Below are 72,089 nucleotides of genomic sequence, written 5' to 3'. Positions count from 1 at the left end.
CCCACAGTTACAGTAATATTAACCCACTGTCCCCCTCCCCACAGTTACAGTAATATTAACCCACTGTCCCCCTCCCCACAGTTACAGTAATATTACCCACTGTCCCTCCCCACAGTTACAGTAATATTAACCCACTGTCCCTCCCCACAGTTACAGTAATATTAACCCACTGTCCCCCCTCCCCACAGTTTACAGTAATATTAAACCCACTGTGCCCCCCCCCAAGTTACAGTACATATTAACCCACTGTCCCCCTCCCCACAGTTACAGTAATATTAACCCACTGTCCCCTCCCCACAGTTACAGTAATATTAACCCACTGTCCCCTCCCCACAGTTACAGTAATATTAACCCACTGTCCCCTCCCCCACAGTTACAGTAATATTAACCCACTGTCCCCTCCCCACAGTTACAGTAATATTAACCCACTGTCCCCATCCCCCACAGTTACAGTAATATAACCCACTGTCCCCTCCCACCACAGTTACAGTAATATTAACCCACTGTCCCCTCCCCACAGTTACAGTAATATTAACCCACTGTCCCCTCCCCACAGTTACAGTAATATTAACCCACTGTCCCCTCCCCACAGTTACAGTAATATTAACCCACTGTCCCCCCTCCCCACAGTTACAGTAATATTAACCCACTGTCCCCCTCCCCACAGTTACAGTAATATTAACCCACTGTCCCTCCCCACAGTTACAGTAATATTAACCCACTGTCCCCCCCCCCCACAGTTACAGTAATATTAACCCACTGTCCCCTCCCCACAGTTACAGTAATATTAACCCACTGTCCCCTCCCCACAGTTACAGTAATATTAACCCACTGTCCCCCTCCCCACAGTTACAGTAATATTAACCCACTGTCCCCCTCCCCACAGTTACAGTAATATTAACCCACTGTCCCCCCCCCCACAGTTACAGTAATATTAACCCACTGTCCCCCCTCCCCACAGTTACAGTAATATTAACCCACTGTCCCCCCCCCCACAGTTACAGTAATATTAACCCACTGTCCCCCCCCCCACAGTTACAGTAATATTAACCCACTGTCCCCCCCTCCCCACAGTTACAGTAATATTAACCCACTGTCCCCCCCCCCACAGTTACAGTAATATTAACTCACCCTCCCCTCGCCACAGTTTCTGGCTGAAAAAGAGGAATGTGTTTGATTACAGGGAGAAGTAGAGAAATCATACTACGTACGTGGCTCATTCGGAGAGGTAGCACAGACACTATGGGCCGAACGGTCTCCTTGACTAGGGGCTTTTCACATTAACTTCATTGAAGCCTGCTCGTGACAATAAGAGATTTTCATTTCATTTCATTTCAGCCCTGTAAATAGCCTGTGATCCTGTGGTCTGGTCATAAAGCCATTTGTTCGCAACTCCCGCCTTGGCTTCAGACAGGAATGCTGTGTACAATACTTCTGCAATGCTTTTTTAATTTTATTAATCTTTGGGAGCGGAACGTGGCACAGTGGTTAGCATTGCTGCCTCCGGCGCTGTGGACCTGGTTTGAATCCAGGCCCTGGGTCACTGTCGGTGTGGAGTTTGCACATTCTCCCAGTGTCTGATTAGGTTTGACCCCCACAACCCAAATATGTGCAGGTTAGGTGGATTGGCCACACTAAATTGCCCCTTAATGGAAAAAAAGAGAAATAATTGGGTGCTCCAAATTTATTTTTAAAAAAGTAAAAAAAACTTTTTTAATAATCTTTATTGTCACAAGTAGGTTTACTTTAACACGGCAATGAAATTACTGTGAAAAGCCCCTAGTTGCCACATTCCGGCGCCTGTTCGGATATACTGAGGGAGAATTCAGAATGTCCAATTCACCTAACAAGCACGTCTTTCAGGACTTGTGGGAGGAAACCGGAGCACCCGGAAGAATCCCGCACAGACACGGGGAGAACGTGCAGACTCCACACAGACTGTGACCCAAGCCGGGAATCGAACCTGGGGCCCTGGAGCTGTGAAGCAACAGTGCTAACCACTGTGCTACCGTGCCACCAAGCAATAAACCAACCTGTTAAAATACCAGGGTGTGAATTTTCAGGATGGCGAGTCCTCGGCACCAATTGACCCCACTCCGACAAGCCCACTGCCGTTTCCCGCTCGACTTCCCGCTGCACACTCACAGCTGTCAGCCAATCAGATTGACAAACAACACACCAGCCCATCCAGGGACAGTGCTGCCGTGGTCAGAGGTGGTATTGCAGCACCATCGCCGAGACAATGGGCAGAATTCTCCGACCCCACGCCGGGTGGGAGAATCGCGGGAGGGCCAGGCGATTTCCGCCACGCCACCCTGCACCCGGCCACGATTCTCCCACACCCCCCAAAACGCCGTGCCGAGTTTTACGACAGGCCGCTCGGGGAATCACCGCTCGCCATTTCTAACGGTCAAGCGGCGATTCTCCGGCCTGGATGGGCCGAGCGGCCTGCCCAATACGACCGGTTCACGCCGGCACCAACCACAACTGGTCACGAATTTGCGTGTGCGGTCTGTGTGGTGGTTGGGGGGGGGGAGGGAGGATCGGATCGAGCACCAGGGGGGTGCTCAGTAGGTGTCTGGCCCGCAATCGTGCCCTCCGATCGGCAGGTCGGCGTCTCTAAAGGGCGCACTATTTTTCCTCCGCCGCCCCGCCATGTCTTGCGGGGCACCCGCGGGGAGGACGGCAACCGCACTTCTGCCGGTGACGTCATTTAAGCGCCGCCGTCCGTGTCATTTATGTGGCGCCGCTTTGACGCAGGCGCCAAGGCCCGGCGCGCGAAATTGACATGGCGCAACTCCTAGCCCCCTGGGGATGGGAGAATAGGGGGCGAGGAACGGCCTCCGACGCCGGAGTGAAACACTCCGGTTTTTACTGCGGCGTCGGCACTTAGTCTCCCGTTGGGAGAATCGCGCCCAATGTGCGTGATCTTCCCAAAATGGAACGACCCCTAGCGAGCGCATGTAGCCGGATGTTTACGTCGCCTAATGAGCGTGTTTAGTCGCGTGTTTACGTCGTCTAGCGAGCGCATGTAGCCGCGTGTTTACGTCGTCTAACGAGCGCATTTAGCTGTGTGTTTAAGTCGCCTAGCGAGTGCATTTAGCCGCGTGTTTACATCCCCTAGCGAGGGCACTCAGTTGCGTGTTTACGTGCCCTAGCGAGCACATTTAGCCGCGTGTCTACATCCCCTAGAAAGAGCATTTAGGCACGTGTTTACGTTGCCTCCACGTGTTTATATCACTTAGCGAGTGCATTTAGCCGCGTCTTACGTCCCCAGCAGGCACATTTAGCCGCGTGTTTACGTCCCTTAGCGAGCATATTTAATCGCTTGTTTACATCCCCTAGCGACCGCATTTAGCCACGTGTTTACGTCGCCTAGCAGCGCACTTAGCCACGTGTTCATGTCCCCTAGCGAGCACATTTAGCCGTGTGCTTACGTCCCTCAGCGAGCATATTTAGCTGCTGTTTACGTCCTCTAGCGAGAGCACTTTGCCGCATGTTTCCCGGCACTCGCAGTGATTCGCTTTGAATAAGGGGCCGAAATGGGGAACGCGCGGAACGGGGAGCTCCGCTCACCGGAACACCCACTGCAGTGAGAGATCGGGACTCCATTTAAAGTGAATGGTGCCTGAAAGCAACATGTGATAATGAGCACAAAATAGACATCACGAGAGTGCTGAAGGAGGCCATTCGACCCATCGAGTCCAAAGGTTGTTTATTCCTATTTGACGCAAGAGTAGAAAGGGAACTGCGGCCAAACCATGGCTTACAAGGGAAGTTAGAGATAGTATTAGATTCAAAGAAGAGGCAAAGATTCAAAAAAGAAATTAGCAAGAAAAAGCAACAGACCTGAGGAACGGGGAGAGTTTAAAATTCAGCAAAGGGCAGACCAAGGGATTGATTAAGAAGGGGAAAATACAATATGAAAGTAAGCTAGCGGGGAACATAAAAACTGACTGTAAAAGTTTGTATAGGTATGTAAAGAGAAACAGATGTATAAAAACTAACGTAGAACCCTTACAGTCAGAAACAGGGAAATTCATAACAGGGAACAAAGAAATGGCTGAGGAACTAAATTCATATTTTGCTTCGGTCTTCCCAAAGGAAGACATGGATAATGTACCAGAAATTCTGAAAAACACAAGTTTTAGTGAGGGGCTGAAGGAAATCAGCATTCGTAAAGAAAAGGTTTTGGGGAAATTAATGGGATTGAAGGCGGATAAATATCCAGGGCCGGATGATCTTCATCCCAGAGGATTTAAGGAAGTGGCCCGAGAAATAGTAGATCCATTGCTGGTAATTTTCCAAAATTCTTTGGACTCTGAAATGGTTCCTACAGATTGGAGGGTAGCGAATGTAACCCCACGATTCAAAAAGGAAGGTAGAGAGAAAACAGGGAGCAATAAACCAGTGAGCCGAACATTGGAAGTAGGGACGTTGCTGGAGTCCATTATCAAGGATTGCATAGCACAGCATTTGGAAAGCAGTGATGTAATCAGACAAAGTCAGCATGGATTTACGAAAGGAAAATCATGCTTGATAAATCTAATAGAATTATTTTGGGCTTCCGGTGGCGGCTATGAAGGAGTAGGTCGCACATTTGGTGGCTCCCGCTCGGGTTGGACCTTTGGACCTTTTCCCTCGATTTTTTGTCGGACTTGATTTGGTAAATTGATGGCGGAGGCAATTGTGGAGTGGATTCCTACATCAGTGCATGGATAGGCGACCGGGAGTGCTCGCAAAAGGAAGAAATAGGCGTACGGAGAAGGCTTGGGCTAAGGCTGCAGCGGGAGAAAGCATGGGTGGATGACCTAGGTTTTGGCTCGACGACCAAGCAGTCGACGGAACAGTTGATGCCGTTTATTCAGGAGGGCTGCACCAAGCAGAAACAGGAATGCTTGGACCCCATTAAGGAATCGATTGCGCAGCCGGAACTCAGACTGGATGCTCAAGACCGGGCGATCCAGAAAGTAGAGAAGGTGCTGGCTGAGCAGGAGGAACATCAAACTGCGGTGGAGTTGGAGGTGGGGATGCGGAGAGAGCAGCAGAAGAAGCTCCTGGAGAAGGTGGAGGACCTAGAGAATGAGTTACGCCTGCAGAACTTGAGAATCGTTGGGCTCCCGGAGGGGTCCGTAGGAACGGACGCTGGAGCATACATAGCGGGCATGTTCGAGAAGATAATGGGGGATGGGGCATTCTCCCGACCTTTGGAGGTGGCCAGGGCTCACAGAGCGCTAGCGAGGAAGCCGCGAATGAGAGACCACCACCGAGGGCAATGGTGGTGAGATTCCACAGGTACGTGGATAAGGCGCGTATTTTACAGTGGGCCAGGTAGGCATGGAGTTGTAAATGGGACAACAGTATCCTGCAGTTCTATCAGGATCTGAGTGCGGATGTGGCCAGGAGAAGAGCGGGGTTCAATCAGATAAAGGCGACCCTTTTTAAGAAAAAGGTGAAGTTTGAACTGCTGTATCCGGCCTGTCTTTGGGTCACGTATCAGGAGCAACATTTTTATTTTGAGTTGCCACCGAGGAAGCGATGGTCTTCGCTAGAAGGCAAGGGCTGGTGGCGGACTGAGGTCTTTGAACTTTCCTGTAGCGCTTATGTTAAAAAAGTTTCGTGTTTTTTGGACGTTATCTGTAATGCTTTCTGTATTGATTTGGGGCCTGTTGCAGAGCTGAGTGAGTTAAAGTTTACATTTGCACTGTTGAGGGATGGAGGTGTGTTTGTTAGATGTTGGATCGTCCGTTTAATCTTTTCTTTGTTTTTCGTGGTTTTTTTCGGGCAATTGTATTGGGATTGTTTTTCTTTTGAATGTGTGTGTATCAGTGGGTGGGGGGGTGTGGGGAGGGAACAATAGGTGGGAAAATGTCTGGCACCATGGGTGGGGGTCACCAAGCTAGCTGGGTGGGCTGGCTCACAGAAACCAGCGCGGGGGTCAGCAGTGGTTATGTTTATTGAAGGGGTTGGTTTACATTGTGCTGTTAATGGGGGGGGGGGGGAAGAATGTTCGGTTGATGGAGGAGGGATGTTTGCTGTGGGACAGAAAGGAGGTCGGGGGCGGAGCTGCCTGGGGGCGGGCCGGTGGATGCGTGGGGCACAGGCTGGAGACTGGCCCAAGAAAGGCGATGGTTGATCGGTGAAGGGGGGGCGGGGGGGGGCGATGAACCCCCCCCCCCCCCCCCCCCCCAACTAGGCTGTTCACAATGAATGCGAGAGGGCTAAATGGGCCGGTTAAGAAGGCACGCGTGTTTGCGCATTTGAGGGGACTGAAGGCGGACGTGGTAATGTTACAGGAGACACACCTTAGAGTAACTGATCAGATTAGATTAAGGAAGGGATGGGTCGGACAGGTTTTTCACTCGGGGCTGGACTCTAAGACCAGAGGGGTCACGATCCTGATTAATAAGCGAGTGGTGTTTGAGGTGGGAAGAATAGTTGCGGATGTAGAAGGCCAGTACATTATGGTTAGTGGGAAGCTGGAGGGGCTGCCGGTGGTACTAGTAAATGTGTACGTGCCAAATTGGGATGATGTGCGATCATAAAGAGGATGCTGGGGAAGATCCCAGACCTAGATTCACATACATTGGTCATTGTGGGGGAAGGGGGGGGGTGGGGGGGTGGGAAGACTTTAACACAGTTAGACCGGTCGAGCTCAAGGATGGGCAGGGTGCCAGCAATGGCGAAGAAGCTAAAGGGGTTCATGGAGCAGATTGGGGGGGGGGGGGGGGGGGGGGGGGGGGGGGTGGCTAAAGGGGTTCATGGAGCAGTTGGGGGGGGGGGGTGGATCCATGGAGATTTGGGCAGCTGAGGGTGAAGGCGTTCTCCTTCTACTCACACGTGCATAAAGTGTACTCCCGGATTGATTTTTTTATTTTGAACAGGGTTCTGCTGACGGGGGTAGTGGACACAGGGTACTCGGCGATCACAATCTCTCATCATGCCCCACACTGGGTTGACCTACAGGTCAGCAAGGAGAGTAGCCAGCGCCCGCACTGGAGGCTGGACAGGGACCTTTAGCTGACGATGAGGTGTGTGGGCAGCTGAGGAAATGTATTCAGAACTATCTGGAAGTTAACGACACGGGTGACGTTTCAGCGGCGGTGGTCTGGAGGCATTGAAGGCGGTGGTTAGAGGGGAGCTGATCTCGATACGGGCCCACAGGGAGAAGGCAGACAGAGCAGAGACGGACCGACTGACAAAGGAAATATTGCAGGTCGACAGGAAGTATGCGGGGACACCAGAGGCAGGGCTTCTAAGGGAGCGACGGAGGCTACAGGCGGAGTTCGGCTTGTTAACCACAGGGAGGGCGGTGGAGCAGCTGAGAAAGGTGAGGGGGGCGATCTATGAACATGGAGAGAAGGCCAGCAGAATGCTTGCACAGCAGCTTAGAAAGAAGGAGGCAGCCCGGGAGATAGGGAAAGTAAAGGATGGGGACGGGAACCTGGTCGGAGATTCAGCAGGAGTTTTACAGCAGGCTGTATGAGTCGGAGCCCACAGCTGGGACGGAGAGTACGAGGCACTTTTTAGGGGGGCTGAATTTCCCAAAGGTGGACGGCAGGGTTGGTAGAAGGGCTGAGGGCCCCGATTGGGTTGGGCGAAAGAGCAGAGGGACTGAAGGCCATGCAGTTGGAGTAAAGCCCCGAGGCCGGACGGGTACCCAGTGGAGTTCTATCAAAAGTTCTCTGGGATATTGGGGCCGGTGTTGATGAGGATGTTCAATGGGAGGGTATGGAGGCGGCTTCATGCAAGGGCACTAGTTTGGGGTTATGGTGCCTCTGCCGTTCCCGCCAGCACGGTACTCCATTAGCCCCGAGGTGGTGGCGGCCCTGAGAGTCAGGGGGCAATGGAGGAGACATGTGGGAGCAGAGGGAGCATCGGTCTGGTCCCCAATCTGTAATAATCATCGGTTTGCCCCGGGAAGGATGGACGGGGGGGGGGGGGGGGGGGGGGGGGGGGGGGTTTCAGAGATGGCAGAGAGCAGGGTTTGAGAGGATGAGGGATATGTTTATAGAGGGGAGCTTTCCTAGCCTAAGGGTGCTGGAGGAGAAATTTAGATTGATGAGGGGAAATGAGTTTAGTTACCAGCAGGTGCGGGACTTCCTACGCAGGCAGGTTTCAACCTTCCCGCTCCTACCACCAAGGGGGATACAGGACAGGGTAGTTTCCAGCGGGTGGGTGGGAGAAGAGAGGGTTTCTGACATTTACAAGGAACTCATGGGGTCAGAGGAAACGCAGAGCGAGGAGTTGAAACGCGAGTGGGAAGAGGAGCTAGGAGGAGAGATAGGGAATGGTCTCCGATGGACGTGTTGAGTAGAGTCAACGCGTCCACAACACGTGCTGGGCTCAGCCTGATACAATTTAAGGTTGTTCACCGGGCTGACATGACAGTGGCCTGGATGAGCAGGTTCTTTGGGGTAAAAGATAGGAGCGCAAGATATGCGGGAGGACCAGCGAACCATGTCCACATGTTCTGGACATGCCCGAAGCTTAGGGGATTCTGACAGCGGTTTGCGGAACTCATGTCCACGGTGTTAAAAACAAGGGTGGCACCGAGTCCAGAGGGAGGGATTTTCGGAATGTCGGAAGACCCAGGAATCCAGGAGGAGAAAGAGGCAGATGTTCTGGCCTTTGCTTCCCTTGTAGCCCAGCGAAGGATACTATTAGCTTGGAGGGACTCAAAGCCCCCGAAGTCGGAGACCTGGCTATCGGACATGGCTCGCTTTCTCTGTTTGGAGAAAATCAAGTTCGCCATGAGAGGGTCAGTGTTAGGGTTCGCCCGGAGGTGGCAACCGTTCGTCAACTTCTTTGTGGGAAATTAACCATCAGCAGAGGTGGGGGTGGGGGGGGGGGGGGGGGGGGGGGGGGTTAGCTTAGTTTAGAGTAGGGGGTTATAAAGGTGGGACCGGTGAGGGAGGAAGACGGCTTTTGCACAATGTTTATATTTTCATGTACATTGTTTATTTTCTTGTTGTTGTAAAACCATAAATACCTCAATAAAATGTTTGAAGAGAAAAAGAATTTCTTGAAGCTGTAACGAGTAGAGTTGACCAGGGAGAACCGATGGATGTGGTTTATGTAGACTTTCAGAAGTCTTTTCTATAAGGTCTCTCATATCAGATTAATATGTAAAGGTGGAGATGATTGACAGCCTCAAATTCCTAGGGGTGCACATTATCAAAAATCTGTCCTGGTCCACTCACGTCGACACCACCACCAAGAAAGCACAACAGCGCCTATACTTCCTCAAGAAATTCGCCATGTCCACACTGACTCTTACCAACTTTTACAGTTGCACCTTAGAAAGCATCCTATCTGGCTGCATCACAGCCTGGTATGGCAACTGCTCAGCCCAGGACCGCAAGAAACTTCAGAGAACACAGCCCAGTCCATCACACAAACCCACCTCCCATCCATGGACTCCATCTACACCTCCCGCTGTCTGGGGAAAGCGGGCAGCATAATCAAAGATCCCTCCCACCCGGCTTACTCACTCTTCCAACTTCTTCCATCGGGCAGGAGATACAGAAGTCTGAGAACACGCACGAACAGACTCAAACACAGCTTCTTCCCCACTGTCCCCAGACTCCTAAATGACCCTCTTACTGGACTGACCTGATTAATACCACACTCCTGTATGCTCCACCCGATGTCTGTGTCTATATATTTACATTGTGTACCTTGTGTTGCCTTATTATGTATTTTCTTTTCATGTACTAAATGATCTGTTTGAGCAGCTCGCAGAAAAATACTTTTCACTGTACCTCGGTACACGTGACGATAAACAAATCCAAATCTAAAACACAGGGGATTATGGGTAGTGTCTTGAGATGGATAGGAAACTGGTTAGCAGACAGGCAGCAAAACATAGGAATAAATGGGTCTTTTTCTGATTGGCAGACAGTGACCAGTGGGGTACCGCAGGGATCTGTGCTAGGGACCCAACTGTTCACAGTATATATTAATGATTTGGACGAGGGAACTAAATGTAGTATCTCCAAATTTGCAGATGATACAAAGTTGGGTGGGAGGGTGAGCTGTGAGGAGGATGCAGAGATGCTTCAGCAGGATTTGGACAGGCTGAGTGAGTGGGTACATGCACAGGAGATATAGTATAATGCGGATAAATGTGAGATTAACCACTTCGGTAGCAAAAATAGGTAGTGTTATGGGCCCGGGTTTAGAGAACCCCAAAGTGTATCATGGAGTTCACTTGACCCACAACTTTTAATAGATTGTGGTTTGGGGAGCACACGGCCCACTCTACAGGTGTGGTACAGCAGAAACGGAAAAGTATTTTTTAAAGCAATACAATGTCAATTCTATGAACTCAAGTTCACCTTTTTAAACATACAGGGAACATCTTAGCAACCATTAATTCAAATACAACCCCCAAAGAATACAACACTAAGTAATACTTAACTTCCCTAACAACATCCAGAAGACAAAAGAAACGCCTTTTAACAGAAGCACATTAGGTTTACATTCACGGGCAGCACGGTGGCCTAGTGGTTAGCACAACCGCCTCACGGCGCTGAGGTCCCAGGTTCGATCCCGGCTCTGGGTCACTGTCCGTGTGGAGTTTGCACATTCTCCCCGTGTCTGCGTGGGTTTCACCCCACAACCCAAAAATGTGCAGAGTAGGTGGATTGACCACGCTACATTGCCCCTTAATTGGAAAAAATAATTGGGTAATCTAAATTTAAAAAAAAAAAGGTTTACATTCACTACTGAGAACATTTATAATTCTGTATTCACCAAATGATTAAGAGATGGTCTTTTGATGGCAGAGAGATCAACAGTGCACCTGCTCTGTCTGGCTTCAGCTCCAACACTGAAAACAAAACTAAAACACACCCTGCAGCAAACAGCCTAAAGCAAAGTAAAAAGCTGACAGACAGCCCAGCTCCACCCACTCTCTGACATCACTGCAGTAGTAAACACCCATTTCTTAAAGGTACTCTCACATGACACCTCCCCCCAAGATGGTTTCATTTCTCACCTTTTCAGTATCCTTTAACAAAAGCACAAAGTAAATATACTTTTAGTTTCAACAAACAACACAAGCAAACAGGTATAATAATATAGTCCATTTGTTTTTTTGTTCTTCTTCCACCAACTGAACCTGCTTCCGTTCATCACATTTGTGACAAAGAATCAGCTATCACGTTTTCCCGTCCTGCCACATGTACTATTTTTAAATGAAATGGTTGCAACAATAAACACCAGCGAAACAGCCTTGCATTGTTATTCCGGAATCGCTCCAAAAAACGTCAACGGATTATGATCGGTATATATAACGGTGGCAGACAGATTGCTCGGTCACATAAATGTGAAAATGTTGCACAGCCAGCACCAAGCTCTCCTTCTCAATCGTTGAATACTTATTCTGGTGAGAATTCAATTTCTTTGAAAAATAACCAGCAGGCCGCTCGAGCCCTTCGTCGTCGTCTTGTAGAAGCACCGCACCTACGCCCACATCACGCGCACAACCGCCACTTTGAATGGTTTGGTATAATTTGGGATGGCTAACACAGGAGTAGTGGTTAACACAGCCTTCAGGCCGTCAAATGCCTGTTAACACTCTGCTGTCCACTGGAATTTGTTACGCTTCTTGAGCAAGTCCGTCAGTGGAGCGACCACGCTGCTCAAATTCCGTACAAATTTCCGGTAAAATCCACTCATACCAAGAAATCACATTATTTACCGTCGAGTCGAGAGTATCGGAAACACCCCCAATAACTTTTGTTTCACATCCTGAATGACCATTCGACCCTGTCCGATTGTATGGCCAAGGAAAGTGACTTGGGCTTTTCCAAATTCACTTTTGGCCAGGTTTACCACCAAACCCGCCTCCTGAAATCGATCGAATAACTCCATCAGATGTTTTAAATGCTCTTTCCATGTCTGGCTGAAAATTACCAGATCATCGATGTATACCGCACAATTGGGTAATCCTGAAACAACTTTGTTAGTTAACCATTGAAATGTGGCTGGGGCGTTTTTCATGCCAAATGGCATAACTTTGAATTGGTATATACCACCTGGAGTCACAAAAGCCAAAATTTCCTTCGCCCTTTCGGATAAAAGGTACCTGCCAGCAACCTTTAAGTAAATCCAATTTAGAAATAAAAGCTGATTGTCCCATTTTCTCAATGCAGTCCTTCAAACGTGGAATAGGATAAGAGTCCGTTCTTGTAACTGCATTAACCTTTCTTTACTCCACACACAACCGTTGGGTACCGTCTGGTTTAGGTACCATCACTATGGGTGAGCTCCATTGGCTGCAACCCACTTCAATTAAGCCATTTTTAAGCATGCTCTCAATCTCTTTGTTAACCTGTGCCAATTTTAAAGGGTTAAGTCAATATGGATGTTGTTTGATTGGAACAGCATTTCCCACATCTACATCATGTATAGCCCTTTTAGTACTTCCCAATTTATCTCCACAAACTTGCCCATGTGATATCAATAACTCTTTCAGGTCAGTTCATTTTTCCTCTAAAAGGTAACTCAACAATACATTCCAATTTTTAAGAACATCCTCATTTTCCAATTTAATTTGAGGTATGTCAAATTCACAGTCATCTGGATTTGGTTTGTCTCTTTGAGTTAGAATCATAAAAACCTCCTTTTTCCCTCCTTCCCTTTCAAAGTACCTTTTAAGCATATTCACATGACACTCCTTCTATCTGGTGTTTTTACCACATAATTCACCTCACTTAATTTCCTTACAATCTTATAAGGTCCACAAAACCTTGCTTTTAAAGGTTCACCTACCACTGGTGACAATACTAAAACTTTATCTCCACTGACAAAACTACAAACTTTGGATTTCTTGTCCGCTACCCGTTTCATCACATTTTGTGCAACCTTTAAATGTTGTCTAGCCAATTCACCTGTTCTATTTAATTGTTCCCTAAAATTTGACACGTAATCCAATAATGTAATTTCTGATTTCTCACTCACCAATTTTTCCTTAAATCAATTTAAGTGGTCCTCTTACCTCATGACCAAAAATTAGTTCAAAAGGACTAAATTTGATTGACTCATTTGGTGCATTCCGAATTGCAAACAGTACGAATGGAATTCCTTTATCCCAATTCTCTGGAGAATCTTGACAATAAGCCCTCAACATTGTCTTTAATGTCTGATGCCACCTTTCTTTTGCGATTCTGGATGGTACGCAGTTGATTTAAATTGTTTTATTCCGAAGCTATCCATAACTTCTTTGAATAACCAGGAAGTAAAATTTGATCCTTGATCCGATTGTATTTCTGTGGGTAGTCCATATCTAGTAAAGAATTTAAGTAACTCCTCCACAATCATTTTAGCTGTAATATTACGTACTGGAATGGCCTCTGGAAAGCTAGGAGACACATCCATTAACGTCAAAAGATATTGATTCCACTTTTCATTTTAGGAAGCGGTCCTACGCAATCAATTAGGACCCTTGTAAAAGGTTCCTCAAATGCTGGAATGGGTATTAAGGTTTTATCACTGCTTGAGGTTTAAAAGTGAAACAAACAGCCTAAAACAAAAGTTAAAAGCTAAAACAGCCCAGCTCCACCCACTCTCTGACATCACTGCAGTAGTAAACACCCATTTCTTAAAGGTACATTTCTTAAACACACATTTCTTGAAAGTCCAAAGATGTGCGGGTTAGGTGGATTGTCCATGCTAAATTGCCCGTAGTGTAAGGTTAATGGGGGGATTGTTGGGTTACGGGTATACGGGTTACATGGGTTTAAGTGGGGTGATCATTGTTCGGCACAACATCGAGGGCCGAAGGGCCTGTTCTGTGCTGTACTGTTCTATGTTCTATGTTCTAGGTACTCTCACATCACAGAAGGCAGATTATTATTGGAATGGGTGTAAATTGAGACGGATGGATAGTCAGCAAGACCTTGGTGTCCTCATGCATCAGTTGCTAAAAGTAAGCCACAGGTACATCAGGCAGCAAAGAAGGTAAATGGTATGTTAGCCTTCATAGCGAGAGGATTTGAGTATAGGAATAGAGATATTTTACTGCAATTGTACAGGGCATTGGTGAAGCCACACCTGGAGTATTGTGTGCAGTTTTGGTGTCCTTCTCTGAGGAAGGATGTTCTTGCTATGGAGGGAGGGCAGCGAAGGTTTACCAGACTGATTCCTGGGATGGCGGGACTGTCATATGAGGAGAGACTAAGTCATTTAGGATTATATTCATTGGAGTTTAGAAGAGCGAGAGTGGACCTCATAGAAACTTATAAAATTCCAACAGGATTAGACAGGGTAGATTCAGAAAGAATGTTCCCGATGGTGGGGGAGTCCAGAACTAGGGGTCAAAGTTTGAGGATAAGGATAACCTTTTAGGACTGAGGTGAGGAGACATTTCTTCACCCAGGGAGTGGTGGTTGAGGCCAAAACGTTGTGTAATTTCAAGAAGGAATTAGATATAGCTCTTGGGGCTAATGGGATCGAGGGGTATGGGAGGGGGGGGGGGGCATGGTGGGATCAGGGTATTGAACTTGATGATCAGCTGTGATCATAATGAATAGTGGAGCAGGCTCGAAGGGCCGAATGGCCTTCTATGTTTCTCGGAGTCTGCACCGACCCTCAGAATGAGCACACCACCCATGCCCAGTCCCCCAATCCTGTTACCCAACCTGTACATCCCCAGACACTGAGGGGCAATTTACCATGGCCAATCCACCTAAACCTGCACATCTTTGGACTGTGAGAGGAAGCCGGAGCACCCGGAGGAAACCCACGCAGAGACGGGGAGAACGTGTAGACTCCGCACAGGCAGTGACTCAAGCCGGGAATCGAACCCGGGCCCTGGAGCAGTGAGGCAGCAGTGCTAACCACTGTACCACCCCTACTCTTTTCAACGTAACACTAAGGGATAATTTATATCCACCCATGAAGGCACAGGGACCACCTGTTCAATGCCTCAATCGAAGATGGCGGCTGTGACAGCCCTCCCTCAATCTCGTTCCTCTGGCAGTTCCCAGCTCCCTCAATACTGGGACTGTCGGCTCGGCTTTGTGCTGAAGCATCTGGAGAGTGGGATGCAAAGCCATGACCTCCGAACTCTGAACCAGGTGCGTTACCTTTTGAGCCATGGCTGACACGGGCTTTGAACTTGGAACCTGGGTGAGTGATAGCTGGCAAAGTTCCCAATCCATTGCTCAAGGCAAGTAAACTGGCTTATGTATTCAAATTGGAGCAGATCAACCTCAGCTGGAACTTGTTAAACTGGAACAACAACACCTGGAATTGCAGGTCAACCACCTGATCGACACAGTTCTCCACCTCCAATCCCCATCAAACAGCTCACAGGAGGCGGAATCAGAGCGACGTCCTCAGGCCGAAAGCTCTCTCAGCATTTTCCAGAGCATGAACGAGTTTGTAATAGAGGCTAAATCCCACCAAATAAAACTTCCTTCGGGCAATGAGTGCAAAGCCCAACAAACACACACACATATATATAATATATATATAAATAAAAGTAGATGGCCAACAGAGGGGTTTGGGGATTAACCAGTGATGTCCCGGCGTCACCGGCATCCCGGGCTGGCCTGTTGTTTGCTTGAATAATTTACCTTCGCTGCTCAGGTGAGGAGCTCTCTTGCTCCGGAGTCAGAGGTCATGAGTCGCACTTCAGACAACAGAGCAGAAAGATCGAGGCTGAGACGCTGCAGTGGAGCTCAGAGTCAGTACTGAGGGAGCGCTGCACTGTCAGAGGGTCAGTACTGAGGGAGTGCCGCACTGTCAGAGGGTCAGTACTGAGGGAGTGCCGCACTGTCAGAGGGTCAGTACTGAGGGAGCGCCGCACTGTCAGAGGGTCAGTACTGAGGGAGTGCCGCACTGTCAGAGGGTCAGTACTGAGGGAGTGCTGCACTGTCAGAGGGGCAGTACTGAGGGAGTGCTGCACTGTCAGAGGGTCAGTACTGAGGGAGTGCCGCACTGTCAGAGGGTCAGTACTGAGGGAGTGCCGCACTGTCAGAGGGTCAGTACTGAGGGAGCGCCGCAATGTCAGAGGGTCAGTACTGAGGGAGCGCCGCACTGTCAGAGGGTCAGTACTGAGGGAGTGCTGCACTGTCAGAGGGTCAGTACTGAGGGAGTGCCGCACTGTCAGAGGGTCAGTACTGAGGGGAGTGCTGCACTGTCAGAGGGTCAGTACTGAGGGAGTGCCGCACTGTCAGAGGGTCAGTACTGAGGGAGTGCTGCACTGTCAGAGGGTCAGTACTGAGGGGGTGCCGCACTGTCAGAGGGTCAGTACTGAGGGAGTGCTGCACTGTCAGAGGGTCAGTACTGAGGGAGCGCCGCACTGTCAGAGGGTCAGTACAGAGGGAGTGCTGCCCTGTCAGAGGGTCAGTACTGAGGGAGTGCCGCACTGTCAGAGGGTCAGTACTGAGGGAGTGCCGCACTGTCAGAGGGTCAGTACTGAGGGAGCGCCGCACTGTCAGAGGGTCAGTACTGAGGGAGTGCCGCACTGTCAGAGGGTCAGTACTGAGGGAGTGCTGCACTGTCAGAGGGGCAGTACTGAGGGAGTGCTGCCCTGTCAGAGGGTCAGTACTGAGGGAGTGCCGCACTGTCAGAGGGTCAGTACTGAGGGAGCGCCGCAATGTCAGAGGGTCAGTACTGAGGGAGCGCCGCACTGTCAGAGGGTCAGTACTGAGGGAGTGCAGCACTGTCAGAGGGTCAGTACTGAGGGAGTGCCGCACTGTCAGAGGGTCAGTACTGAGGGAGTGCTGCACTGTCAGAGGGTCAGTACTGAGGGAGTGCCGCACTGTCAGAGGGTCAGTACTGAGGGAGTGCTGCACTGTCAGAGGGTCAGTACTGAGGGAGTGCCGCACTGTCAGAGGGTCAGTACTGAGGGAGTGCCGCACTGTCAGAGGGTCAGTACTGAGGAAGCGCTGCACTGTCAGAGGGTCAGTACTGAGGGAGTGCCGCACTGTCAGAGGGTCAGTACCGAGGGAGTGCTGCACTGGCAGAGGGTCAGTACTGAGGGAGTGCCGCACTGGCAGAGGGTCAGTACTGAGGGAGTGCCGCACTGGCAGAGGGTCAGTACTGAGAGAGTGCTGCACTGTCAGAGGGTCAGTACTGAGGGAGCGCTGCACTGTCAGAGGGTCAGTACTGAGGGAGCGCCGCACTGTCAGAGGGTCAGTACTGAGGGAGTGCCGCACTGTCACAGGGTCAGTACTGAGGGAGTGCTGCACTGTCACAGTGTCAGTACTGAGGGAGTGCCGCACTGTCAGAGGGTCAGTACTGAGGGAGCGCTGCACTGTCACAGGGTCAGTACTGAGGGAGTGCTGCACTGTCACAGTGTCAGTACTGAGGGAGTGCCGCACTGTCAGAGGGTCAGTACTGAGGGAGCGCTGCACTGTCAGAGGGTCAGTACTGAGCGAGTGCTGCACTGTCAGAGGGTCAGTCCTGAGGGAGTGCCGCACTGTCAGAGAGTCAGTACTGAGGGAGTGCTGCACTGTCAGAGGGTCAGTACTGAGGGGTTTGTGGGGTGTTGCTGTGCTGAATTCTCTGCTGCATTTCCCACAATAAGGTGGTATAAAATGCAAGTTTCTGCTGCCTGTTTGACTCTCGGAGGTGCAGTCAGACAGACATTCTCTGGCACTGTTAGTTACAATCTATAAACTCAACAATGAGCAGTGTCCAACATAAAGTTCCTCATCATCCGCAGCACAGGGTAAATATTGACTGTGTAGCCGAAGGTATTTCGCCCTGATTAGAAAACAATGTTGGTAACAATCAGAGATAGTTAACAATGAAGGTCTTCAGTCACCAGTCACAAGGTCAATATTTTCCCTCCTTCGATCACGGTGGCAGTGGAAATACTCTGGCTGGGAATGACCCCCCCAGCAGCTCGATGTTTATGGCAGATTAGATTTTCAGCCTTAATCTCAGGCTCCAACTGTGCAGCTTCTTATTCACAGAATCACATTGAATTCACAGCACAGAAACTAGGCCATTCGGCCCATCTGCTCCATACTGCTGTTTCTGCTCCACACGAAATCCTCCCCTCTCTCTTCTTCTCCTCGCTCATCACCATATCCTTTGTGATGTTTCTCCCTCGTGCGTTTATCCAACTTCTCCTTAAATATAATCGATGCTATTCACATCAGCCACTCCCTGTGGGAACGAGTTCCACATTCTCCCCACGCTCCAGGCAAAGCAGCCTTCTCCTGAATTCCCCAATTGGATGTATTAGTGACCATCTTACATTGACGGTTCCTCGTTCTGGTTTCCCCCACTAGGAAAAAGGTCTTCTCAATGTCTACCCCATCAAACCCCTTCATAACCTCAAAAGTCACTCCATTTTTAAAAAAATCCAGAGTACCCAATTTTGTTTTCCAATTAAGGGGCAATTTAACGTGGCCAATCCACCTACCCTGCACATCTTTTGGGTTGTGGGGGTAAAACCCACGCAGACACGGGGAGAATGTGCAAACTCCACACAGACAGTGACCCGGGCAGGGATTGAACCCAGTTCCTCAGCGCCGTAAGTCCCAGTGCCAACCACTATCGAAAGTCACTCCTACCTCAACTTTCTCTTTTCCAGAGAAAAGTGCCCAGCCTGTTCGATCTTTGCTATCAGGTATCATTTCCCAGTTCTGGTCTAAAGAAACTGCATTTCTATAGCACCTCCCACAGCCACTGTTGATGGAGGAAACGCAGCAACCAACGTGCGTACAGAAAGATCCTAAATCCAGCAGTGAGATAATGAGCAGCTAACCTGCCTCAGTACTGAGGGATTGCAGGCCGGTTTAGATCAGTTAGCTGGACAGCTGTTTTGTGCTGCAGAGCAAGGCCAACGGCGCGGGTTCAATTCCCGTACCGGCTGCAGTTATTTATGAAGGCCTCGCCTTCTCAAACTCACCTCTGAGGGAGTGCTGCACAGCCAAAGGGTCAGTACTGAGGGAGCGCTGCACTGTCAGAGGGACAGTACTGAGGGAGTGCTGCACTGTCAGAGGGTCAGTACTGAGGGAGCGCTGCACTGCCAGAGGGTCAGTACTGAGGGAGTGCCGCACTGTCAGAGGGTCAGTACTGAGGGAGTGCTGCACTGTCAGAGGGTCAGTACTGAGGGAGTGCCGCACTGTCAGAGGGTCAGTACTGAGGGAGTGCTGCACTGTCAGAGGGTCAGTACTGAGGGAGTGCTGCACTGTCAGAGGGTCAGGACTGAGGGAGTGCCGCATTGTCAGAGGGTCAGTACCGAGAGAGTGCTGCACTGTCAGAGGGTCAGTACTGAGGGAGTGCCGCACTGTCAGAGGGTCAGTACTGAGGGAGTACTGCACTGTCAGAGGGACAGTACTGAGGGAGTGCTGCACTGTCAGAGGGTCAGTACTGAGGGAGCGCTGCACTGCCAGAGGGTCAGTACTGAGGGAGTGCCGCACTGTCAGAGGGTCAGTACTGAGGGAGTGCTGCACTGTCAGAGGGTCAGTACTGAGGGAGTGCCGCACTGTCAGAGGGTCAGTACTGAGGGAGTGCTGCACTGTCAGAGGGTCAGTACTGAGGGAGTGCTGCACTGTCAGAGGGTCAGGACTGAGGGAGTGCCGCATTGTCAGAGGGTCAGTACCGAGAGAGTGCTGCACTGTCAGAGGGTCAGTACTGAGGGAGTGCCGCACTGTCAGAGGGTTAGTACTGAGGGAGTGCTGCACTGTCAGAGGGTCAGTACTGAGGGAGTGCAGCACTGTCAGAGGGTTAGTACTGAGGGAGTGCCGCACTGTCAGAGGGTCAGTACTGAGGGAGTGCCGCACTGTCAGAGGGTTAGTACTGAGGGAGCGCTGCACTGTCAGAGGGTCAGTACTGAGGGAGTGCCGCACTGTCAGAGGGTCAGTACTGAGGGAGTGCTGCACTGTCAGAGGGTCAGTACTGAGGGAGTGCCGCACTGTCAGAGGGTCAGTACTGAGGGAGCGCTGCACTGTCAGAGGGTCAGTACTGAGGGAGTGCTGCACTGTCAGAGGGTCAGTACTGAGGGAGTGCCGCACTGTCAGAGGGTTAGTACTGAGGGAGTGCCGCACTGTCAGAGGGTCAGTACTGAGGGAGTGCCGCACTGTCAGAGGGTCAGTACTGAGGGAGTGCCGCACTGTCAGAGGGTCAGTACTGAGGGAATGCTGCACTGTCAGAGGGTCAGTACTGAGGGAGTGCCGCACTGTCAGAGGGTCAGTACTGAGGGAGTGCCGCACTGTCAGAGGGTCAGTACTGAGGGAGTGCCGCACTGTCAGAGGGTCAGTACTGATGGAGTGCCGCACTGTCAGAGGGTCAGTACTGACGGAGTGCTGCACTTCACTATTTTGCTGTCTGTGCGTTCTTTCCAGTGTCCAAACCAATACTTAATTCTTAAACATATTATCTGGACATTATGACATTGTTGTTTGTAGAAGTCTGCTTGTGTGTAAATTGATGTGGAGATGCCGGCGTTGGACTGAGGTGGGCACAGTAAGAAGTCATACAGCACCAAATTAAAGTTCAACAGGTTTGTTTTGAATCACTAGCTTTCGGAGAACTGCTCCTTCCTCAGGTGAGCTGCACTCCGAAAGCTAGGTGATTCGAAACAAACCTGTTGAACTTTAACCTTGTGTTGTAAGACTTCTTACTGTGTGTAAATTGCCTGCCACATGTTCTGCATTCCAACAATGACTACAGTTAGCTGTGGAACTTGATGTTGTGAAAGGTGCTTTCGAATCTCCTGTTTGCATTCATTGATTAAAGTCACAGTGAAAACTCCTTGAGGTTAACTGCTGCCTCACAGCTGCTGTTCCAGGAAGGAGTGGGGAAGCAAAAACACGTGGCACTGTTTGCTCAGTGACTGCGCAACAGCATCACCCGATCAGCCAAGCAGGATGTCAGTGGCCAAACCCCGGGCACATAGGGGAGGTTGGCACGGCGACAGGAGGATTAATCCACCAAGAAAGGATAATAAAAATTCCTGATCTTCACACAATCACCAACTGCTCAACAGCAAAGCTCAGCTTCCATATTTCACACAGGGAGGATTCCACAACGTAAGGAAGGACTGGTTGACTGGAATTGGTTGAGGGAAGAACATTGGACAAGTGGTCAGAGCAAAAGTCGCACCACCCAGTCTGCTTCAAATAGCAGCATGGGGTCACCTGTCCTAACCAGTCCTGTGCTCAATGTGGTGTACAAGAGACCCCTTACTGCAGAGCTCTACCTCAGTATTACACCATAGGAATGTCATAGTTACCCATTGAGACATACCTGATTCCCAACCAGTTTCTCCACACTGCAGAGTACGCCTTTCCTAGGGCTAGTAATAGCACAAAGGAGGCCATTCAGCCCATTGGGTCCATGCTGCCTCTCTGTAGACAAATCCAGTCAGTCTCATTCCACCACTCTTAGCGTCGTAATTCTGCAGGTTTAATTCCCTCAAGAGCCCATCCAATTTCCTTTCAAAATCATTCATCGTCTCCGCTTACACCAGCGACCCACCCCCACCCTGCAGTGAGTTCCAGGTCATTACCACTATAAGACGTAGGAGTTGAAGTCGGTCATGGGTCAGCCCATCTAGTCTGCTCCGCCATTCAATGAGATCACGATTGATCTGAAATAATCCTCAACTCCATTTTCCCACCTTACCCCCATAACCCTGGATTTCCCTCACGGATTTAAAAATCTGTCTATCTCGGCCTTGAACATACTTAGCGACCCAGCCTCTCCAGCTCTCTGCGGTGAAGCCCCGGCCTCTCCAGCTCTCTGCGGTGAAGCCCCAGCCTCTCCAGCTCTCTGCGGTGAAGCCCCGGCCTCTCCAGCTCTCTGCGGTGAAGCCCCAGCCTCTACAGCTCTCTGCGGTGAAGCCCCAGCCTCTCCAGCTCTTTGCGGTGAAGCCCCGGCCTCTCCAGCTCTCTGCAGTGAAGCCCCGGCCTCTCCAGCTCTCTGCAGTGAAGCCCCGGCCTCTCCAGCTCTCTGCGGTGAAGAATTCCACAGATTCACTCCCCTCCGAGAGAAGGAATTCCTCCACATCTCTGTCTGAAATGGGAGACCCCTCACTCTGAGATTGTGCCGACTGGTCCTAGACTCTCCCCCAAGGGGAAACAATCCCTCAGCAGCTACCCTGTCAAACCCCCCGAGAATCCGATATGTCTCAATAAGGTCACCTCTCATTCTTCCAAACTCCAGTGGGTACAGGCCCAACCTACTCAACCTGTCCTCATAAGAAAATCCCTCCCTACCCGGGATAAACCTAGTGAACCTTCTCTGCACTGACGTCAATGCCAGTATATATTCCCTTAGTGGCCCCAGCCCTGATCGCTGTGGCACTCCTCTAGTTACAGGTTGCGATCCTGAAAATGCTTCTCTTATCCCAACTCTCTGGGCGAAATTCTCAGATTATCTTCTCCCACCGGAGCTGAATTGCACCTGATTAAGAATCAAGAATTAAAGTGCTTTCCAACCACCTCCCTTTGAAGTGGTGAGCTCGAAAATGACAGCACTTCCTTTTGAAGTGGTCCAGGAGCTGTCAATTGAAGCTTGATGTTTATAAACATTGCAGTTACAGCACTGCAGAGTAACTCAATGGCAAAGGAAGATGAATGGAACAATGCCGACAGCTGGGTTGTGTGGAAGCTGTCAATCATAGCCTAGTATAATCAACATCAAAAAACGTTCGGAGGGGGTTTAAACCCAGCTGACTGGTTTTCTCTTTCCAGGAATTGACAGATGCTGCTTCTGGTGTCTGAGCCAGCAGGGATATTGCCCAGGGAGTGTTAAAGCAGTGATGTTTTTCACTGCCTCTGTATGGACTGCTTAGTAGCTTCCTGACAGGGATCTCTTTATTTAGGGGCCCCTGGTAGGTGGTTAGGTCTTGCATTGTGGAAGGGGATGGTCCTCAGATGGACTTTGTGGGCAACTCCCTTCAGGGGTTACCACCTTGGCCCACCGCGAGGTCCACCGCGTCAGGATGACGCTTGTCAGGACCAGCAGTGATTCCCGTCCACATGTGGCCCGGCCCTGAGGATCGGGAAATCATGCAGGCCCAGAGATAATGGTGCCTGGCCCGCTAACTGGATCTTAATGACCCATTTGCATTCTCCCACTGGCATGGGGCACGAACCAGGCGCCATCAGGGTGCCGGAACATCAGGCACCTATCCCGTTTTCTGCACAATGCTGCATTTTCTGCTTAATCAGTAACTCCGCACAAGGCCGAGAATTTCACCTTCTATCTACTATCAATTAGCCAATACTTAATCCTGTTTATATACTACCCACAACACCATGGGCTCTTATTTTCTTACAACACCAGGTTAAAGTCCAACATGTTTGTTTCAAACACTAGCTTTCGGAGCACTGCTCCTTCCTGGGCTGTTTAGCAACATGGGCTGTTTAGCACAGGGCTAAATCGCTGGCTTTGAAAGCAGACCAAGCCGGCCAGCAGCACGGTTCGATTCCCGTAACAGCCTCCCCGGACAGGCGCCGGAATGTGGCGACTAGGGGCTTTTCACAGTAACTTCATTTGAAGCCTACTCGTGACAATAAGCGATTTTCATTTCATTTCCTCAGGTGAAGCACCCGAGGAAGGAGCAGTGCTCCGAAAGCTAGTGTTTGAAATGAACATGTTGGATTTTAGCCTGGTGTTGTAAGACTTCTTACTGTGGTCACCCCAGTCCAACGCCGGCATCTCCACATCTTATTTTCTTAAGTAGCCGTTTGTGTGGTGCCTTATCGCACACTTTTTGGAATCCAAGTATAGTACTTCTACTGGTTCTCCTACACCACCCTCAAAGAATTCTAATAAATTTGTCACGCACGATTTCCCCTTCATTAAGCCATGCTAACTCTACCTGATTATATTCTACATTTTTAAATGCTCTGCTATTACCTGCTTTATAATGGACTCTAACATTTTCCCAATGACAGATGTTAAGGTAAGTGACCTACAGTTACCTGTTTTTGTCACCCACCTTTTTGAATAAAGGCGTTACATTTTCCAAGCCTCTGGGACTTTTCCAAATGTAAGGATTATTGGACGATTACTACCAGGGCACCCGCTATCTCAGTAGCTACTTCCTTTAATATCCTCGGCCGCAACCCATCAGGTCCAGGGGACTTATTTTCTTTTTGTCCCATTAGTTTCCCAGTTCTTCCTCCCTCGTGATTGTTGTTGCATTTATTTCCTTCCACACATTCTGTCCCTTGATTATTTATTTTTAGGATGTTAGCGTCTTCCACCATGAAGACTGATGCAAAGTAATTGTTTAACAGGGCAGCGTGGTGGCGCAGTGTTTAGCACTGCTGCCTCACGGCGCTGAGGTTCCAGGTTCGATCCCCGTCTCTGGGTCACTGTCCGTGTGGAGTTTGCACAATCGCCCCGTGTCTGCGTGGGTTTCGCCCCCACGACCCAAAGATGTGCAGGCTCGGTGGATTGGCAACGTTAAATTGCCCCTCAAGTGGAAAAAATGAATTGGGTACTCTTAAATTTTTTTATTTTATTTTAAAAGTAATTGTTTAACTCCTCTGCCGTTTCCTGCTTCCCCATTATTATTTCCACAGTCTCATTCGCTAAGGGACCTATGTTCACTTTGACCACTCTCTTCCTTTTTATATATTTAATTAAACTCTTGCTGTCTATTTTTATATTACTTGCTCGTTTACCTTCAGTTTGCCTTCACCCTCTATTGTTTCTTTGGTCATCTTTTGTTGGTTTTTTAAAAACTTTCCCAATCCCCTGGCTTGTCACTAATCTTTGTCACATTTTACGTTTTTTCTTTCAGTTTAATATTATCCTTAATTCCTTGATTAACTTTCATTGACTTATGATCTTCCTAGAATCCTTCTTCCTCACTGGGAAGTATTTTTGTTGTGAGTCATGAACTATTTTCAGAAACGTCTGCCACTATTGATCAACCGTCTTTCCTGCTAAACTCCTTTCCCAGTCCGCTCCAGCCAACTCTGCCCTCATTCCTTTATAAATTATCCTTAATTAAGTGTAGCACATTTGTTTCTCACCCAAGTTTCCCTCACTGAAACTGAATGCTAAATTCTACCATGTTATGATCACTGCTTCCCAATGCAGTGTTTTCTCAGGATACATTTTTGCCGACAGGGGCTGGTTTAGCACAGGGCTAAAGAGCTGACTTTTAAAGCAGACCAAAGCAGGCCAGCAGCACAGTTCAATTCCCGTACCAGCCTCCCCGGACAGGCGCCGGAATGTGGCGACTAGGGGCTTTTCACAGTAACTTCATTTGAAGCCTACTCGTGACAATAAGCGACTTTCATTTCATTTCATTTCAATTGGCCGACCATCGCAACCTGCACCACATTCGCTGACCTTTAATGTGAAAGAGGAGCCTGCCTGGTCCTCAAGATTTCACCCCAATAAGGTTCACAGGAGGAGAGGGCATGTACATGCAGGGCGCTTGACATCAAGTGTACGTGCAGGGCCTCTGGCCGGAAGACTGCACACAGTCTCGTTTCTAAAAATAAATTTAGAGTACCCAATTCTATTTTTTTTTCCCTCAATTAAGGGGCAATTTAGCTCGGCAAATCCACCTACCCTGCACATCTTTGGGATGTGGGGGTGAGACCCACGCAGACACGGGGAGAATCTCCACACAGACAGTGATCCGGGGCTGGGATCGAACCCGGGTCCTCAGCGCCGTGAGGCAGCAGTGCTAACCACCGCGTCGCCCCATTTCTTCTCATTTAAAAAAAATAGCTGAAGCAGCCGTTGGGGGGGGGGTTGCAAATCCCACGATCGGGACCACCATGGGAATGCCGTGATCAATCGCTCTGTGACCCTCCCAACACCAGCCCACGACTCGCATTTTGAAAAACCCTGTCCTCGTGGATGATTTACTCCAGATTGTTTATTAAACCTGTCTCCTTACACATTATCAAATCCAAAATAACCTGATTGGATCCACAACATAATTGTTCAAGGAAACTGTCCTGAATACACTCTGATAAATTCTTCCTCACTGCTAATTTGATTTTCCCAATCTCACCCACTGTATAAAAACGTTCTTCCTCATAACCCCTATGTACCTTTTGCCAAAACCGTTAAATCGGTCACTCTCAAGTCCTTATGCTATCAGCTGATGGGAACAGCGTTTCTCTCTCTACCTTATCCAATCCTTTCATTATCTTGTAAACCTCTATCAAATCTCCCCTCAATCTCCTTCAGTCCAAGGAGAACAACCCCAGCTTCTCCAACCCAACCTTGTAACCAAAATCCCCTCGTCCCTCGAACCATTCTGGTAAATCTCCTCCGTATCCACTCGAGGGCCCTCACAACCTTCCGAAAGTGTGGTGACCAGAACAATCAATACTCTAGCTGGGGCCTAACTAGAGCTTTTTGGGGTCCGGAGGCCTCGGTCGGGTGGCTAAGTAAAGTTGGGGGGGGGGGGGGGTCAAAAGATCGGGATGGCATTTAAAAATGACACCCCGATTCGCGAGTCATCTTCTGCGAGTTCAGCCTCAACATAGCTTTCCCCGCCAAGGCCAAGGAAAACAGCAAAATGCCATTAAATAGTGGTGTCGTCCGTTAAATAGTGAAATGAAAATGAAAATCGCTTATTGTCACGAGTAGGCTTCAATGAAGTTACTGTGAAAAGCCCCTAGTCGCCACATTCCGGCGCCTGTTCGGGGAGGCTGTTACGGGAATCGAACCATGCTGCTGGCCTGCGGGTAGGCTTTAAAGGCCAGCGATTTAGCCCAGTGTGCTAAACCAGCCCCAGTGGTGTCGCCCTCAGGAAGCACCCCACTGAGCAAGCACAAAACGGGACTCAGTTTCTGTCCCGTTAAATCACGCCCAGTGTCTCTCTATTTACGAAGCCCAGAATCCAATATGCTTTGCTAATCACTTCCTCACTATTCCCTTCAATGCACATAGAATGCACAGGTCCCTCTGTCACTCATCATCATTTAGAACTGTGCCATTTAGTCCTTATTGCCTCTCCCTATCCCTTCTGCCAAGATGTACCGCCTCACACTGCTCTCTGCCACTTGTCTGCCCAATCCCCTCGCCTATCGCTGTCAAGTTGTTGTCCCCACTGTCAGCCACTACTCATCCAAGCGGTGGATCAGTGGAAAATCAGCACGTTTTATTCTGTATTCCGATATCTCGGCAGACGTGTCGCAGTGACGAAATATACAGCCGGGCATGTGAGAGTGTTACAACACAGCAGCTTCTCAGAGAGAGGATGATGTCGCAAGGTGGTGATGTGTAACCACAATAACAAAAACAGGAAATGTTAGAAACACTCAGCAGGTCAGTTAGCATCTGTGTAGAGAGAAGCGAGGGGTCATGTTTCAGGCCGAGGTGGCCATTCTTCTGCTGGCCAGGGGCGGCACGGTGGCGTAGTGGTTAGCACTGCTGCCTCACAGCGCCGAGTCAATCCCAGTCACTGTCCATATGGCGTTTGCACATTCTCCCCATGTCTACATGGGTTTCGCCCCCACAACCCAAAATGATGTGCAGGGTAGGTAGATTGGCCATGCTAAATTGCCACTTAATTGGAAAAACAATAATTGGGTACTCAAAATTTATTTTTAAAAACATTTTTTTAAAGAACTTCTGATGGCTAGTTAGTACACAATTCTTTATTTTTCCAATTGAGGGGCAATATAGCGTGGCCAATCCACCGACCCTGCACATCTTTGGGTTGTGGGGGCGAGACCCACGCAGACACGGGGAGGTGATGGTCAGTTCTGATGAAAATTCCTTTGGCCCTGAAACGTTAGCCTCTTGTTTCTCTCTCCACAGATGCTGCCTCCTGCTGAGTGTTTTCAGTCTGGTTTGTTCTTCAGACCTCCAGCTGTGACGAATGCAAGATTTTAGATATATTGATTATAAAACATTTGGCAATTTAAGGGTTAAACTGTGTGTCACTGCAGTAGTCACGTTTTTAAAAGAATCTTGTGTTGCAAGACCAGAAACCTTTTAGGAGCCAGAGGCTAAATTGACCATCGTAAAAGCCTGGGCTAATGCACTGTTGTTTGACTAGGGGGAGTCCCTGTGGAGTTCCTTTGTTTTCAGCAAGATGTTGGCATTGCTGTATGAAGCTAAGGCATTCAGACATTTTGAAGAGATGAGTTCTGATCTGGCTACCCTTTAGACCACAAGTAAAGTATTTTGCTCTCACAGTAGGATAATTTAAAAAAAAAGATTAATAGTATTTAAAGCAGTGTAGACTTGTCTGAGGAGAAGGGGGGAAACCCGAAACAAACCAATTGAAACAGCTTTTTGAAGATTTCCAATCAGAGTTTGCAGTGGTTCGAATAGGAGCCAAACCTGTTCTAGAAAGCAAATATTATGCTGTGCCATCAGGATGTAGAATGAATTGAGAGCTGTATGTTTTTTTCTTTTTTTATTGTTTAATTGGGAATAGAGATCGTAATTAAGGGGTAATTGTAAGCGATTTTCATGAGACTTACCGGCCTCGTCACGCCTAGCGCGATCAAACGAGATCTAGTGAGACGTCGTGACCTGGATCCTGCCCATTGAGGCCAGGGTCCAGATTTGCATATTCAAGTTAGCAGTTAGACTCTGCTTCAGTGCTATATATCCTGCACAGGATATATACCCTGTGAATATATCCTTCTATCCCTTTCTGCCCGCTGTGTTTATCCAACTTCCTCCTTAAAAAGGTATCAACGCTGTTCACCTCAACCACTCCCTGTGCGAGCGAGTTCCATGTTCCCACCACTCCCTACGTTAAGATGTTTCTCCTCAATTCCTGAATTTTTGCGTCCGTCATATATCACGGCCTCTAGTTCTGGTCTCAATGCCACATGGGGTCCATGAGGTTTGAAATTCTGGAAGAGTTGGATGGGATAAATATCAGGCCGCCCCTTTAGCCTTATTTAAAGAGAATTGTGCTCCACGGTCTTTGCCTTGCCACTCCCAAGAATTGGTCTGGAGTCTCCAGGGATTGGAGATAATTGTCCAGGATACTGCTATGTGCGAGCCTGGAGAAACATCATCAGGACGTTAAAAAAGATTGGGATTTTTTTTGGTCATTTTTCTTTACCAAATATAAACATATTGAAAATGGAGGGAATGAAGCAGATTGGCTGACAGTCAAGAGGCATCTAATTGGTTAATGAGCCTTTGCAGTTTTTGATTTGTGGGTAGCATGGTAGCACAAGTGGATAGCACTGTGGCTTCACAGTGCCAGGGTCCCAGGTTCAATTCCCTGCTGGGTCACTGTCTGTGCGGAGTTTGCATCTTCTCCCATGTCTGCGTGGGTTTCCCTCCGGGTGCTCCGGTTTCCTCCCACAGTCCAAAGACGTGCAGGTTAGGTGGATTGGCCATGATAAATTGCCCTTAGTGTCCAAAAAAGGTTGAAGGGTTATTGGGTTACAGGTATAGGGTGGGAGTGAGGATTTAAGTGGGTCGGTGCCGACTCGGTGGGCCGAATGGCCTTCTTCTGCACTGTATGTTCTATGTTCTATTGGTGTAGAATATGGATTTCTGATTGGTGTAGAGAGGCAGAGTGTCACAAGGATGGATGTGCTGGCCAAATAACTGCTGGAGCACAGTTGGCAACCCTGACCCAGTCTCCTCAATCTTCCTTGACAGGCATAATCTCTCAATTCTGATATCATCCTTGTAAATCTCTTCTGCACCTGCTGAGCGCCTGCATCATCTTTCGTAAAATGGAGACCATAACTGTGCACAGTGGGTGGGGGGGGGCTCTACCCAAGGTGGAGTAGACTATTAACAGAGCTACCCCCCTGCTTTGCAATTCTGCCCCATTAGAAATCAACCCCACGTTTCTTTTGACAACAATTCGCTGGGAATGGGAGCACTGTTGTGATGTCACTGGTCCAGTAATCCTGAGACCTTGACTAACGCCCTGAGGAACGTGGGTTCAATCCCCACCATGGCAGCTGGTGGAATGTAAATGCAATTGATTCAATAAATCTGGAATAAAATGCGAGCCTCGGTGACTGTGACTGTGAACGGTCAGATTGTCGTGAAAACCCCTCTGGTTCACTCTTGTCCTTCAGGGAAGGAAATCTGCCATCCTTACCCGGTCTGGCCTACATGTAACTCCAGACTCACAGCAATGTGGTCGTCTCTTAGCTGCCCCCCCCCCCCCCCCCCCCCTGAAATGGATGGGTAAATCACTCAATTCAAGGGCAAATCAGGATGGGCAGCAAATGCCGGCCCAACGACACCAAGATCCAGGGAATAAATTTAACAACTTCCATCGCAGGTTAGTGACGTGTGTGCCTGTACCTCCCCATTCTAAGTTGCTCTATCTCATTTAGACACAGCTTTTCCAAGGACTGTGCGTCTTCCTCCCAAAAGGCGGGGGGGGGGGGTTTGCATTGTTAGTAAGGAATGAAGTTAAATCGATAGCAAGGAGCGATATAGGATCAGAAGGCAGAGAATCTCTGTGGGTAGAGTTGAGGAATCGCAAAGGTAAAAAGACCCTGATGGGAGTTCTGTACAGGCCCCCTAGCAGTAGTCAGGATGTGGGGCAGAAAATAAATCAGGCGATAGAAAAGGCATGTAAAAATCAGGTTGGTAGTGGATCTCAAGAAAGGGAATTTGTGGAATGTCTAAGAGATGGTTTTTTTGGAGTAGCTTATGGCAGAGCCTACTAGGGAACAGGCAATTTGGGATTTGGTGATGCGTAATGAGGCAGACTTGATTAGGGAACTTAAGGTGAAGGAACCCTTAGGGAGCAGTGACCACAATATGATAGAATTTTGAGAGGGAGAAGCTGCAATCAGATGTAACGGGATTACAATTAAATAAGGGTAACTCCAAAGACATGAGTGAGGAGTTGGCCAGAGTTGATTGGAAAAGGAGCCTGGCAGGGAAGATAGTGAAACAACAATGGCAGAAGTTTTGGGGGGTTATTCGGGAGGCACAACAGAAATTCATCCCAAGGAGGAGGAAACATGCTCAGGGGAGGACAAGGCATCCATGGCTGACGAGGGATGTCAAGGACAGCATAAAGGCTAAAGAAAAAGCATACAAAGTGGAGAGGATTAGTGGGAAAACAGAGGATTGGGAAGCCTTTAAAAGCGAGCAGAGTACAACTAAAAAAGCAATAAGTGGGGGGGAAGATGAAATACGAGTGCAAGCTAGCTCGTAATATAAAGGAAGGTAGGAAGAGATTTTTTCAATATATAAAAGGTAAGAGAGAGGCAAAAATGGACATTGGACCACTAGAAAATGCGGCTTGAGAAATAATAATAGGAAACAAAGAAATGGCAGATGAACTGAATAGTAACTTTGCATCAGTCTTCACGGTGGAAGACACCAGTGGGATGCCTGAGCTCCAGGAGAACCAGGGGGCAGAGGTGAGTGCAGTGACCATTACTAAGGAGAAGGTTCTGGGGAAACTGAAAGGCCTGAAGGTGGATAGGTCACCTGGACCGGATGGACTACACCCCAGGGTTCTAAAGGAGATAGCTGAGGAAATTGTGGAGGCATTGGTGATGATCTATCAGGAATCACTGGAGGCAGGAAGGGTCCCAGAGGACAGGAAGGTGGCTAATGTAACACCACTGTTTAAGAAGGGAGGGAGGCAGAAGACGGGAAATTTAGGCCGGTTAGCCTGACTTTGAATCATTGGGAAGATTTTCGAGTCTGTTATTAAAGATGAGATCGCGAAGCACTTGGAAGAGCATTGTAGCCACCGAAGTTGGCCATTCCCTCAATACAAAATGGAGGAACGCAAAGCTTGCAGCAGGCTGCACCAAGCCAATGTGTATTCTGTCTGCTAAGAGAGCAGACAGCACCGAAACGAACATTCCGCATACTAATGAGGCAATCTCCGGGATAGTTAACATAGTAATGGAACGATCCCTGGGACAATGGACACAAAAAGAGAAATGATTGCAACAGTGTATGGGAAACCAGACACCCCGGCACCAGCAGGGTCCGAAAACAAAGCACCTGAAGGCCCGCCCAGTAGCCGAGAGACAGCCTCAGTATTGGGGGGGATTGAAACAAATCAATTGGGAAGAGACCCAATCGATTCCCAGCAGGAAAAGGGTCCACCCAAAAGGGCGCAAAGCCCTAGGACCTATAAAAGACAAGTCCCAAACTTAGTTTGTTCTTCTTAACCAGCCCTCCTCTCTGGACCAGCATCTCGACCAGCTTTTACCAAAGAAGATATTGACCGAGAGGGAGGAGAGGTTTGGGACAGCAGCCGCCAGCAAGTAAGTGTCTCACAACGATCGCTACCAGAGATAGACACTCCTGACCCCTTTTTAACCCGTACCAACCTGAAGTCTGCAGACCAGAGCAGAGCAAGAGGCCTTGTCCCCTGATCCGGCAGTTCCCTTTGAGATAAGTATTGGTTTATTTAGTGGTAGGAATAGTTTAATCATCTCAGCGTGTGCATTGGTAGTAATAAACTCAGTTGTTTGAACTTACTAATTGGTGTATGGTTTTATTGCTTTGAACTTAACCTTGAAACTTGTGACGGCATCTTAACGATACCTGGCGACTCCAGAGTTAAGTAACGAAACAGAGCCAAATCGAGTGTTAAGCACACTCACCCAGAACGAGCAACAGCATGGTAAAATAGGACTGAGTCAGCACGGCTTTGTCAAAGGGAGGTCGTGTCTGACAAATCTGTCAGAGTTCTTTGAGGAGCTAACAAGAAAGTTAGACAAAGGAGAAGCAGTGGATGTGTTCTATTTAGATTTCCAGAAGGCCTTTGACAAGGTGCCTCATAGGAGACTGTTAAATAAGTTAAAAGCCCATGGTGTTAAAGGTAAGATCCTGGCATGGATAGAGGATTGGCTGACTGGCAGAAGGCAAAGAGTGGGGATAAAGGGGTCTTTTTCAAGATGGCAGCCGGTGAGTAATGGTGTGCCTCAGGGGTCTGTGCTGCGACCACAACATTTTACAATATGCATTAATGATCTGGAAGATGGTACTGAAGGCACTGTTGCTAAGTTTGCAGTTGATGCAAAGATCTGTAGAGGGACAGGTAGTATTGAGGAAGCAAGGGGGCTGCAGAAGGACTTGGACAGGCTAGGGGAGTGGGCAATCAAGTGGCAAATGAAATACAATGTGGAAAAGTGTGAGGTTATGAACTTTGGAAGGAGGAATGGAGGCATAGACTATTTTCTAAATGGGGGAAATGCTTCGGAAAGCAGAAGCACAAAGGGACTTGGGAGTCCTTGTTCACAATTCTCTTGAGGTTAATGTGCAGGTTCAGTTGGCAGTTAGGAAGGCAAATGCAATGTTAGCATTCATGTCGAGAGGGCGAGAATACAAGACCAAGGATGTACTTCTGAGGTCAGACCCCATTTGATGCATTGTGAGCAGTTTTGGGCCCCATATCTAAGGAAGGATGTGCTGGCCTTGGAAAGGGTCCAGCGGAGGTTCACAAGAATGATCCCTGGAATGAAGAACTTGTCATATGAGGAATGTTTGAGGACTCTGGGTCTGTACTCGTTGGAGTTTAGGAGGATGAGAGGAGATCTTATTGAAACTTACAGGATACTGCGAGGCCTGGATAGAGTGGACATGGAGAGGATGTTTCCACATGTAGGAAAAACTAGAACCAGAGGACACCATCTCAGATTAAAGGGACGATCCTTTAAAACAGAAATGAAGAGGAATTTCTTCAGCCAGAGGGTGGTGAATCTGTGGAACTCTTTGCCGCAGTAGGCTGTGGAGTCCAAATCACTGTGTGTCTTTAAGACAGAGATAGATAGGTTCTTGATTAATAAGGGGTCAGGGGTTATGGGAGAAGGCAGGAGAATGGGGATGAGAAAATATCAGCCATGATTGAATGGCGGAACAGACTCAATGGGCCGAGTGGCCTAATTCTGCTCCTATGTCTTATGGTCTAAAATGTGCAGCTTGATACTCTGCTGAAATTATTATTTTTGTCATGCTTTCATGGGGTGAGGGCTAGCAAGGCCAACATTTGTTGCTCATCTGGAATTTCCCTTCAGCTAAGACCCAAGTTGGGCCATTTCATTAACTGAATTCAAATTCCACCATCTGACTGTGGCGGGGATTTGAACCCATATCCCTGGGTAGCCTGGGCCTCTGGATTACTAAAGCGTACAGTCACTGTAGTCCCAGGTGACCATAGGCTGCTGTCCCCTTTGAGGGCGAGCTGACTGGTGGTGATTTAACCTGAAGGTCACCACACCTCAGGGGCAAGGTTGAGAAGGCGGGGCCTTAATGAATAACCTAGACCTAACCTAGACCTGGCAGGTATCGGGAGGGTCGCGGAGCCGTTGTCCGCGGCGCTCCCAATCGCGCAAATCCCCGCGAAGGTCGGCCGGCGTGGGTCCCGAAGGTCGGCCGGCGTGGTCCGCGAAGGTTGGCCGGCGTGGTCCGCGAAGGTCAGCCGGCGTGGGTCGCGAAGGTCGGCCGGCGTGGGTCCCGAAGGTCGGCCGGCGTGGGTCCCGAAGGTTGGCTGGCGCGGGCCGCGAAGGTCGGCAAAAATGGACCCCCGGAAAAAAAAAGTTTGAAGAACATGGTTCAAGATTGCAAGTCCAGTGACGTCATCACTGCGCCATCGTATTGACAAATTATATATCAATTCTGGAAGTTTGTATTTTGTCACCAAACGGTATTAACTGCAACCTTCAATTTAGTGCCATCCAGGGTTTTTTCTGGAAACAGCAGTGTCCCCCACCCACAATGGCCACTTTATCCCTAATCTCCGTTTCATCTGCTACCCATTTTGTCAGTTGTCCCCAAACTCCATATCAGGGATGTGTTGAGTCTGGAGACGCCTCCTTCAGCTTCTCATTCACTCTTGGGACGTGGGCGTAACTGGCAGGGCCAGCACTTTTGTTGCTCATCCCTAATTGCCCTTCGTGAACCGCTGCACTCCATGTGGTGTAGGTACACCCGCAGTGCAGTTAGGGAGGGAGGTCCAGGTGTTTGACACAGCGACAATTGTTATTCATTACAGGGGATGGAGTGGCTGACTAGACTGCTTCAGAGGGTAGTTAAGAATCAACCATGTTGGTATGGGACGGGAGTCATTTGTAGGCCCAGATCAGGTGTGGACAACAGGTTTAATTCCCAAAAAAGGACATCAGTCAATAATTTGGGTTTTTAAGGACAATCTGTCAGCTGCATGATAAATTTGACCAAAACCAGAAGAATTAGTGAGTAGGCCATTCGGCCCATTGAGCCTGCTCCACCATTCAATATGATTATGGTTAATCTGATTGTGGCCTTATGCTCAATCTTCCTGCCTTCCCCCCTTAACCTTCAACTCCCCCAATCAAAAATATGAGACCAACTTAATTCAAGGTGTTTAAAACGGATTTCAAATTCTCAAACTCCCTTTGTGGGATCTGAACTCAGATTCTGCGAGTTACACAAGTCTAGTATCGCTATATTTCTCTACTATCTCTTCAATATTGTGAAGGAGATTGGCAGAGGCAACTTGGGAGGAGAGATTTCCACTTGAAAGTCAGGGCCAGAACTAAGGGGCCATCAATAAGGCAGTCACTATATAAATGCAATGGGGAATCCAGGAAAAACGCCTTTACTTTTGAGGGGAGGCGGTGGCTGATGAACCATCAATCGAACGCGAGACGAGTTGCTGTACAAAAGTTAGGCTTTAATAAGCTAGAAGTTAGCCCTGCGGTCGACTACAGTAAATGGACAACCGCCGGGCATCCTGGGTATTTATACCTCGCTCTGGAAGCGGGGTTAACTCAGCCTCTCGACCAATCGGGGAGCCATCACATGACTGGTCTCAACCAATCGGTCGAGAGGCACATGACCGACCAGGGCCAATGGTAAGCCAGTGTTCTGCACCAATGGCAGACAGCTATGCAAATCATACCACCACAGTGGCGTAGTGGTAACTTCACTGGCCTAGTAACCCAGAGACCCAGGGCCATGCTCTGGGGTGCTGGGTTCAAATCCCGCCATGGCAGATGGTGACGTTTGAATTCAATTTTTTTAAAATCTGGAATGAAAAGTCGAATGACGACCATGAAACCATTGCAGATTGTCGTAAAGACCGCACCTGATTCACTAAATCTGCCGTCCGTACCCGGTCTGGCCTACATGTGACTCCAGACCCACTCAGCGATATGGTTGACTCTCAGCTGCGCCCTCTGACTGCAATGGCCCAGCAAGTCATTCAGGTCAAGGGCAATTAGGGATGGGCAACAAATGCTGACCAGCCAGCCACAGGCAAGAGAGTGGGAAGATCATTAGAAGTGGCTGCCGCAGATAGAGGTTAAGGAGAATGGTACAGATGCTATAATCGGGCAAACAAAAACGCATGACAGGGACAGGAAGAGAAGAAGGATTTGGTGATGGAGTGAAACGAAGGGGGGAGTGGTGGACGGAAGCCTGCAAGGATATAACCTCCCACTGAGCCAGTGGCCTGATTGCTGCGGTTAACGGTTTCCAGTTTCTGTACAAACCCATTACCGTAAGCCCTCCTGAGAATTAGCCTGATGGATCAGTGACTGCACCAAGGCATCCTCGAGAATTATTAAGAGGACTGGGTCTGCCTGGGAATGAATGCTTCCCCAACTGACTGACTTGCAGCTCATGGTTCTACTTAAGTGACTGTTTTCCCTCTAGACAGGAGGGAGGCCATTTGCCGGAATTATCCGAAGCCTCACAGACTCCGTTCTCACTGACTGAATTTAGACAAACTCGCACCAAATTTTTAAAAAGTGATTGAAAGTAACTGCAGCAGCTACGGGAGAGGTTTCAGCCTCAATCCAGCTCCAGTTGAAAGCCGGACGCTGCAGGTAGGGGTGGGTATCACTGCAGGCAGGTAACACATGGGTGCCCGAGATTGTGGTGCTGAATACCCCATGCTAGGGCTGAACAGAATGGAGTATTGAACCAGTGTAAAAGGTTGCAGAGGCTCAAATTCAAAATTCACCAATCTTTAAATGCTGTTTCATTAGACCCCACCCAGACCATGTTGACATATGGGTGGAAATTATGCCCAGAATTGGTTTGCTTCCCCCTCGCTTAACCCATGATGGGGGGGGGGGAGAGAGATTTCCAAAGCCGATCAACCCTCTTCCATCAACACCATTAAATGTCCAGATCAACTTTACTAATGTTAAAGGAGCGATGTAAATGCAAGTTGTATTGTGAATAAATAAATTATTACATCAGGAAGAAATTTTCTAACAGCTCAGAGAGTGAAAGGACTCTCTGGCGCGGGCCAAGAAAGAGAGCGCGAGCGCGAAGAAAGAGCGTGACAGCGAAGAAAGAGCACAATAAAAAGAGGGAGAGCGAAAAGAAAAGCGAAAAAGCAAGTAAAGAAACAGAGACAGCGAGCGAAGAGAGAGTGAAGAGTGAGCAAGCAGTGAGAGAACTTGAGCGAAGAGAGAGCGTGACCAAAAAGAGAGAGCCTTGGTTTATTTTATTTTTTTAATTTTTAGCGTATCCAATTCTTTTTTTTCCCCCAATTAACTTAGCGTGGCCAATCCACCTAGCCTGCACATCTTTGGGTTGTAGGGGTGAGACCCACGCACACACGGGGAGAATGTGCAAACTCCACACGGACAGTGACCCGGGGCCGGGATCGAATCCGAATCCTCGCCGCCATGAGGCAGCAGTGCTAACCACTGTGCCACCGTGCCGCCACCGTACCTGGGTATATATACCCATCATGCTTTCCGTTTAACAATACCCACCATGAGTGCAAGCGAGTGTACCCCGACAATATTCACACATGATTCAAATGGAGCAAATAATAATCTGTGGAGAGAGGGAGAGAGACAGAGGCAGGCCAGAGGGAGAGATTATAGGATGGTGACTGAAAGTCTGATGAAGTTGCTGGGGCTTTGTGGCTCCATGAGGAAAGGGAGCAGTGCGGGAAGGTGCATGTAGTTTGGGAATTCCAGGGGAGAGGGTCGTGTTTGCTTTCAGTACAGGATCCAAGATGTGAGGGTGAGGGACAGTCAGTGGATGGGGAGGCAGTGGTATAATTTCTACTGGCCTAGTAATACAGAGACCCAGGGTCTGGGGACCCGGATTCAAATCCCACCCTGGCAGATGGTCAAATTCAATAAAAATATGGAATTAAATATCTAATGGGTGAGCATGAAATCATTGTTAATAGTTGTAAAAAAAAACCCCCCCCGTCTGGTTCACGAATGTCCTTTAGGGAAGGAAATCTGCCGTCCTTACCCGGTCTGGCCTACATGTGACTCCAGACCCACAGCAACGTGGTTGACACGGAAATGGCCGAGCGGGACACCCAGTTCAAGGGATGGGCAACAAATGTCGGCCCAGCCAGCGACGCCCACATCCCATGTACAAATTAAGTTAAAATGATGCTGGGACAGAGGTCTCTGGCGGACCACTATAAGCTACATTTAACACAGACGAGCATCATCAAACAACATTCAACACTGATCTGCATAAGGTGGTCAAAGAGTTGGTTTTAAGGAACATCCTGAAGGAGGGGTTTAAGGAGGGAATTCTTGAGCTTGGTGCCCAGGCAGCCGAAGCCATTTTAAAAGGTGCAATATAAATTCAGGTCGTCTTTGAACTAACAATCTAGAGAACACGAGTTCAAATCCCAACAGTGCAGTTTGAGATTTTTTTTAAAATAGACCAGTATTAGAAAACTAGACTCATTAAAAGTGACCGATAAGCAATCAGCTGGTCTTAAAAACCTAACTGGTTCATTTCATGTCCTGTAGGGTAGGTAAACTGCCATCTTTACCCAGTGTGGGGATACACGCGACTCCTTTTAACTAGCCTCCGGAGGTATATCAAATGCTTACAGGGTCGATGCTGAGAGTCTGGAGGACTCTGTCTCAGCATTAGGAACCTCTTCACTCAGGGGATCGAGATTCTTTGCAGTTCTCTACCTCAGAGGGTGGCACAGCAGCACAGTGGTTAGCACTGTTGCTTCACAGCTCCAGGTTCCCAGGTTCGATTCCCGGCTTGGGTCACTGTCTGTGCGGAGTCTGCACGTTCTCCCCGTGCCTGCGTGGGTTTCCTCCAGTTTCCTCCCACAGTCCAAAGATGTGCAGGTTAGGTGGATTGGCCGCGCTAAATTGCCCTCAAGCGTCCAGAAAGGTTGGGTGAGGTTACTGGGTTGCGGGGATAGGGTGGAGGGTGCTCTTTCCAAGGGCTGGTGCAGACTCGATGGGCCGAATGGCCTCCTTCTGCACTGTAAATTCAATGATTCTATGGAAGCTCAGTTGTTGAGTTTGTGCTGTTAGGTAATTTGGACATTCTGAATTCTCCTTCTGTGTACCCAAACAGGCGCCGGGATGTGGCGACTAGGGGCTTTTCACAGTAACTTCATCGCAGTGTTAATGTCAGCCTACTTGTGACAAGAACAGAGATTATTATTATTAGAAGACAGAGATCAACAGATCTTCATGCCTTGGGAATCAATGAGATGGGGGAAATGGTCGAGGATCAAGAGGATCTTGTTGAATAGGCATCAAGATTGAGAAGCTGATTTGATTTATTAAAATTAATTTACAGGATGTGGGCTAAGCCAACATTTATAGCCCATCACTAATTAACCTCGAGAAGGTGGTGGTGAGCTGCCTTCTTGAACCGCTGCAGTCCCGGAGGTGTAGGTACACCCACTGTGCTGTTAGAGAGGGAGTTCCAGGATGTTGCCCCAGTTCCCAGGTGTCTGCTGCCCTTGTCCTTCTAGATAGTAGAGGTGGTGGGTTTGGGAGGTGCTTGGTGAGTTGTTTTGGTGCATCCTGTGGATGACACACACGGCTGTGCTATGCGTCAGTGGTGCAGGGAGTGAATGCAGTCAGATAACCTTCTGGCACCTGCTGTCGGAGGTCACACAAGTAGCTTTCTCGTTTAGCAAAACCGCAAACAGAGCAGTGTCCGTGAAGCGAGTCTCCAGCAGAGGGAGAGAGAACAATTATTCACATGTGACAAGATGGATGAGAAAGAAAGACTCAGACAGGGAAACATACACCCATCAATTAGGATTTCTGAAGCACCTCAACATTGTAAATTATCAAACAAAATTTGAAACTGAGTCACACACGGAGATGTCAGGGTTGATTTTACCAAGTGTTGGTCAGGGATTTAAGCAGCAAGTTAAAGGAGGGGAAAGAATGAGGGACGCCAGAGCTTGGGGTCCAGGTAACTAAAACCACTGCCAGCAAGAGGGCAGAAATGGGGGAACACAGATTTTGAGGGTTTATGGGGCTAGAGATAGGGAAGGGTGAGAACAAGGAGGGATTGGAAAATAAGGATCAGAGTTTTTAGATCAAGACTTTGCTGGATGTAGGTCAGCGATCACAGGGAGTGAAGAACAAGACTTGGTTCAAATTTAGACACAGTCAGCAGCGATATAGATGAGCTCAATTTTATGGACGGTCGAAGACACACATGCACACAACTGCCTGATTTTGAAGTTTGTGGATGGACGAAACTTGGCAACTTGGGTGAGCAGGCTAGTGATAGACACTGAGGATTGCGACACACTGGTCAAGTGGACAAAGGCCGGTGTAATTTGACGTTGACAAGTTTGAGGTGACACACAGACGGGGCAGTGTAATCAAAGTGGTGCAAAAACACAGTTGGAGTTTGCATTTTCACAAATGATTGAAGGTGTGAGGGCAGACTGGGAAAAGACGGTTCAGAATGTGTGTGGGGGGAGGGGGGGGATCTGTGGCTTTATACAAAGAGCCATTGATTGAATGGAGAAAAAACACAAGGAAGTAATTCTTAAACTTCATCGATCACTAGTTCAGCCACAGCTGAACAATTCTGGGCACCACATCTTAGGAAAAATGTCAAAGCCATGGAACCAATGTAGGGGGTTTATCAAGTGGAGAGACTGGAGATTGTTCTAGAACAGAGAAGGTTCAGAGAACATCAGCACTCATGGTTCGCCAGCTATAAACACTCCGAGGTGGGGCAGCACGATAGCCTAGTGGTTAGCACAACCGCCTCACGGCGCTGAGGTTCCAGGTTCGATTCTGGGTCACTGTCCGTGTGGAGTTTGCACGTTCTCCCCGTGTCTGCGTGGGTTTCGCCCCCACAACCCAAAAATGTGCAGAGTAGGTGGATTGGCCATGCTAAATTGCCCCTTAATTGGAAAAAATAATTGGGTAATCTAAATTTATAAAAAAAATAAAAATAAAAAATAAACAAAATAAAAATAAATAAACACTCCGAGGTAACGGCCAACACCTTGCTGTTGTTCTCTAATCTTTCTGCCCCTCAAACAGTTGATCCATTTCCTCCCGTGTCTCCCACTTGCTCAAGCTGCTATCATGAGATTTATCCGTCACCGGCAGGGTTTTCCCATTCCCTCTCCGAATTACATACCCAAGGTTTCGGGGAAATTTCATCGAGGCATTCAAAAATGAAGAATGGTTTTGATAGGAGTCAATCAGGAGAAAATGTTTCCAGCGGCAGGAGCGGCGGTAACTGGGGGGGGGGGAGTCAAAATCTGGATCACAGCCCGAAAGGCTAGTGGGATCAGATTAAATAGGAACATTCAATAGCAACTTGGGAGTTGAGGATTTGCATAGACATGATGGGGAGGATAAAGTTGAGTTCTAAATGAAATGAAAAATCGCTTATTGTCACGAGTAGGCTTCAATTAAGTTACTGTGAAAAGCCCCTAGTCGCCACATTCCGGCGCCTGTTCGGGGAGGCTGTTACGGGAATCGAACCGTGCTGCTGGCCTGCCTTGGTCTGCTTTCAAAGCCAGCGATTTAACCCAGTGTGCTAAACAATTGGATGGTTTTGAATTCAAAGAGCCAACACAAGCTAAGGGGAGGGGCTGAATGGCCTTCTTTACTGCCAAATTAAAAAGGGGGGGAAAGAGAGAGATGGGAGGGGGGGAGAGAGAGAGATGGAAGGGGGGGGGGGGGGGGGAAGAGAGAATCATAGAATCCTACAGTGCAGAAGGAGGCCATTCGGCCCATTGAGTCTGCACCAATCCATGTCCCACCCTATCCCTGCAACCCCAAAACCTAACCTCCAGATCCCTGGACACTAAGGGGCATGGCCAATCCACCTATCCTGTACATCTTTGGACTGTGGGAGGAACCTGGAGGAAACCGACGCAGACACGGGGAGAACGTGCAGACTCCACACAGACAGTGACCCAAGGCTGGAATTGAACCCGGGTCCCTGGCACTGTGAGGCAGCAGTGCTAACCACTGTACCACCGTGCCGCCCATGGGGGAGGGTGGGGGGGGGGGGAAGAGAAGAGGAGATGGAAGGGGGGGTGAAGAGGAGATGAGGGGGGGAGTGAAGAGGTGATGGAAGGGGGGGGGGTGAAGAGGAGATGGAAAGGGGGGTGAAGAGGAGATGGAAGGGGGGTGAAGAGGAGATGGAAGGGGATGAAGAGGAGATGGAAGGGGGTGAAGAGGAGATGGAAGGGGGGTGAAGAGGAGATGGAAGGGGGTGAAGAGGAGATGGAAGGGGGGTGAAGAGGAGATGGAAGGGGGTGAAGAGGAGATGGAAGGGGGAGTAAAGAGGAGATGGAAGGGGGGGTGAAGAGGAGATGGAAGAGGGGTGAAGAGGAGATGGAAGGGGGTGAAGAGGAGATGGAAGGGGGGGTGAAGAGGGGATGGAAGGGGGGTGAAGAGGAGATGGAAGGGGTGAAGAGGAGATGGAAGGGGGGTGAAGAGGGGATGGAAGGGGGGTGAAGAGGAGATGGAAGGGAAGTGAAGAGGAGATGGAAGGGGGTGAAGAGGAGATGGAAGGGGGGTGAAGAGGAGATGGAAGGGGGTGAAGAGGAGATGGAAGGGGGTGAAGAGGAGATGGAAGGGGGGGTGAAGAGGAAATGGAGGGGAGGTGAAGAGGAGATGGAAGTGGGGTGAAGAGGAGATGGAAGGGGGTGAAGAGGAGATGGAAGGGGGGGTGAAGAGGAGATGGAAGGGGGGTGAAGAGGAAATGGAGGGGGGGTGAAGAGGAGATGGAAAGGGGGGTGAAGAGGAGATGGAGGGGAGTGAAGAGGAGATGGAAGGGGGGGGTGAAGAGGAGATGGAAGGGGGGTGAAGAGGAAATGGAGGAGGGGTGAAGAGGAGATGGAAGGGGGGTCAAGAGGAGATGGAAAGGGGGTGAAGAGGAGATGGAAGGGGGTGAAGAGGAGATGGAAGGGGGGTGAAGAGAGATGGAAGGGGGTGAAGAGGAGATGGAAGGGGGGTGAAGAGGAGATGGAAGGGGGGTGAAGAGGAGATGGACGGGGGGTGAAGAGGAGGTGGAAGGGGGGTGACGAGGAGATGGGGGTGACGAGGAGATGGAGGGGGGTGACGAGGAGATGGAGGGGGGTGAAGAGGAGATGGAAGGGGGGGGTGACGATGAGATGGAAGGGGGGTGAAGAGGAGATGAAGGGGGGTGAAGAGGAGATGGAAGGGAAGGGGGGTGAAGAGGAGATGGAAGGGAAGGGGGGGTGAAGAGGAGATGGAGGGAAGGGGGGTGAAGAGGAGATGGAAGGGAGTGAAGAGGAGATGGAAGGGGGGGGTGAAGAGGAGGTGGAAGGGGGTGAAGAGGAGATGGAAGGGGGGTGAAGAGGAGATGGAAGGGGTGAAGAGGAGATGGAAGGGGGGTGAAGAGAGATGGAACGGGGGAAGAGAGATGGACGGGGGAAGAGAGAGGAAAGGGGGAAGGAGAGATGAAAGGGGGAAGGAGAGATGAAAGGGGGGAAGAAAGAGAGATGGAAGGGGGAAGAGAGATTGAAGAGGGGAGAAGAAAGATGGAAGGGGGAGAAGAGATATGGAAGGGGGGAGAAGAGAGATGAAAGGGGGAAAAGGGAGATGAAAGGGGGGATGAAAGAGAAATGGCAGAGGGTGAAAGAGAGATGGAAGGGTTGGGGGAAGGAGAGGAAGAGATGGGGGGGGGGGGGGGTCAGCAAACAGGTTGCAAACTCAGGAACAGCAGCTATAAAGCTCGCTGCTTCATGTCCAGGTTCTGTGGGGGGGGGGGGGGGGTCAGGAGCTGCTGAATCTCAATCTCAATGTCAAACCATTGCTGGGTCCAATAAACACCCGAGGACAGACAGTGTGCCCCCCCCCCCTGCCCTCTCCCTACCCCCCTCCACCCACCCCTTGCCCCCACCACCCACCCCTTGCCCCCCCACCACCCACCTATTGCCCCCCCCCCACCCTCCCCTCCACCCACCCCTTGCCCCCCACCACCCAACCCTTGCCCCCCACCCCCCTGATATTTGCCACATTTTGGGGGCCGCGGGGGGGGTAGGGATGTTATTTTTACCTTGATTTTATGCCGCTCTTTATCCTCCTCCATCATCTGAATGGAGACGGTGATGCCGGACTTGTTGTATTTGACAAACCAGCCGCTCTCACAGCTACATTCAGCCCGGAACGAAGTGAAATCCAGATCGTCGGGAACCTGCACTGAATCCTTGGCCATTCCCCCCTCTGTCTGCTGCTGTACCTGGGGCAGCTCCTGCTGCGATGTCAGGGCTCCTGCTGCGATGTCAGGGATCAAGCTGCCACCCTTTCTACCACCCCCTGCCCTGTAAATACAGACAGCAGGCTGGCCAAAGGAAGCAGACGCCTTTGATTCTGAGGGATTGTGCAGGTGGAGTTCCTGTGCTGCCTTGGAGTGGAGCTTGGCTCTCTCTGTGTCTCTGTGTGTGTGTCTCTCTCTCTCTCTCTCTGAGCTTGCAACAGGACGCATCACTTTCACAGCCTTAACCCTCTCATGGCCGGATGGCAGCTCAGAGCTGCAGATTGTGCTGGGCCCTCTACTACACCCTGTTGCTTCATTTTCCCAATTGCCACATGCCCAAATTGAGTTGTATTTCTCCATTCACCCCAACACTTCTTCTTCCCTTCGCAAGGGCTGCTTTCTGATTGTGTGGTTTTTTAAAAAAAAATACTATTTCTTGGGATGAAATGAAAATTGCTTATTGTGGCAAGTAGGCTTCAAATGAAGTTACTGTGAAAAGCCCCTCGTCGCCACATTCCGGCGCCTGTTCGGGGAGGCTGGTACGAGAATTGAACCCACGCTGCTGGCCTGCCTTGGTCTGCTTTAAAAGCCAGCAATTTAGCCCAGTGTGCTAAACCAGCCCCTGTACTGGGATGTGGACACTGCTGCCATTTGTAGACCATCCCTAATTGCCCTTGTTGTGGGGTGGCGAATAGTGGGGAGGATAGCCTTCAACGGGACAGCATGGTAGCACAGTGGTCAACACTGTTGTTTCACAGCTCCAGGGTCCCATGTTCGATTCCCGGCTTGGGCCACTGCCTGTGCGGAGTCTGCACGTTCTCCCCATGTCTGCGTGGGTTTCCTCCAGGTGCTCCGGTTTCCTCCCACAGTCCAAAGATGTGCAGGTTAGGCCACGATAAATTGCCCTTAGTGGCAAAGATAAACGGTTAGGTGGGGTTACGTGGATAGGGTGGGGGTATGGGCTTGGGTAGGGTCTCTTTCCAAAGGCCAGTGCAGACTCGATGGGCCAAATGGCTTTCTTCTGCACTGTAAATTCTATGATAACAATTACAGGAGGATATTGACGGGCTGGTCAGATGGACTTATTAGTGGCAAATGGAATTCAATCCGGATAAGTGTGAGGTGATGCATTTGGGCAGGATAAACACAACAAGGGAATACATGATAAACAGCAGGACACTGGGAAGCACCAAGGATCTGAGGGGCCTGGGTATGCATGTGCATTGTTCCATTAAGGTAGCAGAGCAGGTTAATACAGTGGTTAAGAAGGTATATAATAATAATAAACTTTATTGTCACAAGTAGGCTTACATTAACACTCCAATGAAGTTACTGTGAAAAGCCCCTAGTTGCCACATTCCGGCGCCTGTTCGGATACACAGAGGGAGAATTCAGAATGTCCAAATTACCTAACAGCTCGTCTTTCAGAACTTATAGGAGGAAACCGGAGCACCCGGAGGAAACCCACGCAGACACGGGGAGAACGTGCCGACATATGGTATACTTACTTGCCTTTATTAGCTGAGGCAGAGTTCAAGAGCAGGGAGATTATGTTATTTTTTATAAATTTAGAGTACCCAATTCTTTTTTTTCCAATTAAGGGGCAATTTAGCATAGCCAATCCACCGACCCTGCACGTCTTTTGGGTTGTGGGGGTGAAACCCACGCAGACACGGGGAGAATGTGCAAACTCCACACAGACAGTGACCCAGAGCCGGGATCGAACCCGGGACCTCGGCGCCATGAGGCAGTAATGCTACTCACTGCGCCACCATGCTGCCACCCAGGGAGGTTATGTTGCGTCACAGCGCCAGGGTCCCAGGTTCAATTCCCGGCTTGTCTGTGCGGAGTCTGCACGTTCTCCCCGTGTCTGCGTGGGTTTACTCCGGGTGCTCCGGTTTCCTCCCACAAGTCCCGAAAGACGCACTGTTCGATAATTTGGACATTCTGAATTCTCCCTCTGTGTACCCGAACAGGCGCCGGAATGTGGCGACTAGAGGATTTTCACAGTAACTTCATTGCAGTGTTAATGTAAGCCTTCTTGTGACAATACTAAAGATTAGATTAACTGTATAAAACGTTGGTTAGGCTACAGTTCTAGAATCCACATTATAGGAGGGATGTGACAGCACTGGAAAGGAGGAGATTTACCAGGATGTTGCCTGGGCTATGAACAGAGATTGGACAGACTGGGGTTGTTTTCCTTGGAGCAGAGGAGACTGAGGGGACATGATTGAGATGTATAAAATTATGAGAAGCGTAGAGCAGACAGGAAGAAACATTTCCCCTTGGTGGAGGAATCAATGACCAGGGGGCAGAGATTTAAGGTCAGGGGCAGGAGGTTTAGAGGGGATGTGAGGAAAAATCTTTTAGAACATACAGTGCAGAAAGAGGCCATTTGGCCCATCGTGTCTGCACCGACCCACATTAAGCCCTCACTTCCACCCGATCCCCGTAACCCAACAACCCCTCCTAACCTTTTTGGACTCTAAGGGGCAATTTATCACGGCCAATCCACCTAACGTTCACGTCTTTGGACTGTGGGAGGAAACCGGAGCACCCGGAGGAAACCCACACAGACACGGGGAGAACGTGCAGACTCCGCACAGACAGTGACCCAAGCCGGGAATCGAACCTGGGACCCTGGGGCTGTGAAGAAGCCACAGTGCTATCCACTTGTGCTGCCGTGCTACCCCAGAGGGTGGTGGGAGTCTGGAACTTGCTGCCTGAAAGGGTGGTGGAGGCAGAGACCCTCATAACATTTACAAAGTATTTAGATGTGCGCTTGCAATGCCTAGGCGTACAAGGCTATGGGACAAGTGGTGGAAAATGGGAATAGAGTAGTTAGGTGGTTTGTTTTGACCAACGCGGACTCGATGGGTCGAAGGGCCTTTTCTGTCAGATTTTCACAGATTAGGGGGGATTTTCGCAGTAACTTCGTTGAAATGTTAATGTGAGACTACTTGTGACGCAAAGATTATTATTATAGAAGGGAGCTAACATTTCGAGTCTGGATGACTCTTTGTCAAAACATACGTTAGCTCCCTTCTCTCTCCACAGGCGCTGTCAGACCCGTTAGGATTGGCCAGTATTCTCTGTTTCTGGTTCAGATTCCAGCATTTGCTTTTATTGACTGTGAGAGTCCCGTCCGCCTCTGCATCCAATCAAGTGTGAATATTAATTTTGTTTTCACCATTTGAAGTTGATGACAGTTCTATTAATATATAAATGATTAAGCGTTTTCCATACCTCATTATGAAATGTTCGGCGCATATTAAATGTATTACATTTTTTTCATGGGACCATGGTTGGCCAGGGTGGGGTGGAGCCTGGCCTCGGAAGGGTGTGGGTTTGGACGTGTTGGTGGGGGGTGGGGGGGGGGGGGGGGGGGGGGAGTCTCATGGGGGTGGGTGAATTCCCATGGGGGCCAGGGGTGGAGAGATTGGTCAGGAGATAGGCGGAACCCAGTGGGGGGGGGGGGGGGGGGGGAGGGGGTCTGTGTCTGTGTCTGTGTAATAGCCACCCAGATGTTAGAAGAGGTTTTAATCCTTCTAACTTTTTCTGGGTAGCTATTTGTGTAACACAAGCAGGACGCTTAGGGCGGCACGGTGGCACAGTGGTTAGCACTGCTGCCTCACAATGCCAGGGACCCGGGTCTGATTCCGGCCTTGGGGTCACTGTCTGTGTGGAGTTTGCACCTTCTCCCCGTGTCTGCGTGGGTTTCCTCCAGGTGCTCTGGTTCCTCCCACAGTCCAAAGATGTGCAGGTTAGGTGAAATGGCCATGCTAACACAATTGGCCCTTATTGGATTGGATTTGCGAAGACAGGATTGGGGGGGGGGGCAGTCAGCCTAGGTAGAGTGCTCTTTTGGAGGGTCAGTGCGGACACGATGGGCCGAATGGTCTCCTTCTGCACTGTAGGGATTTTATGGACCATCGGAAGTTTGCAATTTATGTCACATTTTTGATGGTTCCTAGTGCAGGACTATTACCCAGAGGACTTTTGTGTCTGGGCAATCGGCCTGCAAACTCTGAACTTCCGAGAAGGATTACCCAGGGCATCTTTAGGGTAACCCCCAAACCTGACACTGAGGAGCTTAGAAGTCACGGCTCAACATTTCAGATCGATGATCTTTCATCAGAATGGATGTGCTGCGATAAAAGGTCACTTGCCCTGAGACATTGACCCTGCTTAGGTGCTGCCTGACTTGCTGAATTTGTCCAGCATTCCTTTGACTATTTCGGTGCCGCCCTGGCCGAACTCTCACATTGTACGCTTATACCTGAGGTTGTCTATATCCCAGCAGCCCTTGTTCTTACTCACCCCAAATCCTGTTGACGCTTCACCCTCCCTGTGCTCGCTGACCCACAATGGCTCCTGGATTGGATTTGTTTATTGTCACGTGTACCGAGGTACAGTGAAAAGTATTTTTCTGCAAGCAGCTCAACAGATCATTCAGTACATGGGAAGAAAAGGGAATTAAACAGAATTCAAGAAAATACATGAGAATACATAATAGGGCAACACAATATATACAATGTAACTGCATAAGCATTGGCATTGGATGAAGCAGACATGGGTGTAGTGTTAATGAGGTCAGTCCATAAGAGGGTCATTTAGGAGTCTGGTGACAGCGGGGAAGAAGCTGTTTTTGAGTCTGTTCGTGCGTGTTCTCAGACTTCTGTATCTCCTGCCCGATGGAAGAAGTTGGAAAAGTGAGTAAGCCGGGTGGGAGGGATCCTTGATTATGCTGCCTGCTTTCCCCCGGCAGTGGGAGATGTAGATGGAATCAATGGATGGGAGGCAGGTTCGTGTGATGGACTGGGCGGTATTCACGACTCTCTGAAGTTCCTTGCGGTCCTGGGCCGAGCAGTTGCCATACCAGGCTGTGATGCAGCCCGATAGGATGCTCTCTATAGTCTCCTGGATAGTCTCTCCTGGATAAGCAACACCAGGATTTTCAAATTTTCATTCTCGTTTTCAAATCCCTCCATTTCCTCCCTATCTCTGTAAACCCCACCCCCACCCCACCCCCACCCCCACCTCCACCCCCCACCCACACCTCCAGCCCCACAGTCCAAAAGGAAATTGCAAAGTAAAATTTGTTGTGACATTGTAAAGGCTGAATGGACTCTTTCTGTAATTCTAGGAACAGACAGGACAAAATATGGTGTCTTTACGTGGTTAGCACTGCTGCCTCACGGCGCCGAGGTCCCAGCTTCGATCCCGGCCCTGCGTCACTGTCCGTGTGGAGTTTGCACATTCTCCATGTGTTTGCGTGGGCCTCACCCCCACAAACCCAAAAGATGTTGCAGGGTAGGTGGATTGGCCACGCTAAATTGCCCCTTAAATGGAAAAAAGAATTGGATCCTTTAAAATGTATTAAAAAGCAGAAAAGGTAAAGTTGCCGTTGTCCCTGAAGGCCATAGGCTGCTTTCCCCTTTGAGGGGGGAGAGCTGGCTGGTGGTGATTTAACCGGAGGATCACCACACCTCAGGCAGGGGGTGAGATTGAGAATTCATGAATAACCTCAGCCAGTACCGGGAATTGAACCCACGCTGCTGGCCTCGCTCTGCATCGAGAACCAGCCATTGGGCCAGCTGAGCAAACCGGCCCTCATATCAGGGAAAATAACTCAGGAATTAGGAGCAGGAGTAGATCACACAGAGGATGTCAGGTCTGCTCCACCATTCATCACAATCACGACTGATCTTGGCCTTCAAATCCATGGGCGGGATTCTCCGCCCCGCCCCGCCACATTTCTGCCCCGACCAGCTGGCGGGATTCTCCGTTACGTCGGCCGGTCAATGGGGTTTCCCATTGTGGGGCAGCCCCACGCTGTCGGGAAACCTCAGGGCACCGGCGTAACGGAGAATCACGCCGACGGAGAATCCCGGCTAATGTACCCGCCGACTCCCCCTATACCTTGATTCCTGAGAGACCAAAAATCTGTCTGTCCCCGTCTGAAATATATTGAACGGCGGAGCATCCGCAACGCTCCGGGGTAGAGAATTCCAAAGGTTCACAACCCTTTCATTCCTCATCTCAGCCCTAAATGATCAGCCACTAATCCTGGGACTGTGCACAGCATCTGAGTCAGAAATGTGGCCTTTTGGGCAGCAGGGGGGGCGCAGTGGGTTAGCCCTGCTGCCTCGTGGCGCCGGGGTCCCAGGTTCGATCCCGGCCCTGGGTCATTGTCCGTGTGGAGTTTGCACATTCTCCCCGTGTCTGCGTGGGTTTCGCCCCCACAACCCAAAGATGTGCAGATTAGGTGGATTGGCCACGCTAAATTGCCCCTTAATTGGAAACAAAAATGAATTGGGGTATTCTAAATTTAAAAAAATATAGAAATGTGGCCTTTAAAACATGTGTTATAGGAGGGAGAGAGAGAGAGAGGTGGAGATGCAGACGTGTTAGGGAGGCAGTTCCAGAGCTTGAGGCCCACGCAGCTGAAGGCCCGGCCGCCGCTGATGGAACGGTGAAAACCGGGAATGTTGATGGGCTCAGGATTAGAGCAGTGCAGAGATCCCAGAGGGTCAGTGCGGCTGAAGGAGGTCACAGAGGTAGGGAGGGCTGATCTGAATGCCAGGATGAGAATCGTACAGCTGAGGTGGTTGTGGTGGATGTAACTCCGTAATTCACACTGTGTTGTATATACATGAGACCATGCATTGATAAGCGCAGTTGCGTTGCCCGACCACTAGGGGGAATTTGTACAGGGCTCCACCCTTGGCTCCGCCCACGACTCCTCCCCCTGGACTGCTGTATAAATACCAATGCTCAGAGCCAGTCGTTCAGTTCATCGAGAGTTCAACGTGGAACAGGCTGGCTCTGTTGTAAGTAGATTAAAACCACTGTTCATATCTTAAAGCACGTGTCTAGTGAATTGATGGTTCCATCAGTGGCACAGGGCCAGGAGCCGATGTGGGTCAACAAGCACAAGAGGCGACAGGCAAACAGGGACAGGATACAGTGAGTAGAGTCTTGATCAGCCCAAGATTATGTCAGGTGGTTGGGGGAGGGGGCGATGGAATAGTCACATCTGGAGATAACAAACTTATGAATGAGGCTTTCTGCAGCAAACTTGCTGTGGCTGGAGCAGAATAGGGTGATGTGACAGAGTTGAAAGGATTGGTTTTAGTGACGGAAAGCTAATAGAATGTTATCATTCACTGTGAAGAGAATTGAATACAAAAATTGGGAGGTTCTGCTTCAGTTGTACAGGGCCTTGGTGAGACCACATCTGGAGAACTGTGTACAGTATCGGTCACCTTATTTAATGAAGGTTGTAAATGCATTGGAAACAGTTCAGAGAAGGTTTACCAGACTAACACCTGGAATGGGCGGGTTGCCTTATGAGGAAAGGTTGGACTAGCTGGGCTTGTATCCACTGGAGGGTCAGAGGCGACTTGATCGAAACATCTACCTGAGGGGTCTTGACTGGGTGGATGTGAAATCTGGACATTGTGTTTCTGGATGATGTCACTGAGGGGCAGCCTGGAGGGAGCCAAGAATATATCCTGGGGGCAGGGTCAGTGGGAAAATAGTGTTTTGTTCAGGAAGAAAAGCCATTGCAGGTGAATGGACCAGCTCTAACCTCCTTCCACCATCTCCCGAGAGAGCCTATTTCATAAGCTGACCACTCACTCAGTCAGGGAAAGCTGGATACACAGATGAGGGAGAAAGGAATAGAAGGTGGAGGCAGTGGCCTACTGGTATTTTCGCTGGACGGGTAATTCAAAGATCATGGGGAATGCTCTGGGGTCCTGGGTTCAAATCCCCACCACAGCAGATGGTGAAAATTGAATTCAGCAAAATATCTGGAATCTGTGACCACAAAACCATTGTCGATTGTTGTAAAAGGGGCACTGTTGCTTCACAGCGCCAGGTTCGATTCCCGCTAGGGTCACTGTTCCCTCCGGGTGCTCCGGTTTCCTCCCACAAGTCCCGAAAGACGTGCTTGTTAGGTGAATTGGACATTCTGAATTCTCCTGCTGTGTACCCGAACAGGCGCCGGAATGTGGCGACTAGGGGCTTTTCACAGTAACTTCATTGCAGTGTTAATTAAAGACTACTTGTGACAATATTAAAGATTATTATCTTTTTCACTAATTTCTTCAGGGGAAGGAAATCTGCCATCCTTACCTGGTCAGGACTACATGTGACTCCAGAACCACACAGTGATGCGGTTGACTCTTAAATGCTCCCACAACCACCCCCCCCTGCCAGAAATGGCCGAGCTAGCTAATCAGTTCAAGGGCAATTAGGGATGGGCAAGAAATGCTGACCCAGCCAGCAACGCCCACATCCCAAGAACACATTTTTAAAACAGGATATGGTGTTAGGATGAGATGGAGCATAAGCACCAGCATGGACCAGATAGGCTGAATGGCCTGTTTCTGTGCTGTAGCTCAATGATGGATTGGAACGGTTCGTTCTCAGGAGTGCATCAAGAACTAGAGGGCACAGGTTCAAAATGATGGACGAAAGGAGCAGAGGTGATGTGAAGGAAAATGTTTTCACCCAGAGTCTGTCTGTCTGTTGGAGTCTGGACCTGAATTCCTGAGAGCGTGGTGGAGGCAGGTTCAGCCGAAGTGTTCGAAAGGGATTGTTTTCTGAAAAGCGAGAATGAGCAAGGTTACGGCGATAAGGCAGGGGGGTGGGACGAGGTAGAATGTTCTTTCAGAGGACCAGTACAAAACAGATGGGCCAAACGACCTCCTTCTGCAATGTAAATACTCTGTGGTCTTCTGCGGTCTGTTTCCACAGACTAGTTTTGAATTTATCTCTCCCTTTGAGCACAGGCCGTATCGTCTGTTTCAGCCGTTCTGGACAAAGGTTGCTACAGTCCAGAATGTCTAGTCCCTTGGTGCCCTATAAACAGCCGCTGATATCAGCTCTCCGACTTCCGTTTCCCAGGGAGAACATGCCCAAATTTGCAGCATCGCTTCTCATTACTGAATCTCTCCAAACCCTTCATTATTGTTAGTTTCTCTATTCTGTATCCTCTGGATAGTTACAATAACCTCTCCGTGCTGATGTACTGCGGTGACGAGAACTGTACCCAATGTTCTATCAGAATGGCCCAGGATGTATTTCTGTTGCAGATAACCGGGCTTATCAGTGACGAGGAGACAGCAATAATATTAAAATTTCCTGCTCATTCCAGAAGCTTCTTCAGCTCGCTTGACAGCTCACTGGGCAAATACATGGCGTGGAATTCAGCCTGACATCTGCTAATCCTTCCCAATCTGTGCTGTGAGTCATGATCCGTTTCAAGGGGACCGGTAAGTTACAGGGTCTTTTCCAGGGATTTCACCGCAAAATTAAAAATGGGCCTGAATTTTCAGAATGGCGGGCCCTCAGCGTCCGCTGTCTGGAGCTGTTGGGACCGAATCCCCGCCAGCCCCTGACGGGCCTACTGCCATTGGATGAGCGTCGATTGACAGCAGGCGATGGGCCATGGTTCTCGGATCCATGAGCAGAGGGTGTATCCAGTGTGAAGGGGCCCTCTAATGGTGGCATGCCCCCGCCCCTCGCCTCCCGCCCAAGAGAAAAGGTGAGAACGGTTTCCGTTTCCCATCCTCAGCCATCGGGCACCCGCCTGAGTGAAAATTGAAGAGGTGCGAGAGAGAGAAGGCCTTAATGCCCTCTTTAGGGCCTGAATTGGAGACTGGGTGGGCTTCCCATCCGAGGCCCTCTCAGTCCCACCATAAAATCGTGTCCGGGTTGGACAGTGTCCCGGAGGGAATTCCATCCGTGTTATTTTACACCCCACCCCCCTGCCCAAACCCCACACCTCAGAACCCACAAGGGGAGCAGCATAACATTCTGGCCACAACATTATTATTATTTTAAATTTAGAGTACCCTATTATTGTAAGGGGGCAAATTAGCATGGGCAATCCACCTGTCCTGCGCATCTTTTGGGTTGTGGGGGGCGAAACCTGTCATAATATCCACCCATGTATATGATGGAGTGCAGACAGGCAGTGATTGACACACAGGATGACCAGTGAACACACAGAACACAACAGCCAATCACCAGACAGGACACGACCACTATAAAGCCAGAGGGCACTAGGTTTCCCGCTCTCTCTGGACCCAGCCACTGAGACAGTCAGAGTTCGTGAGCATTAGCCAGTGCAAACACCATGTGGTAGTTAGTAAGTCTGGTTAAGCTAGTACTAGGTCTCCAGTCAGTTCAGTATAATGTCGACCCAGAACTGAGCATGTATATTAGTTATGTCGTTGAATAAAATCGTGTTGGATCTTCTCCAGTGTTAGACGTCTGTTTCTAGCTTCCCTGCATCGAGTGCAGTCCACATCGAACCAACCTGCCTAACACATCAAAACCCACGCAAACACGGGGAGAATGTGCAAACTCCACACGGACAGTGACCCAGAGCCGGGATCGAACCTGGGACCTCGGCTGGCCAGAGAATTATACAGCGATTACAGCACAGGACAACCCATTCGGTCCATCAGATCTGTGCTGGTATTTACGCTCCGCACACGCACCCTCCTCCTCCAAAACACCTCACCAGATCCCTCCATCCCTTACTCCCTCATGTCTGTATCCAATTTCAATTCCCACATTCCGCTTCCACATTCTCAGCACACTCTGGGTGAAGAGGTTTCTCCTGAATTCCCGATTGGATTTATTGGTGACTGTTTGATATTTGGGGGTCTTGTGGCGGCACGATGGTTGGCACTGCTGCCTCACGGCACTGAGGACCCAGGTTTGATCCCGGCCTATGTGGGGTTTCCACATTCTCGCTGTGTCTGTGTGCGTTTCAATCCCATAAGCCAAAAATGTGCAGGCGAGGTGGATTGGTCACCCTAAACTGCCCCCTAAATCAGAAAAAAAAAAGAATTGGGTGCTGTAAATTTATTTTTTTTAATATTTGGCGGTCTTGTTGCGCAGTGGGTAGTTTCTCTGCCTCTGGACCACAAGCTCCTGGTTCAAGCCTCAGCCAAACCCTGGTTGGCTGGATGCCAGGTTCGTGATTAGGTCAGGAGCATTGACCAGGCTAAATTGCCCATTCGTGTCCAAAGATGCACAGATTAGATGGGGTTACGGGGATAGATAGGGGACCGGGCCGAGGTGGGGTGATCTTTCAGCGAGTCGGTGCAGACTCGATGGGTCAAATGGCCTCCTTCTGCACTGTAAGAATCCTATGGATCTATGATGCAGACAGCGCAGGTTCAATTCTTGCACCGGCTGAGGTTGCCCCTTGCCTGAGGTGCGGTGACCCTCAGGTTAAATCACCCACAGTCAGCTCTCAAAGGGGAGAGCATCCTCTGGGACTGTACCAACATTTACATGTCACTATTTACTATTAATCTGGTGTCAGACCTGCCCAGGGCCCTGGGTGGCAACAAGATGTTGAAGATCTGATGAGCCATCAATTGCACGAGAGACGAGTTGCTATACAAAAGTTAGGCTTTAATAAGCTAGAACTTAGCCCTGTGGTTGACTACAATAAAATGGACGACCGCCGGGCGTTCCGACTATTTATACCTCGGTATGGAGGCGTGGTTAACTCAGCCTCTCGACCAATCGGAGAGCCATCACATGACTGGTCTCAACCAATCAGTCGAGAGGCACATGACCGACCAGGGCCAATGGTAAGCCGGTGTTCTGCACCAATGGCAGACAGCCATGCAAATCATACCACCACAAGATCCTAACGATTCCCTGCCCACCCTTTGCTGGCGCAAGACGCCTGAGTTTCCTTCAGCTTGAGAAGACAGGAAAGGGTTTAGTTTGAGGGGCACAAAGTAATTGTGGTTGTAGGTAGGGAGCTCGGTGTTACCCACTCCTTATTCGCTGGATGGAGCAGGGTTGCTTTAATGACACCACCATCACATGTAGCCATGGAGCTCCTTGGGGAGTCAGCGAGGTCTGCCCTCTGACGTGAATGAGCTGAACATTCTATCTTCACCACTACCTCCTTGCAGCATTTGGGGCTGAGATGATCAATGTTGGCATGGCCAACGATGGCCACATCCCACGAAGAAACATTTAAACAAAAATCAAAGCTACCTCTTCACAAAACACAAATGGATGTATCATGTATGCATTCAGGATAGGTTTATTATTTGAAATAGGTCACACACGACAGAGAGACGAGGGAGCAAGAGACAGACAGACAGGCAGGCAGATAAGCAGAATGGGCAGGCAAGTGATAGAGGAAATTGAATACAGAGAGGGGCGAGGTGATACATTTTGTCAGAAGGAATAGAGAGAGGCCAAATAAATTTAATGTCACAATTCTGTCGAATGTGCGGGGCAGAGGAACCTGGGGTGCGGGTGTGTAGATATTTAAAGGGGTCAGGCCATATTCAGAGTGCGGTTAGCAAAGGATGTGGGATCCTGGACTTCATAAATAGAGTAAGAAGTCTTCCAACACCTAGGCTTAGCCTTATCCAGTTTAAGGTAATCCACAGGGCACATATGACTGTGGCCCGCATGAGCAGGTTTTTCGAAGGGGTGGGGGGCAGGTGTGGGTGGGCTCGTGAATCATATCCACATGTTCTGGGCGTGTCTGAAGCTTGGGCGATTCTGGCAGGGGTTTGCTGAAGTTATGTTAGAGGTCTTGAGGGTGAAGGTGGTCCCGGGCCCAGAGGTGGCGACCTTTGGAGTGTCAAAAGACCCAGGAGTCTGGGGGGGGGAGGCAAGAGAGGCCGATGTCTTGCCCTTTGCCTTCCTGGTAGCCCGGAGATGGATGTAATTAGAATGGAGGGACCTGGGACCTCCGAAAGTCCGAACGATAGGCTTTAATACGCCAGAAATGACCCGGCAGCAGACGTACAGAAGAATGGCTGACTGCCGGGGAACACGGGTTCTTATACCCCGCCTCGTAGGCGGAGCTACCTTCCTCTCAGCCAATCGACTGAGAGGCACATGACATACCTGGGCCAATGGGCAGCGAGTCCTCTGCACCAATGGCAGCTCACACTCCCAGGTACCGTAATATCCCTAGTCATACTACCACAGAGGGGTTTGCCCGGAGATGGCAGCCGTTCATCGACTTCTTTGAAAACAGTTAAGATGTCAGCAGTGGGGGATAACGGGGTTAGGATAAAATGGGGAGGTCGGGGCTGGGGAGTGGGGGGGGGGGGTGTTGGGATGATGGGGTGTTAGATATTTAATTCATTTGGTTATTTGCAACTCTGTTGGCTTGTTTTGTTTTGTGATTGATGTGTGAATATATAAATGCCTCAATAAAATATTTAAAAATAAACAATTGCCCTCAGCCTGTTCCTTTCGAAGCTGGGAATCCCAAATTAATCGAGATTTTTAACTCAGAGCGCGGTTCTCTGATGTGAGGGATGAGCTTTGTGGGACTCTGCACGCGTCAATGGTCAGGACTGGACACGGTGCGCCAAACATGGCCTGATCTCAGGGTTGCCAACTCTGGTGGGCTGTAATCTTGAAGGATTCACCAGACGGCCTCTTGGCACTGCCCGTCCCCCACCCACCCCCTCTGTCTTGTCAATCGCACTCCCTTGTGTCGAGGATGATTCTTTTCTTGGCTGGTTGAGTGGAGGTGAGGCGATTCTGTGGGCTGTTGGTTCACTGGGCTGAATCCTGGGATGGAGGGCGTGTCTAATGAGGAAAGGTTGGACCATGATCATGTTTAATGGTGGAGCAAGTCCAAGGGGCTGAATGGCCCTCTCCTCGGAATATTATGCTGGCTGTACAGGCTCTCACATTAGTTGGGAGATCATGACACCATTTTTGATGATGGATCACCATTTTGATGGCGATTGGGCATCTGCTTCCCATGTGTTGATGGGGCTGACCCTCAGGGAGACTTTGCGATTATCTGTGAAACGTTTGACCCCCCCCCCCCCCCCTCCCCTCTCCTCCTTGAGAACAGGTTCCTCGATGTCGCTCATGAGTAGATCCCCTGTTTGGGGAGTCTTGTTTGGGCATTTTGACGGCATACCCCGTCCAGCTGGGACATATAATTAATACTTGACCCACCTGCATCTTGGAGGATGGGTCTTTGTCCTCCCACTTGATTTGTCAGACCCTTCTTAAGGAGCAATGGGTGACCGGGACTTGGTGTGATACAGGACACAGGAGGAGAGGTGGTGGCAGTGGAGGGAAGGGGGGGGGGGGGGGGAGGTTTGAGCGAGGCAATTCCAGACGTTCGGGCCCAGGGAGGTGAAGGCATGGCCACCATTGGTGAAACAATAAAAATCAAGGATGCAAAAGAAGGGGCGGACTGACTCGAGAAGTATCGGACAAGATTCCGTCCTCAGGAGCAGGACTCGATCTAAACATGTTTGCCTTGGAGCAGGGACTAATTGAGCCCAGCTGGCACCTGTTTTATGAATGCTGTCATTTGGAATTGTGGGACTGAGTGGCATTTGGCCAATCAGAATGGCTTTGTATAGAAATGAGGCCATTCTGCCCGTCATGTCGGCGTTGGCTGGGATAGACAGATTGTTGGCCTTTCAGGAAATTAAGGGATTTGAGTAACAAGCGGGAAAGTGGATGCAACCTAAGAATCAGCCATGACGGTATTGAATAGCAGAGCAGGCTCGATGGGTTCAGCTTTCTCCTACTCCTTATGTTCTGATGTTTTTAATGTTCTTACCAAGAGCTACCCAAGCTAATCTCACTGACCACCTCCAGCCCTGTGGGTACAGCACCTCGAGTGCATATCCAAATGTGTTTTTTTTAAATGCATCGAGGGTTTCCTGATCTGCTGCCTTTTCAGGAAGTCAGTACCAGATTCCCACGACCATCTGGGCGAGGAGATTTCTCAACTCATGGGCTGCACGGTAGCACAGTGGTTAGCACTGCTGCTTCACAGCTCCAGGGCCCCAGGTTCGATTCCCGTCATGGGTCACAGTCTGTGCGGAGTCTGCACGTTCTCCCCGTGTCTGCGTGGGTTTCCTCCGGGTGCTCCGGTTTCCTCCCACAAGTCCCGAAAGACGTGCTTGTTAGGTGAATTGGACATTCTGAATTCACCCTCTGTGTACCTGAACAGGCGCCAGAATGTGGCGACTAGGGGATCGTCACAGTAACTTCTTTGCAGTGTTAATGTAAGCCTACTTGTGACACTAATAAAGATTATAAAACTCCCCTCTAATCCTCCTGTCAATTACTTTAAATCTCTGCCTCCCCTGGAATCATAGTCCCTAATTGGGGCTATGATTCAAGTTTGAGCTCACGGTGAGCACTAGGACCTGGGAGATGCACAGACGGCCACACCCAGAGAGCAGGAAAAATTTATCGACTGATACAGTCACACGTATCCTCAAGTGACCAACTGAGTGTTTTGTCATTCCTGGTCTGCCAGCTGGCAAGACGACTCCCAAGAACATGAATAAAAACACAGCGCCTGTTTCACACCTCGATTCCATGGCAGCAGCTAACTTCTGGAAGATGCACTGTTGCAATCCACTGCCCCAGGTACTAATGGACCCCTTTAGCCAGGGAGGGTGCATAGGAGGGACATGAGACAAGTTTCGCAACTCACAATTGGTCTCTAACAGCCCTCTCTCCATGGGGAAGTGCACATCAAATCAGGGAAGTTTCAGGTCCTGCGGCGATGCTCTCTGTGGTCGAATAGTCCTCTGACGAATCATCCGGCAGCGCCTCGATAGAACATACAGCGTAGAAGGAGGCCATTCGGCCCATCGAGTCTGCACCGACCCACTTAAGCCCTCACTTCCACCCTATCCCCGTAACCCAATAACCCCATCTAACCTTTTTGGTCACTAAAGGCAATTTATCATGGCCAATCCACTTAGCCTGCACTGTGGGAGGAAACCAGAGCACCCGGAGGAAACTCACGCACACACGGGGAGAACGTGCAGACTCCGCACAGACAGTGACCCAGTGGGGAATCAAACCTGGGACCCTGGAGCTGTGAATCCACAGTGCTAGCCACTTGTGCTACCGTGCTGCCCCCCCCCCCCCCCCCCCCCCCCCCCCCCCCCCCCGGCTAATTACTTAATTTTAAAATTCTCATCCTTGTTTTCGAATTCCTCCATGGCCTTGCCCCCTCCTCATCTCTGGAATCTCCACCAGCCCCACAACCTGACGAGACCTCGGTGCTCATCCAATTCCAGCCTCTTGCACATCTTCCAATTTTAATCTCTCCGCCTTGGCGGCCGTACCTGGGCTCCAAGCTCTGGAATTTTCCCCCTCACCCTCACTGTCTCTCTCTCTCTCCTCATTTTTAAGAGTCTCTTTAAAAACCTCCATCATTGACCAAGCTTTTGGTCGCCTGTCTTAATATCTCCTTTTGTGACCTGATGTCAAACATTGTTTGGTAATCACTCTGACGAGAAGCACCTTTGGCACTATAATGCAGGTTGTTGCATCCGGACTCACCCTGTGAAGAGATTGTGATGCGCTGTTTGGGCATGGGGTGCATCACAGTCGCCTTGCCCCTTGCCCAGGCCATCTGTATCCTCGATCCTCCCCATCCTGAGCTGGAATTATCTGGGATGTGTTTGAGATACAGGGTCCAAGCAGAGTGGAGAGATGGGTGGGGTCCATAAGACATCCTCCTGTTGGGAACGTGTGTGGGATTTCAGGGCACCGGCCATTCGAGATCTACTCCAAGTCAACTCACAGGGCACCGGTGAGACCACGGCCAGAGTACTGCACGTACTTACATTGGAGGCAGTTCCTAGGTTGATGCCTGAGATGAACGGGTTGTTTAATTAGAGTTTGTAGAGAATTAGGAGATTTTCAGCTTCTTTCAAGCTGAAAATGTGTTGAATAACCTATATTCATTTTACATTTTCCCCGTGTCTGCGTGGGTCTCACCCCCACAAACCCCAAAGATGTGCAGGCCAGGTGGATTGGCCACTCTAAATTGCTCCTTAATTGGAAAAAGTGATTTGGGTACTCTAAATTTATATTAAAAAAGAAAAAAACTGTTTGGAATGCTCTCCCCCAGAGAGTGTTGCAGGCTGTGGGTTGTTGAATATAGTCAAGGCAGTGCAGCACGGTGGCACAGTGGTTAGCATTGATGCCTACGGCGCTGAGGACCCGGGTTCGAATCCCGGCCCTGGGTCACTGTCCGTGTGGAGTTTGCACATTCTCCCCGTGCCTGCGTGGGTCTCACCCCCACAACCCAAAGATGTGCAGGTTAGGTAGATTGGCCACGCTAAATTGCCCCTTAATTGGAAAAAAATAATTGGATACGCTAAATTTTTAAAAAAAGAATATAGTCAAGGCCGAGTTAGAGTTTTGATGGACAGGGGTCAAGGGTTCAGGGGGACAGACAGGAAAGTGGGGTGAGGCAAGAATCAGATCAGCCATGCTGATATTGACCGGCAGAGCAGACTCGAAGGGCTGAATGGCGAAATCCTGCTCCTGTTTATTATATTCTTGTTACTGGTTCTTATGGGAATCAAACTATCACGCACCAAATTCTCTTTATAGTCACAGAGTCATTATTATGGCACAGGAGGAGGCCACCTGGCCCATTGGGCCCATGCTAGCTCTCTATACAGTAATCCAGCCCACCCCCGTGACTCTCTTCCTGCAAGTTTATTTCCCTCAAACGCCAATCCAATTTCCTTTGGACATCGTTGGCCCATCGCCCCGCAGGGCAGCGGACTCCAGAATCCTTCTGAATTTTCCCTCCTTTCAGGATTCGAATACCGGGTTTTCGCAAACCCAGTTTCAGCTTAGCGTAGTCTTGGGGAACGTAGAAGGTAACTCCTGAAGGGAATTCTGCTGGTAAGTGGGGAGCAGGAGGAGGACAGGGTTGGATTTGTTTGCGATGCAACGCGTGGTTGAACAGCCTGTGACACAAAGGCTTTGGTCAACAAACCTCCCCCCTCCCCCGGTAAAGAGAGTGCAGCTTTCAGGATTGGAATGTAGGGAGGTGGAGTTTGGATTATCCTGTGCTGGTTGGAGATAGCGTCAGAACCTGATTCATTGTGAAATGTTTCTCGTTGTGCGATGACTCCGAGAGTGATTACAGGCAGTTGCGTTCAAATATTGTATGTCGATGCAAATGTTTAGGAGGCAGCGGTTCCTATTTGGGAAGTTGCTAGAGAGGAATTTCACACCGTTTTAGAAACGTTCCACATGTGTTATGCTTCAAGATCCGCCCACTTTGGGTTAAAAGAGGAGCATTCTGGGAGACCAAATTTCATTGAATATTTTCCAGATATCTCCCAACAACATTCAAAAGCTCGACACCATCCAGGACAAAGCAGCCCCACCTGATTGGCACCCCATCCCCGAACATTCACTCCCTCCACCAGCAACGAACAGTAGCAGCCGTGTGCAGCATCTACAAGATGCACTGCAGTAACTCACCAAGGCCCCTTAGACAGCAACTTCCAAACCCACGACCACTACCATCTAGAAGGACAGGAGCAGCAGATACCTGGGAATCCCACCACCTGGAGGTTCCCCTCCCAGTCACTCACCACCCTGACATGGAAATATATCGGCCGTTCCTTCACTGTCACTGGGGCGACACCCTGGAACTCCCTCCCTATCAGCACTGTGGTTGTACCTACACCACATGGACTGCAGCAGTTCAAGAAGACAGCTCACCACCACCTTCTCAAGGGACAATTTGGGATGGCCAACAAAGGTTAGCCGAGCCAGCGAAGCTCACAACCTGCAAAATAACAATTTACTTTTTAAATCCACTGGATTTAAATCCACTTAGATCCACTGCCAAGAGAGTGATGAGAATGTGACTCATTACCAGAGCGTGTGGTTGTGGTGAATAGTTTAGATGTATTTAGGGTAACACATTCTGTCTCGCAAGACAATGATTCATGCTGTGGTGTTCAGCTTTTGTGTTAATTATCGCCTGATGTGGCTCAGGAACCACTCTGAGCTCTGCCATATATACGGCAGAGAAAGACATTGGCCTGAGTCGGTGCACGATTCACTGGCCACTCTTTCCTCTGGCCCCTCTCCTTGGCCGGCTGAGCTTTCCGTTTCTGCTCCCCTCTCCCAATCCCCTTCCTAAATCTCTGGCTTCAACGGTCACAGCGGTCAGCAAGTGTCGCCCAGCCATCAGTATCAACGTTTGTCATGTTCATATCTTAGGTGTCTTTCTAGCTAAAGTCTGGACCCTGAGGAGCTCACGACCAGCTGCAAATTCACCATGCATACGATCTGGTTGTCACCCATCTACTGATCGTGACTGTTTGGCAATGAGTGTATGTTGATGGAATTAGCACAGTCCAGGACCTCGGAGTTGGTGACCTTGGTCTGTCAAGAGATAGAACATAGAACATAGAACAATACAGCACAGAACATGCCCTTCGGCCCTCAATGTTGTGCCGAGCCATGATCACCCTACTCAAGTCAACGTATCCACCCTATACCCGTAACCCAACAACCCCCCCCCATTAACCTTACTTTTTTTAGGACACTACGGGCAATTTAGCATGGCCAATCCACCTAACCCGCACATCTTTGGACTGTGGGAGGAAACCGGAGCACCCGGAGGAAACCCACGCACACAGGGGGAGGACGTGCAGACTCCACACAGACAGTGACCCAGCCGGGAACCGAACCTGGGACCCTGGAGCTGTGAAGCATTTATGCTAACCACCATGCTACCGTGATGCCGAGGATACATTTGAGACAGCGAATCCGGAAACTTTTCAGCCTTTCCACCTGCCTAACATACGTTGTCCAGATATTTTAAGGGAAGGCGAGATAAATAGGGTAAGAAGTCTTACAACACCAGGTTAAAGTCCAACAGGTTTGTTTCAAACACGAGCTTTCGGAGCGCAGCTCCTTCCTCGGGTGAATGGAGAAGGAGCTGCGCTCCGAAAGCTCGTGTTTGAAACAAACCTGTTGGACTTTAACCTGGTGTTGTAAGACTTCTTACTGTGCTCACCCCAGTCCAACGCCGGCATCTCCACATCAGAGATAAATAGGGGAGGGGGAAAGGAATAGAAGGATCAGCTGACAGATTGAGATGAGGTGGGACTGGGAGGAGGCTCATATGGGCCATAAATACCAGGATGGACCCGTTGGGCCTGGTTCCGTGGTGTTTGTTTGAGATTAAGTTACCGTCCTGGTCTACGGTGCTCATGAGTTTGAGCCACACAATTAGCCTAAGTATAGGTAGCCTTTTGAGGGTGGAACCGGCAGCTACATTCCTATTCCTGACTCTGTTCGGAAACCTCAACTCGAACATCTCAATTTACAGTGCAGGAGGCCATTCGGCCCATCGAGTCTGCACCGGCCTTTGGAAAGAGCACCCTGCTAAAGCCCGTCACCTTCACCCTATCCCCGTAATCCATGTGCTTTATCTTCCAGATTTTATTAAGTGAAGTAAAACATGTAGGATTTGAACCCCCCCCCCCCCCCCCCCCCCCTTCCAGGCCATGAGCCTGGGATTACCACTCAACCTTTGTCTCCCTCACTGCCCAAGACTTCAGCAAAATAGAGTGGCAGTGGAGAGGATGTTTCCACTTCTAGGCAAAATTAGAACCAGAGGACACAATCTTCGACTAAAGGGACGATCCTTTAAAACAGAGATGAGGAGGAATTTTTTCAGCCAGAGGGTGGTTGTGGAACTCTTTGCCGCAGAAGGTTGTGGAGGCCAAATCACTGAGTGTCTTTAAGACAGAGATAGAGATAGTTTCTGAATTAATAAGGGGATCAGGGGTTATGGGGAGAAGGCAGGAGAATGGGGATGAGAAAATATCAACCATGATTGAATGGCAGAGCAGACTCGATGGGCCGAGTGGCCTAATTCTGCTCCTTGGTCTTATGGTTTTAAAACTCCCGGCTGACACTCCAGATCGGGTTCTGCAGGATCGCTGCATTGTCAAGTGTCTCGTTTCGTTGCCGTGTCAAGCCGAAGCCCTGTCTGCCCTGGTGTGCGTGCGATGGAAAGAGATCCTGTGGCCATTTTATGACGAGGGACATGGGAGTTCTCGTTGGAATCCTGGAAAAGATCTCTGAGAAACAGAGTAACTGTTTGCGGGATCATGCTGTGCACACATACGCTTCCTACATTACGGCATTTCAAGATTGACTTCACCAGCTGTAAAGCGCTTTGGGATGGCCTCAGGTTGTGACAGATGCTATGCAAATGCACATTGGTCCTTTCTTTCTGGTGCTTCACTGGCGATGGTGAATGGTCTCCCACCATGTGAAGCTCAGGCAGAATTCAGAAACAGCAGGGCCAATAGATCAGGCACAAGAGGAGCAGAGATGAAAGAAACCTGTTCACAAGCCGGGGTTAACCAGTAAAACAACAAAGATATGGAAATTCTAAAGGATCAAGAAAGCCCCAGGTTTCTAAAGCGCAGCATTTGCCTGAGTTTTTCATGTTATTTTCTTGATCAACGAACAAAGCAGTTAATATTCAAACACAGTCCTGTTCCAGGAGGATATTCAAAACAGCGGCTCAGCATTAGCAAAGAAGCTGTCAATGTGCGTGTTTCCTTAAGGTAAATGTTACCCCGGATTTTTCTGTTCACCGAAGTGAGGGCAGACAGTGCTGGATGGATTAAAGCTTCCTCTACACTGTCCCTATCAAACACTCCCAGGACAGGTACAGCACGGGGTTAGATACAGAGTAAAGCTCCCTCTACACTGTCCCCATCAAACACTCCCAGGACAGGTACAGCACGGGGTTAGATACAGAGTAAAGATCCCTCTACACTGTCCCCATCAAACACTCCCAGGACAGGTGCAGCACGGGGTTAGATACAGAGTAAAGCTCCCTCTACACTGTCCCATCAAACACTCCCAGGACAGGTACAGCACGGGGTTAGATACAAAGTAACGCTCCCTCTACACTGTCCCCATCAAACACTCCCAGGACAGGTACAGCACGGGGTTAGATACAGAGTAAAGCTCCCTCTACACAGTCCCCATCAAACACTCCCAGGACAGGTACAGCACGGGGTTAGATACAGAATAAAGCTCCCTCTACACTGTTCCCATCAAACACTCCCAGGACAGGTACAGCACGGGGTTAGATACAGAGTAAAGCTCCCTCTACACTGTCCCCATCAAACGTTCCCAGGCCAGGTACAGCACGGGGTTAGATACAGAGTAAAGCTCCCTCTTCACTGTCCCCATCAAACACTCCCAGGACAGGTACAGCACGGGGTTAGATACAGAGTAAAGCTCCCTCTACACTGTCCCCATCAAACACTCCCAGGACAGGTACAGCACGGGGTTAGATACAGAGTAAAGCTCCCTTTACACTGTCCCCATCAAACACTCCCAGGACAGGTACAGCACGGGGTTAGGTACAGAGTAAAGAACCCTCTACACTGTCAGTCAGTCTAACCTCAGCACTGCGAAAACTATTGTTACAAGTTCTGATCTAAATCTTCATTTCGGAAGACAGGGATTAATGAAAGGCTAGCAACCTGAATTTGAAGAGAGGTCATGTCTGCCTAACATGAGTGAATTTTTTGAGGCGGTAACAAGGAGGGATGAGTGAGTGCAATTTAAAACAGAATCCTTCCCTGAGTTATGGGCATTGCTGGGCTGGGCCAGCATTTGTTGCCCATCCCTAATTGCCCTTGAACTGAATGGGCCGTTTCAGGGGGGCAGTTAAGAAGCGACCACATTGCTGTGGGTCAGGAGTCACATGTAGGCCAGACCGGGTATGGACGGCAGATTTCCTTCCCTAAAGGACATCAGTGAACCAGATGGGTTTATCCAACGATTGATGACAGATTCATGGTCACCGTCACGGAGACTCGCTTTTAATTCCAGATTTATTCATTGAGTTTAAATGAATTCAAATCCCTGGCGCATGAGGCTGGGCTCCTGGATTATGAATCCAGTGACATTACCACAATGCCACGCTCTGTCCCTAGATTTGATGGTGTCCATATGAATTTTAGCAAGGCTTTTGACAAGATTCCACATGGTCGACTAATCACGAAGGTAAAGACCCTTGGGATCCAACGTAGGGAAAGTATCAAGTTGGTTCAGGGGCTGGAAGCAAGGTGTAATGGTCGCTGGGTAATTTTGTAACTGGGAGGATGTTTTCAGTGGGGTTCCAGTGTTCAGTACTTGTTCTTATCAAACTCACACTAACATCCGGTGTGACGAAGACAAAGGGAAACTTTCCCTCCTCGTCCTTCTCCAGTTGTCCGAAGCCTTTGATACGGTGACCACACCATCCTCCCCCAAGACCCCCTCCCCTGTTAGCCAGCTGGGTGGGACAGTCCTCTCCTGGTTCCATTCTAACCCAATCAGTGATCCTGCACCGTTACCTCTGGTGATCCCCAAGGATCTATCCACGCTCCCTCCTTTTTTTTTACATAGAATTTACAGTGCAGAAGGAGGCCATTCGGCCCATCGAGTCTGCACCGGCTCTTGGAAAGAGCACCCTACCCCCTACACAAGGTGAACACCTCCACCCTATCCCCATAACTCAGTAACCCCACCCAACACAAAGGGCAATTTTGGACACTAAGGGCAATTTATCATGGCCAATCCACCTAACCCGCACATCTTTGGACTGTGGGAGGAAACCGGAGCACCCGGAGGAAACCCACGCACACACGGGGAGGATGTGCAGACTCCGCACAGACAGTGACCCAAGCCGGAATCGAACCTGGGACCCTGGAGCTGTGAAGCGATTGTGCTATCCACAATGCTACCGTGCTGCCCCTTCTCAGCTACACGCTGCCCCCTGGTGACACCATCTGAGAACACAACATTAGTTTTCACACATACACTGAAGACCCCCAGCTCTGTCTCACCCCCCCACCTCTGTCGACTTGTCTCTAAATGATCAGACTGCTTATCCAACATCCAGTAGTGGATGAGCAGAAATTTCCGTCAATGAAATATTGGGAAGACGGACGCCATTGATTTTGGCCCCTGCTCCAAACTCCATTCCCCGGAAACTGCCCGGCAACAATCAGTCAGCCAGTTTGGTCACAACTTTTCTGTCAGGTTTGACCCCGAGATGAGCTTCCGACCTCACACTTGTGCAATCGCTAAGACCGCCACGTCCACCTCCCTACCGTTGCCTGACCTCGGCCCTGGTTCAGCTCATCGACTGCTGAAACCCTCACTCAGGCCTTTGCTGCCTCCAATGAACTCCTGGCTGGTCTTCCATATTCCACCCTCAGTAAACTTGAGAACTTCCCAAATTCTGATGTGATCCCATTAGGGAGGGTACCGAGGATATTTGTTGCCTGAACACTTCAGTTACGAAGAAAGATTGGAGAGTCTGGGGTAGGTCTCATAATAGACAAGGCGAGGGAAGATTTAATTGGAATGCATCAAATAATGAGTGGTCCAGACAGAGTGAATAAGAAAGGGTTATTTCACATGGTTGAGGAGTTCATAACCAAGGGGCCTGCGGTTAGGGTAAGAGGGAGGGGGTTTACAGGGGATTACAGAGGATCTGTGCTCCCTCTGGTTACTGACCCACTTGTCAGAGAAAACAGTTCCTCCCTCCTTGTTCGAGAAAAGCTATGCATTATTTTGAATACCTCTGACAAATATCTGCTTCAGCTTTTCGACTCGAAGGAGAACCAGATTTCTCCAGTCCCTCTATATTAATAAAGTTTCCACCACACTAACAAAACAAAATAGGACTAGATGGAGGCCATTCAGCCCCTCGTGCCATCAATAAGGTTATGGTTGATCTTTTCCTGTTTCGAATTCCACATTCCCATCTACCATCGATAACCTTTGATTCTCTTGCCCAACCAGAATCTACCCACCTCGGCCTTAAAAATTCAAATACTCCGCCTCCACAGCATTCTGAATTCCAAAGTCGCACATCCTCCTAGAGAAAATAATTGTCCTCATCTCTGTCCGAAAAGGGTGACCTCTAATTTTACAACAGGTCCCCTGGGCTCGTGCACAAGAACAATCACCCTTCCCCTTACACCTTGCCGAGCCCATTCAGGATCTTATAAACTTCAATCAAGTCGCCCTTCACTCGTCTAAACTGCAGTGGAAGCCAGTCTGGTCTGATAACCTTTCCTCATCAGACAACCCGCTCATTCCAGGTGTCAATCTAGTAACACCCCCCCCGACCTGCCTCCGATGCAGTTACATCCTTCCTTCAATAGAGACCATAACTGCACACAAGATTCGAGATGGCGTCTCCTCAATACGGAAGCATAACATTCTTAGCTTTATGTTCAGTTCTCTTAGAATAAACAATATAGTATTCCATTATGCTTCTGAATTACTTGCTGAACCTCCATACTACCAACTGCTTCAGTTCAGAATGAGGCCACTCGGCCCATAGAGTCTGCATCAACCCTCTGAAACCAAATCCTATCTCAGCCCACTCCCCCGCCCAATCCCGTTAACCCCACATCTTTGGACATTTAAGGGGCAATTTAGCATGGCCAATATATTGAACATGATAAGTCAGAAAATATCTCTGGCCTCTCTCTGATGTCTCATGTTGCCTCCTCTTTCTCCCTGCTTCTTTCCTCTTAACTATTCTTTTTGCTTCTGCCTTTCTGTCTTGCCTTTCATTTCCTTTCCAATTCGAGGTGATGTATCAGGGCAAGGAGCCTCTAACGAACTGGGGGATGTGGAGAAAATGTGTTTCCTTACTCTCGTTCAATTCTGGTCACCACACTACCAGAAGGATGTGGTGGCTTTGGAGAGGGTACAGAAGAAGTTTACCAGCATGTTGCCTGATATGGAGGGCATTAGCTATGAGGAGAGATTGGATAGACTCAGTGTGTTCTCTCTGGAACAATGGAGGTTGAGGGGCAATCTGATAGAAGTCTACAAAATGATGAGGGGCATGGGACAGAGTGGATAGTGAGAAGCTTTTTCCCAGTTAGAAGTGTCATTTACTAGGGGACATAGGTTTAAGGTGTGAGGTGCACGATTTAGAGATGGGCGAGGGAAGTTTTTTATACAGAGGGGACTGGTGCTTGGAACTCGCTGCCAAGGAGGTAGTGGAAGCAGGGACAGTGGCGTGCAGAGGTCTGGTGATGCCCGGGGCAAATCTTGATTGTATGCCCCTAGGACTCAAGTATAAGGCCTAATATACTGAGAAATATTATGAGAAAGGAAAACATTTTGAATATATAAACACAGATGAAACATGAAATAAACGCTTTATTCGATTTTAATATAAATCAATCAAATTTATTAAGTTCTTTTCCCCAAATGATACCTCCTGTCACAAAACACCTGAACTACTTCACTTTTTACATCAGCTGTGAGAAATTCTTTTTCAATGCTTATTAAAGCCAGGTTGGTCAGTCGCTCCTGTGACATAGAAGACCTCAGATATGTTTTTATTAATTTCAGTTTTGAAAATGACCTTTCACAGCTTGCGACTGAAAATGCGATTGTAAGCAGTAATCTGTATGAAACACACAGCGTCGGAAAGACATCCCTCCCATACTGCAGTAAAGACTCCAGAGCATCTTTAGGATCAGGGGGAACTCTATTCCCTCCAGCTCGAAGGAGCATCACAAAATCAATAATTTTGTCATATAACTGAATTGCAACCACATCATTGTCATTATAATTTGCAAAGTCTGAACATTCCTTTTTTAATTTCTCTCTTTCTTGTTCATCTTCAATCACTCCTGAATTCAAGTTCAGAAGAAAAGAAAATCGGTCACGGAGTCTTTGAAGACGGACACTGCGGTCTTCAATTTCAGTTTTTAATCTGTTCACAATCTCTACCATTACTCTATTCATTTCTTCTTGTGCCGTCAGTCCACTATCTCTTGCTGACTCTCCAGGCATTATTCTTCTTCTCCTTGTTCGTGCAATTGGTATTCCCCAATTTTGACAATATTCATTGGCTAAATCTATTGCATTGTGGATAATTTCGTCATTCTTCAAATTCAAGATATGAATAAGTCCTCTCAGATCACAAGAAGCTTCATGGAACCCCATTTTCGGATCCTGCAAACGTTTTGAGACTTTATCCACTGATGATAAAACTGAGTACCAAAAATTTAATAAAGCTATAAACGGGAACTGTTGAATAGAGTCCAGTCGCGATCCTGCATCAGATTTAGTTTCCCTTGAAAATTCTCCTTCCAGCAGGTGTTGAAGGCTTGCAATAACGTTGTCACACTCTTCGTGGATTACTTGCACAGCATCATGGCTGGAACTCCATCTTGTGTCACACTGTCTTTTCACAGTCCGAGTGACAAATGATTTTAACACTTCCCAACGAGAAGTAGATGAAGAAAAAAAAGTAGAGTTTTTCTAGAATGCCAAAAAATGTAACAACAACAGGTTGCACCTCACTTGCATGGACACAGGACAAATTGAGGCTGTGGTTCTCGCAGTTCACAAACACAGCTTTTGGGTTAACTTCAAGAATTTTTTGTTGAACACCTCCTCTCACTCCAGCCATAACTGCTGCGTTATCATATGCTTGACCACGACAGTCATTCATGGAAATTTTGTCTTCTTCCAATTTTTCCTGAATTTTATTTACCAGGCTGACTGCATCTTTCTTGTTGACTTGAAAAAATCCCAGAAATGTCTCCTTTATTTCTACTTTTCTGTTTTCATCAATATGAACGTAACGCAGAATTTCAGAAACCTGATCTTCATGGGCAATATCTGGAGTTGAATCCAGCATTATGCTAAAATATTTTGCGTCTTTAATTTCGGAAATTATATTTTTCTTGACAGTTTCACCAAGAAGATTGATTATTTCGTTTTGAATTCTGTTGGACAAGTAGGTGACACTTTTTGGTTTCTCTTTCCCTCTCTGCAAGTGTTTTGCTAAGATGTCATCATATTTGGCCAAAAGTCTGATTGTTGCTAGAAAGTTTCCT

The sequence above is a fragment of the Scyliorhinus canicula genome, chromosome 14 (genome assembly GCF_902713615.1).
Source record: "Scyliorhinus canicula chromosome 14, sScyCan1.1, whole genome shotgun sequence".
NCBI lineage: Eukaryota > Metazoa > Chordata > Chondrichthyes > Carcharhiniformes > Scyliorhinidae > Scyliorhinus > Scyliorhinus canicula.
The sequence above is the reverse complement of the archived record's forward strand: the minus strand, read 5'-3'. Positions refer to the sequence as shown.